Source organism: Numenius arquata, chromosome 2 (assembly GCF_964106895.1).
Source record: "Numenius arquata chromosome 2, bNumArq3.hap1.1, whole genome shotgun sequence".
Classification (NCBI taxonomy): domain Eukaryota; kingdom Metazoa; phylum Chordata; class Aves; order Charadriiformes; family Scolopacidae; genus Numenius; species Numenius arquata.
Window position 1 is genome coordinate 93956621 of NC_133577.1, and position 71674 is coordinate 94028294.

Sequence of the window (71674 nt, forward strand, 5' to 3'; positions counted from 1 at the left end):
TGATCAGCCAATGACCTTATGACTAGATCTGGCCTGCAAAGCAGTTAATCTGGTCTGTGAAAACAAAAGAGATACCTTCAGCAGACTGTACCTCTGAGGCTGCTCCACTGATTTCAGTGGGAGCTACTCATGAGAAGGAAATTGCAGGATTTTGTTCCAGGTAGTGTCACAGAAAGAAAAACCCTAATGAAATTATCTTTGGAAGTGTACCACTGCAAGTCAGGTATTTTGAAATGAATCCAATGTATCATATTTAATTGCATATATTTTCTAAAAGCTGTTGAGTACTGAAGGCTCTGGTTTATCTGAAACTGAAAAGGCATCCAAGACTAAATTGATTGAAACTTGACTTTTGGGCACTGAGACTGAGCAGCTGCGATAAGGACCAGATTGCTGGTTGGGTGGCATTTTCCCTTCCAACAATATTGGGAACTTTAGATTTTGCTACAGATTGAAAGAAAATACTAGAAAGCATCGCTCTTTGTGCAGACCGGCTGCAAATACCGCAAGGCCCACTGTGCCTATTTCGTAAAGGCCCTGAGAGCATCCCCCCACCGGGAGGTCTGGCTGCCAGGGCTTGGGGACAACGCAGAATCAGTGCAGCCAAGAATGGCCCCTTCCCACTGGTGTCTGTGGGGACAGATCCCCACGCAGTGCCATGGGGAGCTGCTTCCAGCTGTGCCATGCCCGTGCCCGGCCTCAGCCCATCCCTATGCAGTGGCTTTCCTTTAGCTGGGACAGTGCGGAGTCAGGATCAACCGCACAAGTCTTATGTTCAGCAAAACCTGCTAAGCAAGCCCACAAAGAGCAGCAGGGACCACCGGGCCTCTTCCCAGTACCACCAAGGCCAGGGCCAGGCTCAGCCTGTAGCTTCACGCCTGCCTTCCACACAGCCAACCCAAAGACCGATGCCATCTTCAGCCAGAGATGGATGAGGCCCTCCAGGAACACCCTCAGCTTGTTCAGTTTCTCTGTTGGGCATTATCTGGATGAAATAATTTTCTGAAAAAACTCGAGATATGTCTGTCACAGTGATGTCATATCTGCCTTAGAAGGGACTTCAGGATTTTTGCCAACTGCTGTTTACACAAAAGTCTATTAGAATGGTGTCCCATGGGGCTGCAGACAGGGAAGGACGTAGGAAACAGCTGCACTGGTAAATATTAGATTTCTTTGTGTTCCTATGTATGCCAGACAGAAGAAAGGCTGAGACAATTAAGAACCTTGTTTTTAGTAAGGACATGCTGACAAGACCATTAAGATTTCATTGTGTGGCACTGGATGACCTACCAGTCCAAATGGGTTGGGGCAGAAGCACATGATGGCACTTCTGGTGAATTATCCACAGTAGCCCATGTGGTATTTATACTGGCTTTATATTGTCTGGGGAGAACCATTAATATCTAGTCTGGCATAAAACTGGTGTGGTATGGACAGAATATACTCAAACCAATATAAACGGGAACCTCTTTTTAGCACATTCAAATCACATGCCTGTGGCACTTTGCACCATAAGGCTGCAGTGTTTTGGTGCAGTATTCAGTGCCCTAAAACATTCTTGTGTATTGCCTAACGTAATCCCAACTGAAAAGCTGAGCTGCAGTAACATAGAGGGTTTACACAGGCTTACATAGAGGGTTCAGAAGCTCTTGTCCTTGTGAACAGCCCACCAGAACCACATATACAGTAAAAGAGATTCCTTGCAACACCTAAATACAGTTAAGAGACATATTTATATCAGCTGTTATGTGTACCCAGTGCAGAACAAGGAGCTATTCAGGCTGGCAGTAATCCAGGACTAAGAGATCCTGCCTACTTGCAGATTTGTGTTGAGCCATCTACAGAGGACAGCTAGTGCAGGGCTCACTCAGTTGTCCTGCTTACTATACTTACTGCCACTCTTTGAGGGGAGACAAGTTCCTAAATCTGTCTTTCACAAACTTTTAAAGCCAGTGCCACCACTGGCAGGGACACCAGAGGCAGCAGTGATGGTGGCCACTGCTAGTGACAGCAGGTCCTATACCTGGCTGCAAAGTATAGATGCTTGAGGATTCTTCTCATGAACACAATTTGGGATCCTCTCTGAAACACTACTATAATCAATGCCTTCAAATCACCTTATTAGAAGGCACTGGAGCTAGTCAAGTAATTGTGTGCATCAAATCTAGTTTTCCTAGACACAACGTAGCTGGCACAGTAACATCTAACAACTTTTGCAGTTTGTGGGTAAATGTAGGTTTGTATACATTACTGTTCTGGAGCATTATTCTTAATCCTGTGAGCCCTCATGAGTCAGGAGAGAAGAGGCACCCATTGAAAAAGGCTGAAGAATCAAAGTCTGGTCTGTGTTTAGTATAGGTATGTTATCGAGCTGTACCAGTGAAAGCTTGACATCCGCTGAGATTTTGTTTAACAAAACGTGAAAAGAAAAAGAACAAGGACATTTGCATTGCAGTTACTGGAGGGTTAATGGATAAAACGGCAGGTAAAAAAGTTAAGACTCATAATCTTGAGTACTAATACCACTTTGTAAAAATAATTCTGTGCCTCTCCGTGACAGAAAGCCATCACCATAAACTGCTGTGGTGACCCAAGAAATTGGCAAAGGCCAGATGCATACTCCAGAGGAATATGCAGCTTCTTCTCCAGATCCCACCAGTAAGGGAGAAAGGGGGTAAAAAGCTATCTGTCTGGATCCAGCTACTCCTGGTTTCTGCAGTAAATGAGTTCCTGATAATGAGAGGGAATATATGATCTATGCAAATGCCACTAATGGCTTTTCCTGCAGCTGGGTGCCAAAGTAGTTTCCCTTTTGATCATATTGTCCCCTTCCCAGTCTGTCTTCCACACTGTTAGAGCTACTGGTACAGCGTATTTCAAGCTATTAATAAAGTCTCTTTCAATATTTGTACTATAAACCACAGCACTTTTACACGCTTTTTTTTCAAAACAAGACTCTGCTGTATCATCATAGTTTTATAGAAAACAGTTAACATAACAGACATCAGCATAGATGAAAGACGCTGCAGCAAACTGCACTGACAGCTCATTATTACCAGAGCAAGAACAGTTTTTACAGGTTCCTTTACCTCAACGTTGCCAAATGAAAAAAATCTGCCTCTGTGTTGACCTAGACATACAAAGCCTGAACTTGTTTGAACATTTTCACTCTGACCTACACGGCCGGTGAAACAGACTTCTGTCTGTCCACCTCCTGAAGGACACTGCCGAGAGTACCAGCGAAGAGGGAGACCTGCTCACGTTTGGCTTCTGAAAAGTAAAGGACAATCTCCTTCTGACAGCGTGGCTGATTCCCACTCCCTTAATGAGCCTTCCCTTCTAAACCACTATGTGTCTGTTAAAGTCAGCGTCACAGAGGTGTGATTTGCTATTGATGTATGTATACAGCCCCAAGTGTGACAGCAGATTATTGTTACAGACGGCATGCAAAATAAGAAATAAAAAGAAAAATGAAAAAAGTTCAATTTAACAGAAAGTTCTGCATGTCTCTTACAAAAGCTTTTCTTAATACATCATAGAGAGTTTTTGCCATCTAGCAGATGGCCCTCTACAATGACTATTAGCCTTTTCTCCTTCCTTTTTGAAGTTGAACTGCATTACCTTGCCAACACAGCTGAGCCCACACACCCAAGCCGTGAGATACCCCAGGCCAAGCTCATGTTTCCATTGTTACGGTGCAGTTACCAACGCATCAGACCATCCTGGGATTACACACATCCTGCCAACAGGAGTTACTCCCCCAGGGGTTGTCAGAACAGATTATTTATGCCAGTGTTGCACAATTTTGCTGCTGCAGTGTGTAAATCTTACACACCTTTAAAAACAGAAAGGGGATTATTTCTACGTTATGAACAGTCATGTAGACTGGCAATGAACGAGCGTGTAGAGTCACACACATATCACAAAGTAGTGCCCTGTGCTTCCTACAGAAACGGAGATCACTATTGTTTATAGCTACAAGTTGGGTGTACGCTTCTTTGCTAAAGGATGAGCAGCTGTGGCTTCACTGTGCTCTCCAGGCAAACATTAGATCAAAATTAGATCAAAATGACACATGCTCCCCCACTTTCCTTTTTCTTCTAATGCAAGAAATTAAGTTAGCCACTGTTGCCCTTGCATCAACTTCACACATTTGAGATACTTTGTTCTGTTTCTGAACTTGAATTCTTTGCTTTTTAAAAAATATCTTATGCTTTTATAACCAAAATACACTTGTGATCAGCAGATACAAAACTATGGTTAGGAATCTCTTATTATTTTCACTTTAGAGAGGGAGGAATGACAAGAAGGCCAAGGATGCTGATTTCAAAAGTGGTCTGATCTGAGACACTTTGGAGTTTCAAGATCACCATGAGTTGCCACGGAGGCTGACAGCCCTTGGTTATGGAAAGCTCTGCAGTATTTGGCCTTGGCTGGGTAAAAGATGAAGTCCTCAAAGGCAGCAGTCACTTTTGATGGTGTTTTGCCCTAAGAGATAGTGCACAATGCACAAAGAAGTGGATTGTGTGCTGAGAGTTGGACCTGTCTATCCACATTTTGTGTTAATTTTATGACCTCTTTTATGGTTAGAAAGATGAACTACATTGGCTTCTCTGCAATTAAGAATTAAATTGTATCAGAGGGACAGACTAGTTTAAGATGATGACAGTTAATGCTTTTGCCAAGCTCAAGAACCACTACTGAGGCATGAAGCCAGGATATCTTTGAATTCAGATCCCTGTAAGCAACAGAACGCTGCCCTTTAATGACTGCTGGATCAGCTCTGTAACTCGAAAAAGGGATTGAAATGAGTACTAAAATTAAAGTAGTTTTAACACTGCAGTTTCTAAATGAGTTGTAAAATAAGCTGGAACAAGTTTGCATGAGAAACATTTGCTATTAAGAGTAAAGCCCTGTGAGTTGAGCCAGGCCAGCTGTGCTACTGCTCCTCCTTTGCTCCTGTACCAGTAGGTGCCAGAGGCTACAGACTCTGGAGGTAGAAAACACGTTTCATTGCTCTCATTTGATTCCCTCAGGCTGACACATGGAGTGGAGCTGACAGGCTCCACAGCAAGCTGTGTCTAGCCTTTTTTGGCTGGAGGGAGCTTTGCTGATACATCGCGCTTTAAGTTTTGGCAGGACAGACCATCCAATGTTAAAGAAAAAAAAAGAAAAGAGACTTTAGGTTACTGACTCTTTAAGGCAGGGTTGCCTGTGGTACACAAGTTTACAAGCAGTGTGAGAAACGGGTCATGAGAAGGTCCCCAGTTAGTTTGATGTAACAGACCGTTAGCTATTCACAGGCTGATGTTCAAGTAAAAGGTGCTCGGGGAAAATCTAACTTCATCAAGTACTTGAAGTCAGGACTTAATAGGGCTGGGGTCAAGAGGCAGAGAAGGTCAAAGATAAGGGTGTCAGGATATGCAGCTAGACGTAGTGGAAGTAACAGGCACGAAACGATATGAAAAGAAACATATATGGGTCACAAATTATTCATTTGAAGTTATACACATAAAAAATAAAAAGAATTTTCATATGTGGTTTAGCAAGAGAAACAACATTTGTTGATTCATTTGAAGAACAGCAACAAGAAGATCTAAATCTGGAGTAAATATCAGTAAGGCAAAATAAAATACTTATATTTGCTTTATAGGAAATAAAGGAGTAAGACGGTCAGCCTCTCAAGTGTTACAGAAATGTGAAGTGACTTGAACTCAAAACTATTTAAATGTGTTATATAGCAACACAAGCTTTAAATGTTTATTTTTTTAAACAATAAATAAATAATACAGACCAGCTACCAAGGGATGCACATTTGTAATCAAAATGTCCCAGCTAGTTTATTTTCCAGAAAACTGGAAACAATCTTTTCCTTCTTTTCTACACATGGATCCATTTTTACGATTTCATTATTTATTCAGCACTCATATGAAAATATTATTACCAGCCTAAGCACGTTAGTATTTTTACATCATATTACCTCGAATAACTGTGTGTTCAGTGATGTAAATACACTGAACTTGAAGTAGCTAGTATACATCAGAAGTGATAAAGAGCATGAGGTAAAGGTCCTAGTAGCTCAGTGGTTGGTGTATTTACCAAAGTGCTTCATCCACGTCAGCTATTCCTGCCTCTTAGCTATAACGACATTTAAAATGCAATTTAAATCAATCAGTGCATATAGAGGAATGTGAATTCCATTGTTTCAGGATAATTTATTTTCCTTTATCTTAAAAAAATGGAAATACATTGTTAAGAAATAGAATATCCTGCATTTCAGGATGGTGTGGTGTCATGTTATGTTTCTGCATTAAAGAATCAAACCCATCTCCGGATCTAGACAGCCCCAAACCATCTATAAATGCATTATTTTAATTTGGTTAATTGGAAAACACCCTAAAAACATACTGAAACTATGTTTGGCCTTGTTTCCATACATATCAAAGAGGAGAGATTCCTGGAAAACCTGGAATCTGTATTTTGAACAAAGAGTTTGCCAGCTGGCTTGTCACATTCTGTAACAAGTTCACGCATTACTTTAGAACATGTACTGAACTAGACCTGATTGAATATTACAAAATAAACCATTGGAATAACAAACCAAACTATTTTATCTGGTGGACCTAGCAGTTTCAAGTGTAATCAGTAAGGAAATTATAACAAAATTATTGTCTTGATCTTGAAATTCATATAAAGACGTGTGAAACTTGGCAACACTATCAAAGCAGCACATTTCTCCCTTTTTATTCCCCGCTGTTTACATTGCAGAAGAACGTCTTAACTTTGCTCACAAGCCTTTAATTGCAGATTGGTGGTCTCTCCTCCCTCGCATCACTGGTAAAAAAGTTGCTGCTCACCTTTTTATACAGAGTCTGACTGGACCTAAATTCTGCCTAAGTCAGCGGGACTGGCACCGAATCATTCCTTCCATGTCTGGCAGGGTGCTTTGCGGGCACAGAGGTGACAAAGCCCTGGCTCAAGAAGCTTACGCTGCACAAGAGGCATCAGGGACCAGCAACAGGCCCTACTAAGAAGGGAGACGAGGAGGGTCAGCCCCCATGGGCAGAGGGAGCGCAGATAGCCCAAGCCATTTTGTTTAGGATATTTATCTTGCCCTGTTTTTTTACCATCCTCTCAGTTCTTTTCCATTTGGTAAGAGTCAAGGAGAGTCAGGATGGAGATCAGCAGCAGGAAGGCGGTCAAAACAGAGAGTCCTGAGGGAAGATCTGAACAAGAAGGTGGATTAGGATCTCCTGACCGCCCGGCGAGGTCGGGCGAGGTGGCCAAGGCGGATCGGCTGCTGGCACGCCACCGCACCGGCTGCAGAAAGGTAAGGTACTTTTTTTTTTCTTTTTTAAACACTGTTTTTCTACCAACGTAATGCTGCGAGTGTTGGGCGCGTGATTTGTTTTAACCAGGTGTCCAATATTCCCATCCTTCCTCTGCGTTAGCACCAAGTGCCCTGCACTACTGATGATAGCCTGGTGAACTCTCACGCCTCCCCGTCGTCCTTGCCCACATAATGGCGATATAGCGGCGTTAGGCCGGGGAAAAGGCTTTCAATAGGGGTAATACGGCGGCCGCACCCGGCCAACACAGCCCCCGAGCGCAGCGCCCTGAGGGGAGGCGGCGGCCGCTCCCGCCTAACATGGCCCCCGAACGCAGTGCCCTGAGGGGCGGCTGCCGCGGGCCGCCGCGCTCCCCGCCCCCGCTGGGGCGGCTGCCGCGCAGGCGCCTGGCGAGGCGGGCCGAGGCGGGCCGGCCCGGCGGCTTTGCCAGGGGAACGGCGTCGTTGATGGCCGCGGCCCGGCCGCCCTGCGCTCCGCCATGCCCGTGCGCTTCAGGGTGAGGCGGAGCGGGGCTGCCGGGCGGGGGCGGCGGCGGCGGCGGCGGGGGGGGTTGGGGTGGGTGGGTGGGTGTGCGGCCCGGCGGGGCCCTGGCCTGGGCCTGGGCCTGGGCCTGGGGGCGGCGGGGCGGGCCCCGGCAGCCGGAGGGGTGCAGCGGTTTCTGGGGGGCTACTGGTGAGACGGGAAAGGGGAGACCCTTGCGCTAACGAGCGCAGGCTGATAAAGGCATTAGGAGTTCAGTCGTGTGGGCGACGGAGAGTTCAGGCTGTATTTGTTCCTGGAATTTTATTCGCTTTTTTTTTTTTTTTTTTTTTTTTTCCCCACGAGTTTTTGCTTTCGGGTGGGAGTGGGTTTGGGAGCTGCAGAGCACCCTGCCCGCTGAGCCCAGCCCTGCAGCGGCCCCGTTGGTGTTTTCCCCCTTGGAGATCTTGTCGCCAAGAGGAGCAGGGAAGCGGGGTACACACCGGTCACTTGACAGACACCTCTCTGTTTGCTGCAGGGACTGAGTGAATATAAGAGAAGCTTCATATGGCAAACCCCAGAGTTTTGTAGCCCATCCCAGCAGCAGAAATCCTTGTGGGCAGGACTGCGGTCGGATCAGTTTGGTAAGCACCCCTGAACGCTACCCCTGTGATTGCACACCCCAGCTCTCTCCAAGCCAGCTCTGGTGAGGATGAGCCCGGCCTGCAGAGGTTTGCTGTGATTGAGTGCACGGCCACAGTGAACTGGTAGTGTTTGCAGTTTGTACACTTGATACAATTAAAGGATGTTCGTGGTCGTCTAGAATATGTTTTTGAATGCCATATTCTTTCTGGCTACAATGAAACTTTCTTTTAATGTTAGTGCTTTTTATATAAAACATGAAAAATAAGTGGTTTCTGACAAGAGTCCCAAACATGAAGCGCAGATGCAGTGTTAATCCATACAGGGTGTGTAAAAGGAGTCATTGGGCTACCTGTGGTGCATGGAAACTAAGTAAAGTTCTGTATTAAAGAGGAGAGTAATTTAGGGCAAAGTTTGATACACAGTGAAATTGTTATGATGACCTACAGGGGCAGCTAACTAGGAAAAAAAAAAAAAAAAAGAAAAGATGGGCATTAAATGGAAAAACTTGTGGTCAATCATAGAATGGTTTGGGTTGGAAAGGGACCTTAAAGACCATCTAGTTCCAATGCCCCTGCCATGGACAGGGACACCTTCCACTAGACCAGATTGCTCAAACCCCCGTACAACCTGGCCCTGATGCTGTAGTGTTGGAGTTGGGGGTTGTAGACATTATCATGGCAGGAAAATGTGGGATTGGAAAGTAGAAGGCAAAGGAAATAGTGTCTGGATTGAAAGGCCCATAGAGAGTTGAGGAAAAGAAGTAAGCTGCAGAGTGATAAGTGCAGTGCTTTGAAAAGGAGCAATAAAAAATGGGAATTACTGTAGTGGCACAAGACAGATTAACAAAAATGTGCAATTCAGCACAACCAGACTATGCAGTCTGTGTAATTAGAGTCCAGTATGTTAATTCTGCTGTGGTTTGGGATGGGCTGGCCACTAAAGCAAATGATGGATGCTCTCCCCAACCTCTCCCTTCAGGGAGAGAAGGATGAGAGAGAAAGAGACTTATGAGTTGAAAAGAAACTAAACTACTTTAATGAAATACTAATATTAATAAGAAAATAATGAAATACATACAATAGATACAAAACCAGTATTGAGCTCCCAGGATTATGATCATGTTACTGGCAGCCACTGGGAAAGTCCCCGACTGGACTCAGCGACAGACGGGAGCTGAACTCGGGAACTGAATTCAGGAACGCACGGATCAGGATCGAAGGCAGACAAACAGAGTCCTCCTCAGACACCAGCCGTTGAAGAAAGAGAGCTGACCCTTTGATCCCTCGGCTTTTGTACTAAGCGTGATGCAGATGGGATGGAATACCCAGTTTTGGGTCACCTGTCCTGTCTTCTCCTCCCCGCAGGTGCGACCCCTCTATGCATATAACAAAGTGAGCTAACCTTGGTTGTTATAACAAGAAGTATGAGCAGGAGCCTCTCTACGTACCGTTCCGTGGTATTAATTATAAACATTAGGTCTTATCACTCCTAGAAACCGACACTGTCTGAAAAATACGCCCTTAATTTCAGAGAATTCAGTTAGTTAGAAGAGGCTTAGCTGAAAAGTAAAATTACTGAACAGAAAATTGGTTCTGTATTACCTAAAACCAGGACACATTTATACAGTATAAGTGTTCTAAATTATGGCCTAGTAATTAAGAAGCAACTGCTGGGAGTATGGTTTGTTTTCAGTTGAGATACTAGACATTTTAATAAATAATTTAGTCTTGCCAAAGATTATGCTTTAGATATGTTACTGTTTTCTTCCATTACTGCAAAAAATACATATTTCTTTAACCTTGCTTTCCCTAGCCCATGGCTATGTTTATGGGCATCTGTATTGAAGAGAATAACTTCCACAAATTCTGAAACACCAGAACATCCAAACACATTAACATTTTTTAAAAATTGTAATCTATGCTCTTTTCCAGTCAGACTAAACTGCAAATATTCCAAGACTTGCAATAAAGTAATGAGTTGGTAATGCAGAAGTTTCTCTTCCTCCTTTTGTTGTAGTGGTGTTTTTGTATGTGCTTGGTGTATTTTTCCTACACCTTTCATTTTCACTCCCACCTCTTTTCTGGCCATTTAACCATGTGCATCTTCAAATGTCCCTCTTGACACCTCATAGGACTTGTAAATTGTTTTTGATAATTAACTTATGGTTCTTCCTGTTGAAACACATAGTTGGCAGTTTCAAGAATGACTTGGAACACCACCACAAAAAGTTAACAGCTGCAGGTGCTCTGAGTTCCTTCCTGCTCCTTTTCCAGTGGTTTTCCAAAGGAATTATTTCCTACCACCTGTAGGTGTATTTGGACATCCAGATATTCTGTATACCTTTACTGTAGATTGTTCCCTCTTTCTACATTGCTTTTTCATGAGATGGGAGTTTCTCTCTCTCCTAGAAAGCATTTCTTTCAGACAGTTAGGGGCCTTCACTTATTTGTCCACTGCAGGTGAGCGCTTTGCAATCGAATTATGATTTCCCGCTTTAAATGTGTTCAGTCATTGAATCTTCTTCTTAAAACGGTGGGGTAATTTTATTTTCATCTGCATGTATAGGCCAGCAATTGTTTAAAATAACTTGATACCTGGTTTTGTTACGTAGTCTTTTTACAATTTTGGAAATGTTTTTGTGTTCGTACTGTAAAAAGTCACCAGCTGTCTGAGATGGTTTTAAATCACAGTTGTATTAGATGAATAGGGATCTGTCCTGTCAATCAGTGAGAACCTGTTCAGCAAGGTATGTTGTGCATGTGTAATAAGAAGTGTTTGTGGCGTACTTTATCACTCCAGGTTGGTTATTCTGTATCTGTGTTAACCACATTCTTTTCACTGGATGTGTTAATTTTGTTGTTGTTGTTCATCTCAGAGAATCAATTTGCAAAAGATTGTCCTGTGGCCATATCTGCTTTACAGGTTTTTATCTAACATGGTCCTGGAGCACCATGTTCCCATCTCTCTTCAGTGGAAAGGAAAGGCATTCACAGACAGGAAAGAAGACAGAATTTCCCAGTCAAGCCCATAATTCATAGGCTGCCATTGCTCAAAGATACTAAAATATTTTTTTCTAATAATCAATTGTATGATAAACTTTCAGTTTACTCTTGTAAGGGGTGATATTATGTCTTCAATAGAATGTTTTTGTTAAAACTCATTTGTCTTTTTCAGGAATCACAAGAGAACCAAAATTCATTTCCAAGAGAAGGGTACCTTACCATAATCCACAGATTTCAAAGTCCTTTGAATGGACAGCAGATTGTGATTTGAATGATCCACTTGAAACTGAAGCTCTTAGGACTGCAGAGTTGCACACAGACCACAACAACAATGATGTGAATCAGGAAAAAATTGAAACGCCGGAAGGACCCAGGCTCCCCCCAAAAGTTTGGTCACATTCTGTAGATTCTAGAGGTGAAACAGCTCTTGCTCTTGCAGAAAACAACATGAAGAGATCACCCTCTGCAGCTCCACCAAATCAAAATGAAGCATTTTCATCTCCAAAAAAGGAATTAGAAAAAATGGATAATGGGGTAAGGGAAGATTTTTTTTTTTAAATTGACCAGTATAAAAATTACTAATCAGATACTTACAGTATTTTAATTAGACAGCCTCAGATGTCTGATTCTCTCCTTAGTTCTGTATTTTGATATTCTACGTTGTAGCTTCTCTGTTGGGAGAACAGTACTTTTGAGACCAGATTTTGGTTCCACTTAGGTGAACAGGAATTTACCCTTCATGTGCCATCATTTGTGATTTCAGTTAAACAAGCATTTAGCCAAAATTATATAGACTTTTTGGGGTTGTTGGCTATAATGAGAAAATGGACTTTGCATTAATTTCATTTATACAACCAAAACCCCAACACATTGGTTTGAAAGTGTGCATTGAAAGATACCTGACTTGCAAAACATTGTAGGAAAAGGAATAATTGGTGGTGGGTATTTTTTTGTTTTCTGTTTTATATTGTCAGCTTCACAGAGTCCTTCAGAGGAAAGCAGGCATGAACATTTCACGTTTAAATACTTTCCCCAGAAATTCTGAATATCAAAGCCAATTTGTTTGGAAGAGTCCTCATGAAAAGTCGCCGATACTTGCAGCTGAAGAGGTAACTTTAAAGAATCCAAAAAGTAAATTAATACTTTATTTTATGTATCAGCGAAGTTGCTTATCTTCCAAGACTTCCATTCTTCCTCTTTTGGCAACTTGAATGTTGTTACATAATTATTTTTTTTTCCTCTCAATATACAAAAGTGCAGTATAATTAGATTTGTTTCACTGAATTTCACTGAATTTTTTTAGAGTTGGAAGGGACCGTATAGATCATCTAGTCCAACTCCCCTGCTGAAGCAGGATTGCTTAGAGAATGCTACTCAGGACTGCATCCAGGCGGGTCTTGAAAATCTCCAAAGAAGGGGACTCCACAACCTCCCTGGGCAGCCTGTTCCAGGGCTCTGTCACCCTCACCGTGAAGAAATGCTTTCTCATATTCGAGTGGAACCTCCTATGTTCCAACTTGTGCCCGTTGCCCCTCGTTTCCTTGTGATTCTTTATTGTAGTCAGGTTTAATTACTTAGTCTCCTTATCCCTGTTTATATTCCATCCTTTCTAACAGGACTGTTTTCTTCTGTTTGCATTAAGTTACCCTAGGAGCTCTAAGATCCTACTCAATGTTACCCTTCATTTTCATCAATTTTATGTTATCTAGTATATAGCTAATCAACAGAGGAATGCTCAGGTGTTCTGTATTGTAACAACATGTCTTGCCACTGAATGCATTCAGGTTTCACTATTTATTTTCATGATCTTTTTTAGGTTTCCACAGTTTCTTAGTCTCCATCTCTGTGCATATATACTTTTAAGCCCTAAAGTGCATCTCTGTTGTGTTTTTTTTGCTTCCATGAGAACTGCTTATATTTAAAGGTGGAGTCTTCTGATTTTAAGACACTCTTGTGGCTTTTTAATACATCTCATGAGTGTTTGGACTTTGTAGGATTGGAAATGCTGCTATTGCTGCTACTGATCAGTGTTTCTGATCAAACCACAAAGAGTAACTCTGATTGTGAAATTGCTTTGTGTTTTCAATTCATTGTTACTGAGATCAGGACTTAGGAGACTCAGTCCATCTTTCGGTCATTTTCTAGTATAAAATAGGCACTTCTGCTTTTATTTTTGTCTTCTGTTTCTTGACTAGGAGCATATACATTAATGGGATTATTACAGATGGTGTGCTCTCTGTTTTTACCCACAGGTAGCAGATTTGTTCAGTAACAGCTTTCAGAGGCTTGATCACTAATTTAGGATCATTCACTATAAAAACTGTTCCTGTCTTTTTCTTGATGGAATGCCAAGCAGGTGGACTTACTTTGAGATGTCTGTTTCCCAGCAGTCTGTTATCCAAGAAAAATTCACTGAAATGCATGACAGTAGAATAGAAGCCAAAGGAACATTTGAGGAAGAGGCAGGTCCCAGAAAGTCAACTTACGGAAAATTTCTTGGAGAATTCCATTTAATTCTATTAGAAATCAGTTTGATAATTTCACTGTTGATGCTTGTGAACATTGTGCTATTTCAGAAGACACTGAAATCTAAAATAGCAAACTTTTTTTTCACAGCTTATACAGAATAAGAAGCCATTAGAGTAAGTCTGTAGGCATTATAAATCCTTAGATAAAAAGAACTTAGAGAAATTCTAAATATATATAAATGTTTGCAGGTTCTAAATTTAAGATTAACGTTTCATGGTAAAAATTACACGTATTAACAAACTGATATTCTTTTGATTGTATTGATATGATGGAGGATATACCTGAATGCAGAATAATGACAATACCTTCCCCTTCAAGAGAGTCTGTGAAAATATCAAAGTTATCCATGTTAGCTTATAAGTCAGACCTAAACTCTCAAGTAAAGCTGGGGAAAATCTATGCTTGTGACATACGGCACGGTCTTTTAATTCAGCACCTCATGAGGACATGATACCTGACCACATATTAGGCAAGGTCTGTACCGTGGTTTATAATACAGTATTGATTGGAAAATATTGGATGGCTCTAATTACCAAGCCCTAAGCACCCAGTTCTAAAACACAGAACAGTTATCTGTTACTTAGGGACTGGACATGTACTGAGGACTCATAGGGGAAGTTTATGGCATACATTTAAAAAAACATGATTGTACATACAACCCTGAAGGTGAACTGTTTAGCAAATAAACAAAGCCTCTGTTAGTGAACTTCAGTAAAAACAGCATTTGACCACAGGTTTAATTGTGTCTGAGTTGGTAACTTTTAAATGTATTTTTATCAGATTAAGTTTCTCTTCAATTTGTCCTAGAAGTTAATTAGGCTAGTTAATACATGCTGTGTTTGTACACATGACCATCTCTCTGCTCATATGTGAGTGTGTTTGCATGAATTGGTTCACTGATTTTGAAAATTTAGCCTTAAGGTAAGCAAATCACACTTTTTTTTGTTTGTTTGTTTGTTGTTGTTTTCTTTCCCCCAAAGGTTATTTGCAACACAAATAAATCTGTACCTCCATTTAAATCTCCTGCAATTACTTCTGAAACTGCACATGAGAGAAATTTCAAAGAGTCTCCTCCTGTTAAGGGTCCACAAGAGAGAGGTGGTTCAGAAGAGAAAGAATTTCCAGTCTGTGAACAAGTAAATACTTCCCTAAAAGAAAGGCATTAGTATACTTCTGTAATTTTGATTGTTCTTTTCTATAATGTGGGGGTGGTTTTATTTTGAAGTGTTTAGTTACATTTTATAGCTGTTGCTAATGACCCTGGACTCAGTTAGTAGTGGTTTTGCTATGAAAGACTAAAAATAACAGTACAGCTCTGCTCTCAGGGGTTTCTGTAGTGGGTTTTGTAGTTTCTGTAGTGGGGTTTTTTCAGTTTACAGTGTCACTTTGAGTGTGTTTTTCCTGTCACCTTAATTTATGAGTTTTCAAGTGGGTTTCTTTTTTTTTTTTTTTTTTTTTAAATTGAAACTTTGTTTTTAGTCATTTGGACAGTTTCTGAAATCTAAATCTCCAATTTATGCTCCCATTGGTACCAGTGTAGTCTCTTGGTATGCAGGAGGGCTGGATGGGAGGTCTGGAACCTTTTGGATCTCATAAATCAGACATAGTGTGAATTTAAAAAAAAATAATAATACTGTTATATGGAAGATGCCACAGTTGGATCTGATTTTCAGCCAATAATAATTTGAAGAAACATGGAGGAAAGGTTACAATTCGTTTTCCCTTGCCTTGGTAAGTTGAGAGGTAAGTGCAGGGCTGTAACAGGACATTGTGTGGCCTATGTAGGCTCTGTTACTCAGTTCAAAACATTAAAACGTCTGTTATGAAAGTGATTTGGCTGTCTGAGGCCTTGCATTTCCTTGTCTTGCTATTGGTTTGGACAAACATAAGTGGACTTACAGGAAACATGGCTATAGCCGTTTTACCAGATACATTTAATAGAATGGAATTGTTTCAGATGGAGACCTTCTAAAAATAGGTGATGGCAGTTTAGGCTGCGTGACAGCTAACCTATTTTGCAGGGTGGATAGATGAATGTCTATTTTTGTAGCAAGCTGCTGAGTGTAGTGTTGTCTAAATTCCTGCCGGTTAGCTAACTATCCAGCCACAGATGAGTCTCTTCCGTACCCATCTCCATTCCTTGGTAAAACAGAAACAGCTATTGTCAGCTGTGTTCCCTGGGACCATTACTGAGCAAAATGCGTATTTAACACAGGGTGCCTGTGGCTCATTTTAAGCTGTTGGTACTTTTGACGTTCTTAAAGGTGATTGTTGGCTTGGAGGCTTAATCATTAGAACCCAGACCTGCCCAGTGCTCTGAATCTCATCTGGGAATGAGGAATTTTATGTGGCCTTTTGCCTCTTCTAGCAGATGTGAAAAACCCTTGAAAGGCATGAGGCTCTTGGGAAGCATTTATTTGTTTTTAATGTTGTAAATTCCATGTTATATTTTCCCAAGAGAGCTAATAAAGTGAAGGAAGAGAAGGCATGAGAAGGGAATTGTGAAACTGTCTAAAACACTTTTGGTTTATACCAATATGTCTTCTCTGATGAATATCTTGAAAAAATTTTGGGGCATTTTGGTGGGCTTTTTTTTCTTGCTTTCCTTTTTTTTTTTTTTTTCTTGAATCTGAACAATATGTTTAATGATCTCCAGCAGAATCAGAAATCATGTGTGAGCTTTCCAAGAGGATAAAATAAGCAGGAAGAACAAAATCTTTTATTTAAAAACTGAACAAGTCAGTCTGACCTTTTATAAACCAGAATGGCAGTAAATTAAAAATTTCTCTTTTGGTTTATAATAAATTGGTTTATATTGCGTGGCTATAAAGCTAAGAGGTTTTATTTCTAAAAATTTTTTGCAAATTCCAGAAATACACTTGTTAAGTCTTACACACAGCTCAGGTCAGAGTTAGAATGTACAGGTATCGTATTCTTTCATTTCTGTGTTTCATGTTGAATACGTTTTGTAAAGTGTACAAAACGCTCATCTAACTAACTGAACGTTGCATTCAGAATCTTAGCTTTCACTTTTTGATAGTTTATTTTTGTATTAACAAAGGAAATGTAATATTCTTGTTTATATTAAATATGCAAAACAATTTACATTATTTAAAAATAACATTATGCAAAAGTTTTATGTCAAAAGGAATATGAGGGTTTTTAGTTTTTTAGCTAATATACTATCTTTAAAATTATCTTTGCCCCAGAGTAAGAGGGAAGAACCGTTTCAAAAGCCAGCAGAAGATGCAGCAAAACAAGGGAAATCAGAACAGAAACGTCCTAAACAAAAAAATAAGCAACATATCAGTCCAAAGCCCCTCGCTTTACATACAAGCCGTGGGTATGTATAAAATAGGAAAATCTAGCCTAGTGGATAGGTGCGCATCAGCGTAATATTTAGAATGATGGACGATGATCTTTAGCTGCACCATCATACGGTTGTAGAGCAAATACAATGTCTGCCCCCTGTGATTGCAGCCCTGTGATTGAGCTTCCTAAGGGTACATCTAAACCTGCTGGTAATTTCCATCCCCTTCTCTGTGGAAGCTTTGTAACCACAATCGTTCAGTTGCATCTTCTGGTGCAATAATAATAATATTATTATTGATAAATTTAACGTGAATGAAATTAAATTGGTGCAGTGCTGCTACTCAACTTTCGGTGAGTACTTTGGAAGTTGTAGTCACCTTTCAAACTGCTCTCCTATGCTTGCTCCACGCCTTAAAACTGTGATGATTGTACTTGAAGTCTGCTTTTTCTCGTCCATACCACTTCCGGTCCCAGAGTAGCAACAGCAAACTCATGAGGTAAAGGGAAGTAAAGATATCTGTCCCATTTAGGGCAATCTGACAAGCATGGAAATAAAATGAAATTGTATGTTACTGTGCACTACCAAAGTATATTTTTCTTCTGCCACATAACTACGTTGCAGGAACTGAACTCGTTTCCATTTTCTAGACATCTGATATATGCCAAGAGAAATAAAAGTCCTGAGTGATGTAGGTTTTAAAATGCATGTATTAATCCATCTCTGCTGTCTTTGTGCTTAATGTACGTCCCTGTGATTGCTCTCATTCACATGACTTTCTGGCAGTGTTAAGGCATTAGATTAAAGATGGGAGACGAGACTTACCTAGGTCTGAATGCTGTTGGATATTGGGAGATAATTACAAAATCATCACCCAAAATTCTATGAAATAAAATTGCTTTATGAAAAAGTGAGTTAATATACTATAGTTAAAACCTTAACTCTTGGGTTTTCATAGCTCTTTGGTGTAGTAGATTGTAGTCAGTTTTGCAGTGAGTAGTGTGTAGAATTCTTGATCGTTTGCTATAACTTTTTTCATTTAAGGACAAATTTCTACCTCTTAAGCCTTCTGTGTGTGGTAACACAAGACAAAAGTTTCCAAAACAGTCACTGGGCAAATTGCTGTCAAAATGTGCAAGTTCTCAGTTTGCAGACAGGACTGTCGCTTCGTATGCAAGCTGCATTGCATGGCCTTTGTTTGCAGCAGAATGACTGAGATCGAGGCACAGCAGTGATGTGTTTTTTGAGCTAATCCATTGGTTTTGCAACCAAAACTGAAGGAATTCTGTCAGTTTCAAAGAAAGGGGCATATGGAAAGAAATTTTCAATATAAAGGGTTTTTTTGCCTTGCTGTTTTTCTTTTTACAAGGTACATTTTATTCCCTGACTTGAAGTTTTATGATGTATTTCTGAAGAAGGACTGAAAAAGAGGGCTTTTTCACCCAATGCTGAATATATTAAAATAAAGATAGTACTATGTTCTGAAGCAAGACTAATACCAAAAAACTCTTTAGATTTAAGCTGATAAATCCACAGTTCAGTGCTTAAGGGCTTGAAGTGTTGCTTATTGCCTGCTGTAGGTTGGATGTTGTTAATTTTTCTGTGTATGTATGTGTATGGCAGAAAGGAAAATGAATCCATCTTTTCAAGTACCGAGGGCTTTTGAAGATCAAAGCCAGTAGGACACACAGTTACATGAATTATGCTGACCATTGTTCTGATAGTCAGATATTTCAAGCCCCAAGAGTTCACTCCACCCATAGGCAGAGTGCCTTCAGAGTGGAGTTCCTAGAAGGAAATGTCTCGGACACATTAGGGCCAAACCAGGCATTTTTCCTTAAATGCACCTTCATCAGTGACTGAAACCAAGATGCTCCACTTTGCATTGAAGTATTTGAGGCTTCTGTGTGTAGTACGTTCTGCTGATTTGGTTGTCAGGGCAAAAGCTTCTGGAAAAGTGTTGTGAGGAAAAACCAAGAGGAAAAACTACTTGAAGAGCCACCAACTGTGAATGGACTTTTTCACAGCTTTCCTAGTTGTGTTGTTATGGATGAGCTGTGTTTTTTTACATCTCAGTCCTGGCATTTAAAAAGTACACTTATGATTGTTTATATAACATTAAAAGTGCTCTTAAAGAGTCTTCTGGATGTCAAGCTTTACTCTTTCTGCTTTTTTAACCTGCTTCATTCTTTATTTCTTAGGAAGATGAACACTGAATATAGGTCAAAATTTTTGTCTCCAGCCCAGTATTTCTACAAAGATGGAGCTTGGTCTCGTATTAGGAGTAAAGTTCCCAACCAGGTGAGTAATCTTAAAAAATCTGAAGCCTAAGTATGCTTTGTATTTTGATTTTTATATGCAAAAAACTTCGAATAGTGGTGTTTATAAGACAATTTTGAGGTTGTACTGCTAATGACTCAAGCTCCCAAAAGTGAGTACACAAGATTAAGTTCTGACAGCCAGTGTAATCTGTAGTAAGAAAAGAGACAGTGTGACTTAAAGAATATATTAATATGACATACAAAGTGAGGGAGGAGCTTTGTTTCCCTTACAAGTCAGTCCTCCAGGACTCCTCTTGGAGCAGATAACTATGGCGTTGATGTTCAGCCCAGTTGTAACAAGCATAAGTTTTCAAAATGGAAAATTAGATGATGGGAGAGTCCAAGGGAATAAAAGGAAAAGGCCAACATATGTATCAGTCTTGGTCGGCTTGAGAGTCAAGATGAGTTTATTAGCTTGCCATGTTGAATCCATTCAAAGCAGTCGGCTGAATTCAGTCATACACAACACAAAATTAAGACTTCCTCTTGCAAGTTTCAGCCAATCCAAGTATTTTCTTGCAGTTGATTCAATAACTGTGATCAGTATTATACTGCATAAGAACTCATTTGACAGAACTCTGAAAATGCTGAATAGCTTCAGGACCATAGGACTTCTTCGGATTATTGAGTATGATTTCCTGAATTAGACAAGTAAGTCAGAACTGTTAGCAGTGTGCTAAGACACTGCTGGAGCTAGTTCTGCAACTGTCAGATTTCACTGAATTGACTTAGGCTTCTTCCATCTGATGGAGGGAGCCTTTGTGATACACTGTGGACTACTAAATGTGTGCCAGATACTTGGAAATGTCAGTTTCCTCATCAGTTGAGACCAAGCTGATGTGGAAGATAGAACTGGAGTGGATGGTTCTAGGGTGTTGGGCTTTGAGATTTTGAAAATAATATTCTTTAGGAACTGCAGAAATAGTGTGGTAGCATTCAGTTCTGTGTTTTCTCACTGGATTTAATCTAGCAAGTCATTTTCTTCTTAGGCAAAAAGAAATACATATATATACACAAAATACTCAATGAGAAATAGGTCTCAAAGTTTAAAGTGTATCTTAGTATGTAATGATGGATAATCTGATTTCGTATATGTATGTATGAGATAATCCATTCTGTGAAAACAGCCTCATGAGGATGTTAGAGGAGTAAAAACAAGCAATATTTTTATTTTTTATATGTATTGATATATACATTAGATTTACTGTAACTAAGGCTGTAGAATATTGTAATTACTGCACGCAGCCTGACTATACAGAATGTTTCTGTAGAATGTTATGTCATTTTTCTGGCATATAAGACTTTACTTTGGAGGCTGGATGTTGCGTCAGTAATGTTCAAAACAGGACCAGCGCTCAGCTTAAAGAGCAACTGACTGGTAGGTATGTAAAGGGAAAGGGGCGCATTGCCCTGGAGTGTATTGTGTTTGTGGCACAGCTGGGAAGAGCCATTGCACTACTGTCAAAGGAAAGATTGAGGAGACTGCAAGTGGAGGATGGGTGTTCTGCTTTACCAGGCAGCATCCTTTTTGGGTCGGGTTTGAGAGATGTAGGGAGTAAATATATGCGGCATTTAATTAAAGTGCATGAGAAACCCAAGAAATTCCCGCGCTGTAGATACGTGTTTTGGATGTGTCTGACTTTTCTATGAAGATTTGCTTGCTGAACGAAGGAATTGCAGAAGAAACTAGAAAGAAGTCACTTGAGAGTAGGTGTGAAGAATTCAAAAAATAATTATTAAGATTTTTAGGGCCTTCTAGATGAAGGAGTTGTACTGGGTAGCTGAAAGAGCCAAGTTAATTTCAAGACTATAATAACAAATGTTTTATTGATGACAAATGTGCTTAGATTACATATACATTTTTGAATGAATACACATTTTTATGTATGCATAACTACATTAGATCCTAGTATGAGTTCACATGGAAGAGACTTTTATGGTTGGAATTACCTGAATTTCTCCTCTCTCTGTTAGACTTTAAATCACATGCCTGTGAGCATGTATTGTGGTTTAACCCCAGTAGGCAGTAGCACCCCAAACAGCCACTCATTCATTCCCCCTCAGTGGGATGGAGGAGAGAATTGGAAAGCTAAAAGTGAGAAAATTCATGGGTTGAGATAAGGGCAGTTTAACAGGTAAAGCAAAAGCTGTCTGCACAAGCAAAGCAAAACAAGGAATCCATTCACCGCTTCCCACTGGCAGGCAGATGTTCAGCCATCTCCAGGAAAACAGGGCTCTGTCACGCGTAACAGTTACTGGGGAAGACAAATGCCATATCTCCAAACGTCCCTCCCTTCCTTCTTCTTCCTTCAGCTTTTATTGCTGAGCATGATGCCATACGGTATGGAATATTCCTTTGGTCAGTTGGGATCAGCTGTCCCAGCTGTGTCCCTTCCCAGCTTCATGTGCACCCCCAGCCTACTCACTGGTGGGGCAGTGTAAGAAACAGAAAAGTTCTTGACGCTGTGTAAGCACCATTCAGCAATAGCTAAAACATCCCATTATTATCAACTCTGTTTTCAGTAAAAACTCAAAACACAGCACCACAGGAGCTACTATAAAGAAATTTAACTCTATGCCAGCCAAAACCAGTACAGCATATCAAACTAGTTTTGCTAGTAGGCAAAGAATAATATGTAGCTTGTGTAAATGTGTTACTGTGTGGGACTTTTTCCTATATGGAGTTTTTTTAATTTGCTATTGTCCTGTTAATATTTCCATAGGTATCATTGAGGGTTATAATTCTTAAAAAGAAGCTTTTTGTGGTTGTGGTGAGAGCAAAGAGCACGGTTAAAGCTTGGAATTTTCCAGTCTTCAAGACAGGTTGGAAGAAAACCAAAGTTAATTCTTAAAATCTGTTTTAAGAATAAAAATCCTGATAGACCTGATTCTTGGCCAGGCTTTTTTTTTGTTAGTATCCATCAATATTTTTGTTATAAGAACTACAGAATGGGTTCCAGCATGGCTAAAATTGTAGGACTGAATAAAATATTTCGTTCACGATTGAGACATAAGAAAGAATCTAGCCATTTGAGAAACAAGTTAACAGCAGATTAATTTAAGTGTGCATAACTTGCAAAAAGTTTCAAGTGCATTGGTTTTATAATAAAGCAACAAAGGTACTTTGGCCATTCACAATGTAGGTGGCCCCACAGTCCTTTTGGTTTCTAAATGATTCCATATTCACATGAAGATAAATGTTTTGCAAAGCTGTATCTAACCTCTGCCCCTGGTTGATTGTTGAGACTAACCCCTGCCACAGGTGCCTACAGAACATCTCTTGCTTAGCGGAAGTGATTGGATGATAAGCTCTTTGCTGATCCAGTCTTGTTTCCCCCTTAGCTGGGACCGCACGTGGATAACTTTGGGTCCAAAGCAGGCTTTCTAAAGTTCTGAGTCCAAGCAGGCAAAGACTGTAGTAGAGTCCTGATATGACCTTAGCCATAGTGATTACTCCTAGACTGTTACTCTACAATATATTATTAAAGGTTGCTTTTCAGCAATGAAAAAATGGATTCAAATGAAAAAATCTCTTTGAATTATGCTTTTGAAAAATTAATACGGGCAGTTCATAATCACAGTAGGACTCCCTGGGGCCTGTGCCCTGCTGAGATAATGCTGCCCACTGAGTCACTGAAGGAGATGGTTGTCCTTTGTACTTCTTCACAATTCACTGGAGACATAGTATTCTTCCTCCCCCTGCCGTGTCCTTTTGCTCTGGATTTATTTTCCTTCTGTTGTGGCTATCATAATTAATTTTTCCTTCTTCCTCTTAAAGTGAATAATCCAGTAGATCACTTGCACCTCAGACTTCAAACTCTCCTCTTAAAATGACAAGTATATATTTTTAATGGGCTACTCTTTGAAGTTTAGTGGGTCAAATTGTGGGATGTTAGCTGGTGTGGGCTAAGTGGGTTTCCATCTGCTGTATCCAGTTACTTTTAGGGGGTTTAGCGGAATTTGGCCCACTTAACTCTGTTCCTTGCAGGAAGAATGATGAGGAGTCTATCATGAGAGAAGAATAAATAAGAAAAGCTATGAAAATGTGCTAGAGGAAGTGTCAGTATTACTTTCTTGCTCTTTGACAAAATACTTATTTCCTGTGAAACATTTTTTAGTGAGCCAGAATTCACACAACAATATCACAAAGTTATTTTTAATCATGTAAACACAAAAGTTTTTTTGTTGCTTTTTCTTCCTGCACTTTTATTGTTCTTGGGTGAAGGACACAAGACACTGTGAGTGTTGAAATAGTTTTAACCATAAAAATGATAGTGTAAAATCAGCAGTATGATGTCTAAAGAGAGGGCTTATCACTTCTATTTTTTTTAAGACTAAACCTGACATCTTATTCTTACAGTTACTGACAGCCTATAAGGAGTGGTTTTGATATTACCTCTTACATACAATAGCACCAAGAGTTCTCATGTAATCATCAGCTCCTCACTGACATAGGATTAATGAGGCTAGAGACAGTTGCAGCGTTCACAGCATACAAACGCAGTATTACACATGCACGTAGATGTGTTGAATTGAAATAATCATAAATTAGTGTGTGGTGAATATATTTTTGGGTGTTAAGGCTTAGAAATCTAAATTAATTTCCTTCAGCTTGGCAAAAACTGGTGAAATACCAGTGCTGATGTATTTGTTTTACAGCTTTTAACTGAATCTCAGGGAGGCAGCATAGAGCTATGTTGACAGGTATTTAGTATTTAATTTCTTACTCTAGACTGAAAAATAGTTATTATCACCCTTGTAACAATACAGTGTTGAGAGAAAAATAAGAAATTTTAAAGTAATTCTGTATTCCTCTCCTTAGGCATCTCAAAACACCCTAAATTCCATGTGGTATATGGAGGTTGGTTGCATCTAAGTTCCTGTTTCAATATGCGGAGCACTGTGTCTCAGCGTTGATGGAAAAACTAGAATCCAGCACTAAGCTTAATCGTAGCTGCTGCATAACTTTTTGTTCTCATTGAATGAGTAATTGGCAATTTCACTTTGGCTTCATGGCTCAAACATGCTTACTAAGTATACACTTTTGTTGTTTTTGCTTCCCTTTTCTTGCATTTACTGTGGCATGCAATGTTTGTGCTGTGGGCGGCCTTGTATTATGAGTAACTTGCTTTTCTCCTTTAGCTGCCATTAGCTAATGCAAATACGTTGTAATATTACAGCCTATTAGTGAACTTTAAACAGACAATTTTGGAAACCTTGATGTGCAGGTGAGAGAACTTCGAGAAAGAGCAAAGGCTTACAGGCAACGAGTAGAGGGAACACACTTCTCCCGATACCATCTCAATCAGATCCTGTCTGATAATAACAGTCTTTGGGATGTGTCCTCAAATTCCAGTTCAGAAGAAGGCATCAGCAACAACATCAGAGCACTAGATCTTGCAGGGTAAGGTCGTCATTCTTGCCTATTATTCAGCAGCTTTGAAACATAGCAAAATGCAAATAGAGGTTAGCACAGCTGGGAGATCTTGGATGTTTGATTGTATTCAAGATGCGATTGGACAGGGTGCTCAATAGTCTCATGTAGGCTCCCTTTCCCCATGAAAGGTTGGACCAGGTGGTCTTTCGAGGACCTTTCCAACCTGAACTGTTCTTAGATTCTGTGATATGTAAATTCTCTAGAACAGATGAGGGCATTTACCTTTTCACAGGTACATCAGTTGATCTGTGATAAAGTTGAAAAAGATGAACAGTCCAGTCTTCTGAAAAAAGAGAAAGTTATGCCTTTACAATCCTCCACAGATGCTTATTTGATGTGGTAACCGTAGTCTCAGCAAGTCTGGAGGAATTTCACACTGAGTCATACTGAAGTAGTACTCTCCTGGAATGATATGAAATATGTTTTGCCTACTCAGATGCTACCAGTGTTCTTGTCAGGATTAATTAGTCCTAGACACTGTTTAGTTCTGAAATGAAGACTTCGGAACTGGGATGGTATACATCCATTTTCTCCTTTCTTTGAAAGCCATCAGAATTGGTAAATATTAAATCCCTTGCTAGGAAAACTCAGAATGAGTATTCTAGTAAAACATACAGACAGCTATTGCTGAAGCAAGGAGTGAAAAAAAAAAAAGAAGCCATTTGTGACATCTCTGAGATCTGGTATTTAAAAACGGTGCCTTGGATACCTCTGCCTGCAGTCCACTTAGACTGCTGTATGTGCATTACTTGTGTGTGTGGGAGAGATCTACCCATTTGCATGATTGAAGCTCTAATAAGGGTTGGAGAATGACACGTAAAGGAGTATTTATTACACTATAGTATGTGGTATTAAGCATGGTGTATATTTTTTGGTTTACTGGTTTAGTTTTTTGCCTGTGAAATACAGAACCTTTTACTGATCACGTTTTTGTGCACAGGGCTGTTTTGCACTGTTTTGTGTGAGCAGTTGAGAGTTTAAGACTTTCAGCAGTTGCGCCTAAAGAGCAGTCTTCTAAACTGCTTGGCTTTCAAAATTGTGCCATCAGTTCCCTATGCATGGAACTAGTTATTTTTTTTAGCACTTTTGATAATCTAACTTGTTGTTTAAATTGGAAACAGAGCCCTGATTTTACATTACTTTTTTGGAAACAGTAATCCAGAAAGAGTTTTCGTAGAATCTAGTTAGAAAATGGATTGTGCTTAAACATCAGTTAAGACTTCAGTGGAAATTTAACATTCATCATGTCAGCTGTACCACTTTTTAATATGCGAGCTGTACTTTTGGCAAAGGGCTGAACTGGATGAATGTGTTCTACATAGACGTGCATATCATGCAAATCAATGGTGTGAAATGCTGCTTTCTTTGTTACCTAGAGTTTCTGAAAAAGAGGCTGCACCAAGCCCCAAAATGCTGCAGCAACCTGACTCCATAGAACAGTCACACCGGGGGAGCACTGAGAAGAAAGACATGTCAGATGCTTTAACTGTTCCAGTCAAACGGCGTTTAGTTTGGGGTGAACAAGAAGGTACTGAAGAAAAGGAGAATCAGCAAGCAACAGAAAAGGAAGAAAAACAAGATGAACAGGCCCCACCTGTGGCTCAGCAGTTAGATGGAAACAATAAGGATGCCAACAAAGATAAGAAAATTGAAGGGTAAAACTGAACATTTTTGTGGTGTATATATATAATTTTTTCCTCTAACATTTCCGAAATTTGTATGTCAACTTAAGAGCGTATTAAGTTGGTGCGACGCTACTTTTGTTTTTAACAGTATGATAAGGAATGAGAAAGTTCAAGACGTTGAATTAGTTGATGGAAATGGATCTGTCATTAAGAATACTGGATTTCTAACTTGCAAGACAGAAGTTTGTAGAAGCATGAGCAATCCTAATTTTTTTTTCCAAAACTTTATAATTTGCAGTATGGGCCTCTCGGAACAGACTGTTCATTGCACAGTAGCCAAGTGTAGTGAAAATTAAAGCTCACAATTTGCTTCAAATTGCCAGTGTAGGATTCATAAGACTGAAAGGATAGAATACATGTTAATCTTGTGCTTAAGCATCTGTTTTTCTTAAAAAAAAATCACAGGCAAAGATAAAGGACTTGGGAGAAAAAAATAACTAGCATCCAGTAATCACTGGTGATTACGTTACTGAGCACAGGTGGGAAAAAGGGGGAGAGGTGTTCAGAAATAATGAGAAATCAATTCAGTATATGCATAGTACAGTGCATAGTATTGTGTATACAGTGTATTTGACAGTTGAAAGATCCAAGTTATATCTAGTTACAGAAGTCTCTGGCTTTTTACTGTGCAAATTTTACATAATTTTTTTTGGTAGAACAGTATTTTAGTTTGATAGATACTTAAATCTGAATAACTTTGGCTCTTTTTACCATACCATCTAAGAATTTTGTATTCTTCATTGGGTTTTATCTTTGGTGCAATGCAAATCTAAGGAATTGTAATTGTCGCCTTCGGGGATAATATCCAGTATGCAAAACCCAGGCAAAGAAAGATTGAGGTGCTAGATTCAAACAGAAATTAAACGCAGGCTTTCAAAACCGTCATCCTGAAAACTTTCTTAAGTTTCTATCTAATTCTGGAGATTATCTAGTTCATAGATGTGTCTCTGACTCACATGGAAGATTTTCTGTCAATGTGGTGGTGTGCTGAGATCTGCTCTGGACTTGGCCACGCAGAGCAACTTAAGACTTGCACATTGTCTAAGCCTGCTTGAGAGCTAGAAATGGGGTTTTCTTTGCCTACACGTCCTCAGAGCGTGTCTAGCATGCACTGATAGCATCAGGCTCCTTGCAGAGTGTGGGTATGCCACCACCTCCGTTTGAAATGCATCTGGAGGAAGAAGACAGAAGTGGTAGTGCTGATTTATTTAACAACATGGGGGCTAGAGTGGTTACATAAATGTGGGATACTTGGTTTCAGTTCCACCACATTGACTGAAAAGAGTCAAACCCACATTCCCACCTCTAAGGTGGCAGCCAGGCTCAAAGCTTTTCTGGGCGAGTACTCCTTCCGTCCCTCCAGTTAGTCTCTGCTACTGTGCAGAAATACATTCAAGGTTTATTGGGACAGAGGGAGCCTGAATTTGCAGCTTGAGACTGTTTATGTATTTGTGTTTTATCCAGTTACATAAAAAATAAAATAAAATACAGAAACTGAGGCTCAGGGGCTGGAATCCAGGACTCCCCGTTGCAAGCAGATGTTTTAGCTACAGGCTATTGGTGTTTTATTGCCCTGACTGTCTTGCCTTAGGCTTCATTGTGGGAATGTATTAGAAATAAAAAGCTTGAGTGCAAGACTCCTGAGTCCTTAGCTAATCCTTTAATCATTTCTCATTTTTTGCAGTGAGAATGCCTTACTATTGAATTCTCCTGCAGCTGTGTCAGATTCTTCTTCCATATCCTCAAGGACAGGCGGCAGGCTTCCTACTCCAAAGCTGAGAGAACTTGGTGGAGCCCAGAGGACTCATCATGATCTCACTACCCCAGCTGTTGGTAAAAACTTTTAAATGCAAAGCAGTATTTCAGGAACTAAAGAAAAAAAAAGCATGTATGAATTAATTGAGTAGGTTATTTAAGGTAATAAAGCATTTTTCATCTTCTCCACTACAATAGGAGGTGCGGTTCTAGTGTCTCCTCCTAAATTCAAGTCTTCATCTTCACAGCAGAGAACACGAGGTTTAGGAACAGACCCTTCTTCAGCTAAGCAAGGTGCAAGAGAAACTTCAAAAAGAAGGTCCTTACAGGTGAGCCAGAAAAGAGACTTACCATTATGCAATTTAGGAATGTGCTTTTTAAGTAATTGTGAATAATTTATTTAATAATTCTGTTCCTTGAGTTGTCATTTACTATTCTAAAATTTTCAGCATCTGTGACTAAAAAAGGCTGGTGTCTGAATAAATCACTGTTTTGGGGTATCAAGCAATGGAGTTGAGACTACTGGAGTGAAACTGGATGATCTCCATTTTGCCATTTTGGCTTTTTCTGCTAAATGCACAGGATATGTTAAAAAAAAAAAAAAAGCTGCCACTGGGATCTGTTGATTTCCCCGTTAATGTTACTGTAGCTTTCCAGTGACACAGGGATTCCTCCAGATTCCTTGACTTGAAAGAAGTTTTAAGAAGGAGAGGTTGGTTGCCTATGTACAAGATAGGTGAATGTGCCATAGTAATTTCATTTTCCTTTCCCTTTATGTTTGTGCTTCTTTCATTTTCCAGCTTGCATAGTTACTAAAAGAAAAATAGAAGCATCTAGGAGTTGTTTAACTGTCTGTCTCTCGAGATTTTGGGTTTTTTGTCAAGTTGTGCTCAGTCTGTGCTTTACAAAGACCGCTAGCATTTCACTGCATGCGTCCTCTGGTGTAAATTCTGTATTAGAAACAGACACAATTGCATGAGAAGTTGATTGTGTTGGTTTAAAATGTAAAATCACAGGGGTTTTTTGCTGTGAAGAAAATAAGCTTTTGGTTTGACCTGACTAGATTACTTTTAGACCATGTTAAGCACTTGTTATTAGGAATAGATTTTCTTTAAGTTGTCTCACAAGTTTGAAATACTTACTGTTCCAGTACCCTCATGAGAAGTGTAACAGTGTAAAGCCAATATTTGCTGCATGTGTGAGGATCTGTACTGGAAAGCTGTATGTGAGATGTTGGGTTTTTGTGGTTTATTCTTTTTTTTTTTTCTTTTTTTTCTTTTGATTGTGTTTTAGCCTGATGTGGAAGTCAAAGCTGTTTCACACCTTACCTCTCCACCTGCTGGGCTGGGAACTTTGGATCCTCTGCCACTTAGGCAGGATCAGTGGCCTCCTAACAGTGTTTCTGATGAGCAAGTTCCTCTTGCTTCAGCCCATCAAGAGTGCTCCTCTACACCTCCTGTGCTGAAGTCGGCCAAAAGTTTCTCTATGCCTTGCTGGAGTCCCTCTCGTCGTATTCAAGGGACTCTCAAAGATCCAGAATTCCAGCATAATGGTGGGTTTTGTGTATTAACTGGCTGTCTTAGAGTACCACAGGATGGAAATGGCTTCCATGTAGTGTTCAGGCCAAGACAGTGCTAAGTTGCTGCCTTACAGACTCTACAAAGAATGTGTTATTTCTAAACAAAAGCTTTTCTGCTGTCTGTTTAGTCTTGCTGAGGAAATGTGCACAACTCTCCACTTTAGTTTCAGATTCCACTAATATCATTGTATTCTAGTGGTTTGTTATCTAATTTTGCCTTACTAAATTCATTAAGTACTTATTCATTATGAGAATAATTTGGTTTAGCATGAACAGTCGTAATTTTTAATCTTTAGACTACAACTGGATGCTTTGACACTTTTCCAGCTAGAGTTACCAACAGTGCTGTGTAACTGGGGACCTTTATAGTGTGGTATAGTGTGTTTTGCAGGAGTTGTGGATTTCTGAGAGATCAGCTCCTTAACTATTTCTGCAGGATATGGAAACAAAAAAGCCATCTATAAAAGATTTATTGACTATAGAGAAAAGCCATTTCTTGGCTGAGGAGGAATTTGTGCTGGAGCATTTCAAAGATTTTTTAACAATGTTTAGGGGTACTGGGGACATAAATTTGATAAAGAAGAGAGTCCTTCACCCTTTAGTCAAAATAAAGTTTATGTGCTTAAGTTTCCATTCCAGAAAGACTTTCTGTAGCTGCTTAAGGTCCCACAATTCTTGGTCCTTTTGTTATAAAGGTTAGCTAAACTAAAGTAGTGTATCCATTCTGGAATGGAACAAGTAGTTTTCACATAAAGTGGGATGGTGAAATCCAGAGAGTATCCTTGGAAAGAGGTTAGAATCAATGCTGTGTTCTAACTTTGCACCTCGAGTGCAGTTCACTAAGTAACATCTGTCATCTACCAAAGATAGGTGCCTTGAGAGGATACAGTTGAGTAAGTTTATTTTACCTCAGCTTTGAGTAAAGGAGTCTCCTGGAGTTTTTGGTGTGTTTGCTATTTATAAGATTCATGTTTTGGAAATAACGTTGTAACATTTTAAAATGTTCTAAAATCAAAGCAGACAAAGGATAATATTTTAAATGATTCAAAAATGTGCCTTTGATTTTTTGTCCTAGGGAACATCGGCAATCCAAAAATGAGATCTTTCCAGTTACCCCCTCGGGAAAGAAACTATAATGATGAAGGTATTTCTTGTCCCAAAGTATTGTTGTATATCGTGTATATTACCTAGATTAATTTTAACCTTTGCACTAATGTGGGAAGTCTCTGAATGCAATAAATAATACTAGCTTATGTGTTTGTGTGAATAATTACTTCATTGTTTCATCAAAATAATTTGAAAATATTCATCCTAGTTATCTGAAGTATGAATACGAAGGTATATTCTAGTATGAATAAGCCATTAAATGCGGCTGAAAATTAAACAACCATATTAAACCACAGTGTTCTAATGCAGCTTGCTCAGTTTCCTACCTAAAATTGTTTGCTCCCCACACATTTTTTTAAGCCTTTGTATTGATAGCAACAGAAGCAAACTGCAAAATGATCACAGTCCAGGTTGTAGCTGCAGTAATTTGGGATGCAGCTTAAAAAGTACCAAAAATCTTAAGATAAAGATTTTGCTTGTGAGACTTCAGCACCGGTTACGCAGCATGCAATGATTCTTCTGACTTTAATTTTCACACCTGTTCTTCTGCTCAGTGTATTAGGGGTCCGTATGGTATCCTGTTACGCAGATTGCTGTTTTGACCTTTTTTCCTGTTTACTGTGAAGTTAATCTGGGGGAGCAGCCAGTGCACAGTCCACCAGTGCCTGTTCTTGGCATTGTTGTGGGCAGACACAAATAAACTCTCTCAGTAATATGAGTTGACCAAAGGCACTGTACCCTCATTAGCTTGAGTTGCTGTACATTGTTTCTTACCATGGTGTTTGAGGTTGAGCTTCGTGTCCCGCTGTGCTAGTTGCAGTCACCTGTGTTTGGTTCAGATTAGAGTATGGGCAGAACAAGCTTATATCTGATTGCAATTTATTTATAGATATACCCCAGAGCAACCAAAAAGCTTTTTTCTGTACCCCTTGTGCTTGTTTGCTCCTTGGTTTTAACCAAAGTTCAGGCCGATTCTCTGTTTTACTCATTGCAGTTGGCTGGAAAATACGTGGGTTGTGCAGCTGGCTCAGCCAAGCATCTGTATATCTACATAAACCATGCAAAATCCTGTAGTACTCTGCAGCTTCCCACAAGCTTGCTGCACACAGATTAAGTGCTGTAGCTGCTGTTTCTTTTTCTCTTTCTTTTTTTTCCTATGAGCTGAGTGATGATGTGTGAGCTTTCAGAAGCAGGTGCAATGTGCCAGCTCACAGATAGTTCATATGCCCCTATTTGTTCATGTACAAACAAGCCTGGGAATTACTCCAATGTCATGTCTGTTTGCAGAAGTGCGGTTTTCTCATACATGGGAATACAGTTGTTACGCACAGTGTGTGAGCCTGTTACGGGCTGTTCGGATCACTGTATTTCAAGAATTTAGAAATGCTGCCGAAAAGTTAATTGAAGCACTGACAAAGTACAGGACCTGTTAGGATTGAGTTGTGGAAACTTTTGTTGGTGGTTTTTTTTTTTTTTTTGGTAGATGGGGCTGGAAAGTAGTGATCAAGTTCTTTTTAATCCATTGCAAGAGAATGGGTGTAATTAAAGTCATTTTTCATAGAGAGCATCTTGACAGAACTGTAGCAACATTTTAATAATGATGTTAAAGAAGTATAATGTTGTGCTTTATCAGAGAAGCAGCATCCAGCGTGCTTAATTTTAAGAGTTCTGCTGGGTGTGAAGTGGACCCTGTCTTCAAAAGGAAGACCTTTCACAAGTACATTTTTAAAGCAAGCTTCTTGTTGTCCTTGTGTTAAACTTCCTGTTTTCTTCAGAAGAGACATTTCTTTTAAGAGCTTGTGGCACACTAGCTGGTTTTGGCCCAGAATGGCTCTTTCAACAACGTAAGCTCTGGTGTTTTAGTCATGTGTTACTCTAGGGTTGTCTGCTTTGCTTGAAGCAGTGGGTTGCTTTCATGTATATGTTGTTACCAGAATCTAGTCTGTACAGACTTTAGTAGCAAGAGGAATGATTTCTGAGGTCTTCTGACACAGGAGAGTAAACGTAAAGATGACTTGGAGAATTGGGCAGTTCCCAGGTGACAATAGGGATCTCATCCTGAAGTCTGTCAGGAGCTGGGCATGTAGCTTTTCTAAACTTACCTAGCATCCTGGTAGCTTTCTAGTAAGATTCTTCTCCAGCATGTCAGCTCCCAAGTAATAGAATCAAAGTTTATTGCAGTACTATTTTAGCATCTATTGTGCAACAGGACATAAAAATATTTGCACTTTCAAAGTCTGACATGAATGTCAACTGTGTCTTAATAAGTGTATTTAATCTTCCTATTTACCTTTTTCTGTGTTTCTTTCACCACAGATGACAGGTTGTCTCAGATTTCTGCTCGCTCAGCAGCGTCTAGCTCCCTTGCATCTCAGATACTGGAACGAGCTCAGAAGAGGAAGGATTTCTGGAGCAAGAAATAAGCTCTTCCACCTTCTGTACAGAAACTGTTCTGTAAAATTATTATTATTATTTTTATAGTTTGAAGTGTATATTTTCAAAAATTGTGATTGTAGATATCATGCAGCATCCTTTCGCTTACCACTAATATGGCCCAACTTTTAGGACTTGCCATCCCAATGTAAAATTTCAATATTTAAACCATCATTGAAAATGTAAGTCCTTTATATCGGAGAGTTACGTCTTAATTCACTGTGTCACAACAGCCATGTGGGATTTTTTCTTCTTTACAATGGCACCTCTTGAAACTGAGGTGATTTTTGGTTTTTTTTTTTTATGCAACCTGTATGTTACTTTTCAAGGTATTCTGCTGCCGTCGTGCAATGTGACCTGGGACAGTATTCAGGGGCATCACCATCATTCACCAAACACCTCAGTTGCTTGATTTTAACCAGCGATCTTAAAGGCAACTGTGGCATATTTGTTTATGTTCCTGTATGAATTGCCAGTACAGCACAGAGCTCTAACAAAAAGTTACTTTTACTACTTACTAATTTTAATCTGCTACCAAAAAATTCTTGCTGTTTCTTAATGAAGCTAACGTGGAACATGTAGGAGTCTGAGAAAACGATGCTAAGCGTTAGGGTTTATTAATTGTCCACAGTTTTTTGGCCAGGATGACTATTAGAGTTCAATGTGTACAGTGTTGCAGTTGGTCAGATGTACTGATGCGAACAACTGTCTTTTTGTGGGCAAGACCCATGTTTAGCGTTAATTTCAAATTCTCTAGAAAAAGCAACCTCAGCCACCTTAACCAGTGGCCTTCCCCAGTCCCGCTTCAAACTCAGGTATTTAGGACTAGTTGATGTCTTAAAGTAAACTCAGAAGAATGTTTTTTCTTGACTTTGACATTTTAATTACCTCTCCTCCTGGTTGCCTGTTTCTGGGAGACTGGTGTACTGTTATGATTGTCACAGTGAAAAATGTTTGTGATTTATGCTGACAGCTTGTTTTGTCTTTCCAAGCGATGCAGACAAATTGACGTGAAGTAGAGGAAATTGGTGGCTAGCAGGCAGTTTATTTCTTCTTGGGTGGCTTCAAGTTTTAATATTACTTCACTTGGAAGTTTTATACAAGAACAATTTGAATTTTGTACACATTTGCTTACATTTCGATTTTGTACACAATTATGTACACATATTACTGAAAATAAAAAAGTTGGTTGTTTTGTTTCTATTCAAGTTATGCCAGATAAATTGGTAGAGCCTGTTATGTTGGCACTTGTCTGTTTAGTTCTCTGTTTCACCTGTTCAGCTGGAATGTCTGTGGACTGTTTAAGGCCGTTACCTCAGCACTGATCTTCAGTTACTAAAGCTAGATATGTTCATACTTGGAATCGTGACTGGCTACAGATACTTGGAGTCATGACCCAGAGCAGATGGGTGTTACACAGGTGGGAAGGCTGCAGTTGCCAAAGGGCTGGTCCCCAAGGAATGACGTGTTAATTTAAAGAGTGAGTGCTACCCAGCACTGATCATGTTAGAAAACAGAGTCCACTTTTTCCAGAAATAGTGCATCGCGGTAGCTTCCTACCACTGATGGTGTTTGAAATAAATCAAGGTATTTTATCTTATCTCAAGGCCTTCAGGTATTATTTTGTGGCATGCACTTAGTACATGAGGTATAATTGGTCAGAAAGTTTCTACTGAAAGGGAAGTTGCATTTGTGTGCAACAACCTGTATGAAAATTGCTGGTTTTCCTCTAAAATGATAGTTTTATAGTGGAAAACAATGCCTAAAAGTGGAAATATTTTAGTTTAGGAGGGAATGTTGCTGCAATGTATTGTGGGAGATTAATTTGGGTGTCTTCTCTCCACGTTCTTCATATGGTTCAACATGTTCTTACGGTTCTCAAGGCCAAGAGCTCTCTCATCATCCATTACTTCTCTGCAGTACCTGTAATATGAGTTTTATGAACTGTGTCCTCTTCTTAAGTCTTCTGTCTTTGTGTTTCTAGATTTTTTTCCCCAGATTTTTTTTTCTAGATTTTTTGGGGTGGTTTTTTCCTAGTTTTTTGTCTGTCTAGATTTTTGTCTGTCTGGATTTTTTGTTTTGTTTTTCTGGGATTCCTGGCTATCCAACAGCTCTGTCAGAGTTTTGTGCAGGCCTGATTTTGAGGTCTGCAAGTCATAGACGTTATAACAGCCATATATGTGCCTTTTCTGATAGTATTGTACCACGAGTCTGGTACATATGGGTAGCTCCGAGTTTGTTAGATGTGTGCTGTATTGTACAGGTATATTGATCTCTTCCAGGGAGAAAATAGACGTGGTAAAGGAGGGAGATGTTTTAGTTTCATGGGGGTACAAACCCAATTTGGAGGTGAGAGTAGAAGCCCCTGGTGTCCCACACATTATCATGAAGTTATTCCCCATCTGAACAAATTTTAGCTTTTGCCTGAAATGTCCTAATTGAATTTACTTTTGGACAGAAGTATTTAAGGGAAATGTTGACAACACCGTTTTTGAGTAATGCTACTGTAAAATTTCTGCAGGGTGCTCTTCTGTAGTCTTCAAGGCAGGTGTGAAATTCTTTATGCCTGCTTTCTGCTATTGTTGTTTATCTAGTTCAAGAGACTTTTTGGTTTTTTTTTTTTTTTTTCCTGTACGTTTCAGACCAACCTTCAAGCATGTATCCTGTTGTGTTCTCCAGCAAGCTGAACATGGAAAAAAGGTTCAAAAGTGCACCCTTTACTAATAATTACAAGTGCGTGCTGTACAGTAAATGTCTATTGTTTTCTGTCAAGGAAATCTTAGAAGCCTTAAAGTGGGGAGAGACCAAGTAGATAAACAAGGAGAAAGGCAGTTGCTATAATAGGAGATACATCTAAGGAATAAACAGCTTTGGGAGCTTGTTGACTTAAGGTCAAGATCCGCAAAGCCAGCACATGAATAATGGACCCAGTCAATAAGTGTTGAATTGAATGTCTTCAGCTGCTGTTCCCAAGTTGGGTGAATCTCACTGCTGAGGCTTCACAGCTCTCAACCACCTGCAACAAGTAAATAAGACGGCTCTTCCTCACTGACTGCTGCCAGCTGGGAAAAGGCCTTCTTTTGCCTGTTATTCCAGCCAATAAAGTGTTCCTCCAGCAAGCCCACAAAAAGCAGACTTGATTCTAGTCTGTCACTTCTCAAAAACTTCCCATCTTGCCAGATAATAAGTCTGTTGCCTGTCTGTGGAAATAAGAAGCGAGCTCTCAGTTTCTTCTACTAAATCTTTTTTTGGGGATGAAAATGGTTGGTGGCCTAGGAGTTGGAACAAACATCTCCCTATTCCCAGAACTGCCCTCACTCGAGCATCCTCCTGCTCTCTCTGGCCAAATCACCGGGGGTGGAATCACTTCAGCAGAAGCGATGAAGCAGCTCTCAGCACTGAGGCGGTTCCTCCAAGGAGGTTTGGATGCCCCTGGGCATGAGGAAAGTTTTGAGGATTTAGCTAAATGCTTTTGCAGTAGCAGCAAGGTAGTATTTAGGCTCTTGCGTCCTTTTATGGCTCTGGGCTTTCATTTCTTCTCAGTCTCAATTTCCAGTGCCTTTCATGATGCATCAGCTGTCTCCACTTAAAATGCTGAAAATACTGAAACCCTGGATTAAACAGTTTGAGAAGAATTGGTTGGGGCTTTCCTGCTCTGCAGGGCAGTTTGGGAGAACATCTGGTATTGTGAATAATCCCATCCAATTAAAAAAATCCTGCTAAAATGCCTTAGTTTTGCAATAATATTTTGTTGTTACTTTTGAATTTTAATGCCTTCTGAGGAGTTCGAAGACATCACATGAAGTATATAAATGTGGTTAACTTTACAAAAGTAAACAGTCAAGTTTCCTTAGCCATCAGAGCTAGATTGCTTTTAATGAAGATGTGTGCAACAAGGCGTGTTTTTTGGGACATAAAGTCTGGATTAAGTCCCAAGGCCATCCAGTGATCTTCCAGTGATGCTGAAACCACTATGGGTATGTTGTCGTATAGGGTTTTTTCAGCCTTTTTCGATGAACAGATCCGTATGTCTTCTGTATTGCTCATATGGATCTATATGTAGTGAGTAACAGCCTCTGGAAAACAGGTTTGCCTTCACTGATGCCTTGCAGGTAGCCCAAGATCCCCCTGGACCTAAGGACCACAGCCTGAAACCCACTGTATGTTGCAGAAAGGTGAAAGGATGCGAAATTAGTTACCAGCCACCAGCTTTCTCCTTCGCTTACAAATTCTTTGAGCCCAGGTATGAAGAGGTTTTTCTGATCTGACTCTTGGTGTCATGGCTTTTTTTTTGGCAGATAGCAGTGGAGGAAAAAGGGATTTCCCAATATTCTCCGTAATACTCGACAAGCAATTTTGTAGTACTCAAAGATGGGGCAGGAAGCACAGCTTCTTTGAGCAATTTAGCGTGTGCTTGTTTGCGTAATGCCATGTTGCTTCATTACATCTGCCTATTCCTGCAAGGCTGAGCTGTCACCTAATGTTCTGGTTTCAGAGCTGTTCTTACCGTCTGGTAAAATTTGTCAGCAAAGAGCCCCATCACCCTCTGATGCAAATGGAAGTTTTGCTGTGCCCTCGCTGACCAATTTTTAGCATAGCCTGAAGCAAAATTGTTCCATTACCCTGATGCACACATGTGTGATTAAGAAAACAAACCCAACAGTAATTTTCATTTGAAGTGACCTAAATTAATGTCCTGATTCCAGCAGTTATTCAAACCTTTGCAGACAGGAGCCGTGGAGCTGCGGTTAACACTTTGGGGTGCAGTCAGCTCTTTGGCTTTGCTCTGCACTGAAACCCGGTGGGAAAGTGTTAATGACATAGCAGTCACCACACCAAAAGCAAAAGCTGGAGAGAGGACAGTGGATGGTAGCTAAGCAGAAAACTCCAGTTTCTTAGAAATCCAAGTTTTGTTTTGCTTTTTGATCTGAGCTTAATATTGTGCTGTAGAAGGACATCTGAGTTCCATGTTAAAAATGTGAATGAGCTTCCTAAATACTCTGATATTTACTATGGTTCACCTGTGTCAGATGTGAGCTGACCTTGTGAGGTTTCTGTTTCTCAGGCTGTGTTCTGGAGAAGCTCATACAATGACTGAGCCTTGCCTAGCCGATCTGAACTCGCCGTGCAGAATGTGCCACATGTGAGAAGAGTCCTGAGAAACTCTGAAGGATGTCACTTGGTGGTCCTGCAGCATCTTGTTAGGGTGGAGGACTGAGAACTGCAGAAGATTCACCTGGAGACTGGCAGTCCTTTGGAAAGGCAAGCACGGCCTGATAGTGTTTACACACCTTTTGTTGGATTATTTCTTTCTTTCATGGAGCTGGATTAAAAGTGTAAGAGCAAAAGTGCTCACTTGCTGGTATGAGCTTGCTCTTTGCAGGGAGAATTTGGTGGTTCAGTCATGACAGCAAATCCTCCTTGGTGCAGACAGTCCTTCAGTGGAGGGGAAAAAGACAACTAAAGCTTCCCACTCCCTGCTTTCTTCAGAGGTCTTGATAAAATCTTATGGTAAAGCACATGTCAGCTTTGTAAATGCGACTGTTTTACACTTATGCCAGTTTACCTCTCCTGAGGTAACTAAAGCAGTGACCTGTGTAGGTTTCAAGTGGGCCTCAAAGCTTTTCCTTTTGACTGTGTTTATCTGATATACACGCATACTGTATGTGTCTCTGTGTATGTGTATATATATACATGTGTGTTTATATATATTAAAAAATATTTTTTTGCTCAAGGTGACTTTGTTTAGTGCTGTTATATGCTGGGGTGTCTCCAAAGTACCTACTTAAAGACTTGAAGTAGAATAGGAATGGCTGACAGGACCCAGCAAGCCTGTACTTCTGGATTTCTCCCTTCATAGGTCCCTTTCTGGTCGCTTGGTTGGTGTGACAAACACCTACAGGAATATGTGAATGCACCCTGTTCTGGAAAGCTGGGTGCCCAGCTCTTGCCTCAAGGTCTCCCGTGTGGACGCGGGAAACCTGCTGACCCTTGGTGCCCCCAAGCTAGAGTGGGTCCTTGAGTTCCCAGAACAGTGGTCTCCTGAGGAGCTTGCTCTTTGTGTTTCCAGTGGGGAACTGGCTCCGGGCTGTTTACCTATTTGAGCTTACACGACATGTGGCTAAAAACAGCCCAGGAAAACATCATCCTAATTGCTAGGCTGTAGCTATTTTGTTTGGTCTCCTTTTGGCCCCATAAATCTTATGCTCTTGACAATAGCCCCGCTGCTACAGGAAACTCGCTGACTCAGAAGCTCTCCCGGGAGATGGGCAATAGTGTAACCTCAGGTTGGGGAAGGGCTGGGCCATGGGCTGTTGACCTTCTACGGATGGACACTAACTAGAAGACTACTGTTAACAACATGGGAACTGTCACCTCCTTCTCTAGCAGCCCTGTCATACAGGATAACTGAGTGGCCAGGGGCTGAGCCAGGAGATGATGCTGAGCTCAGAGCCTCAGTGGAAGTGCTGGTGTATGGCAGTGTCTGTGCAGAAGTACTTCACCTTAAGTAATGTTGCGTCCCTTCAAAACGGCTTTATTTCACTACTCAAGATGGTGTGGATTCAGTGCATGGCAGAACCGATGGTACTTGGTAAACCAAGGTACATTATGTTGGAGCTATTTCTTACTCTGAATAAATGTTTGTCACTGAATTTTGGATTGTAAACCAGCTTGCAAAATTCTGTTCCCAGTTAGAGTGGTTTTCTGTGAGGTGCACTATGTCAGTAATTCCACTTTGCCATGCCACTGAGTCACCGCTGTGCAACCACACCACATTAACAGGAAGCACAGAAGTTTCAGTTCACCTGATCTGACTATTCGCAAGACATAGTTGGATCTATGTAGGTCACTATATAAAGCGACAGAGTCTCATAATACATGTGTGATTTTTACACTCTGAACTAAAAGAACTAGCTGCCTGGTGGAAGGGTTCATAGCGGTGCCCGCGGTGGCGGGAGGCTGCATGCAGTGACATGGTCTGAATTCTCATTTTTCCCATCTGCAGGAGTTAACCGATGGCTCCTGTCGGCAAATCTTACTAAAACTTCTATATATGCTTTACTGATGTCAGCAGCAGCTGTCTGCAGAGGCAGGACCACTGGACTAACATCTATCGCACTTCCATTGACAGAGTTTTGTTTGGTTGGTTTGTTTTCATATTAATCATTGAATCCTCCTGGCACTGCAATAAAAGTCACCACATCAGGTGTCCTGGACTAACAGCAGTAATGTTGGTAGCAGTTGTATAGCGTTGTCTGGGTGGCTTTCTCTTGGAGCTCCACTACGTGAATATTTCTGACATGAGAACAGAGTTATTTAAACCAAGGGGTTTTTGTCCCAGAATGTAATTTGAGACCAAACTATTAGTTCCCTTCCACTTAGATTTTTTTTGTTACAGTTTTATGAAGTTATATTATATTGCATCTGACACTTTAAAGACCCAGAAATTATGTAACAGAACCAAGTGAAGGTCAGAAACAAAGATATTTGATGAAATAGCAGACATACAAGCAAAAGTGTTACTGTCAGGGAAAATGTGTTACTCGCTGTGTAACAAAAGTGTTACTGTCGGGGGAGGTAGGTGAATCGCACATCCTCTGCAAAAAGCCTGAGTCAGGGGTGTCTGTACTCAGGTCTGACACGAGTCTTTTTTCCAAAGTCACCCAACACTCCCAGGCTAAGCAATTTTAATAATAATAATACTTCTCCATCCAAAAGATTCACAGTGTCTTACACAACATTGTTTAATCATGAAAAACCCCCACAATTATAATGGTCAAATGCTATATATCCTCTCCCAGTCTCTCTGTTCATATAATTTCCTCCATAGAAAATTAATCCCCTCTGCCATTCTTAATGACCGTGCCCAGAAGACCCTGTGTACTAGGATGTTTCCGTAAGAAATGGCTGAAAAATTACAGAAAAGCTTACTTTCAGGTTTTATAAAGAAGAATTAACTTCCATTACCGATGTTTTCATTGCTGGGCACAGAGCCAACTAAAATAAGGCTCTGCTGGAGCTTGAGCTGAAACATTTTTTAAGTCTGCTTTAATCTTTACAAGCTTGAAAGTTTAGGCAAGAGCAGAGAAGAACTGAGATAAAATGCAACGAACTAGCTCACAAATGAGCTGGAACAAAGTGAAGGGGATGAGCGTGACATGAAAGTTGAGGGTGTTTCCAGACCGATTGCCTGGTCAGTTTTAGGCACTATGTGACCTGTGGTCTGTTCATCCAGATATTCAAGGGGGGGAGAATTTCATTGCCAGGTAAAAGACCCAAGAGGATGATACACAGGCTCAGTCTTCCACATGCCCACTCTTGCCCAGTGTCCAATCCTGAGGATGTTTCTAATACTAATTCTAATTCTAATTCTAATATAATTCTAGCTGATTGAAAATGTACTAAAGCTCAAGAAAATTCCTGCGTGCCAGCGTGCGTTGATGATACACAACAGATGATCATCAAAGTACAGTATTGGTTATTCACCTGTGGCCTCATTCAAAGCAAGAAGGAAGTGTCTGTGGCTTTTGAGGCAGATGTGATGTAGAGTTCCAGTCCTCCTCACAAAATCCTCTGCCTTCAATATGGGTCAAGAAGTCATTGTCGAGAATATTCAACCGCTATGGTTTCTTTAACGAATTAGGGAAACTCCATCTAATTACAATTTAAAAGTTTATGGGTAAGGTCATCCATGAGAGGATAGACGTTTAGCTCTTGGGATGGCACTGGGGGGAAAATACGATTTTTGCACAATTTCAAAATTTTTTAAAAAATTAATTATGCATTAAAAACAATACAGAGGGTACTTTATAGAAGTTCAGAGGTCTTTGGCAGTTTTTAATTAAAATAAAAAGTGTAGCAGGTATGTGTTCTTGTAAGAATTTTGTATTTTAAACAGTTACTAGCCCCAAACATTAAGAATAACATTAAACCTAGAAAAAGTCATAAAATTAAAAAGGAAAATTACTTTTTCTCCTCCCCTCTTTCTCTCCCTCTCCCATGTTTTGTTTTGTTTGCTTGTTGTTTTTCTTTTTTTTTTTCTTTTTTTTTTAAAAACTTGGGACTATCATGCATCATAAGACATCAGCAGTTGCAGGTCAAAAAGAAATTACCAGTTCCCATACTACGTGCTAGAATACCTGACAATTTCAGCATAGGAAAGAATTAGTGAGAAGGGCTGATCTTTTAAGACACGTTCTTCAGATGCGTTTTTTCCACTTTATTCTTTCTCCCCAAAGTAAGACCCACCGGAAATGGTTTTAGCCAGAGCACCACATTTTAAATTAAATACAGTTTTCCTTCCACTGATCTCTTCTGCCAGCTCTACAGTTCAGCCCAGTCTTTTTGGTGAGGCTTGTCTAGGTAAGCAATTTCCCTGAGATTCACCCTCTGTGCAGGCTCAAGCCCTTAATTTTCAGAGGTTTATTGGATTTCTTCCTCAAACAAGAAGAAATAGAAATTCTTCCTCAACTGCAGCAGAAAAGCCTCTGATTCCTTCCTCCTTCTCTGGACTTCAGCTGAGGACTGGAGGTCCTATCCAATGGTAGGAATGTGCAGGTTTTCAGCCCCATCTTTCTGTAGGACGTAATGCTGGATGTGTATCTCCCAACCAGGGTGTGGTGAGCTAGTCAGAAGAGGTGATAGCAGTGACTAGTCACATTCCTGTTCAATGCAATCTCATAACAGAAGTAGCAGACCCTGGGAATGGGAGGCATATCTCCACTTCCAAAGAAATTCTCTTGACATGTTATAGAGAATAACTGCAGCCATGGCTGTGGCAAGACCATAACTCAGTGATACATCCAGATCCGGCTGTCACCAGCTGGGAAGTGGTTGGGAAGAAGCCAAGAGTGCTGATGAGCAAGAGAACCGTACAGTCTGCTAAAATTAGTGTCCAGCAAGATTTTGAATGTTCGCTTTTGGGTTGGACCATACTCACAACAAGCTAGAGGGATGGAAGATAGGCTGTTATAACTCACAACTACAACCAAAAGGTTAAACAACGCAAAGGCTTTAGGAATGTCATAAAAAGGGGCACAAACTTGAACATAAGAAGTTCCATCTAAATATGAGGAGGAACTTCTTTACTTTGAGGGTGGCAGAGCACTGGAACAGGCTGCCCAGAGAGGTGGTCTCTGCCTCTGGAGACATTCAAAACTCGCCTGGACATTTTCCTGTGCAACCTGCTCTAGGTGGACCTGCTCTGGCAGGGGGGTTAGAATAGATGATCTCCAGAGGTACCTTCCAACCCCATACGATTCTGTGATTCTGTGACTGAGATATGAATTAACAAACTTGCAATGGGCATTTCAGCATTGCAGTGTCTGGAAGGTGAACACCAGAGGCAGAGAGGTAAACAAGTGAAATTAAGCTTTTTTAAAGCCTCAGGAGGAAGACATCATGGCACAGCCAAAAAGGAGTATGACTGAGAGAAGTGGCTAACAATATAGATGGGAGAAAGAGAGCTTTATCAATCCTAACAGTGTTTTCTATGAAAATACATATGTCCCTGTGTATGGTTTCCAATATTAGAGATGACAGACAGAAGAGATCCTGTAATGACAGCATAAAAGAGGGCCACAGAAAGATTCAGCATCTAATTCCTCATCCCTCTGCCTCATGTTGTTTAAATATGTATCAGGTGCTTGTGGGAAGCTTGGGACCAGGTGGGCTCCTTGCAGCAGTTTGAACAGATGTGAGTGGCACTGCACTGCTTACCCAGGGCATGAACCCTTTCCATAGGGTCGGAGCCATGAGAAGAGGTCAGGCAAACTGAATCCGTGTCTGACAAGAGTAAGGGACTAAAAAGATGGAGAGTTGGAATCTGCCAGAAGGGCAGGAGGAGGGGGGGTTTGGACCAGGGAGAGTCTGCATGCCTGTTCATGGCTTTTGTTCTGGGTTTGGGACTTCTGCTGGATGACCTGGTGGAGAAGGGTGAGAAATCTCAGTTAGAAGCAGACTTTGGTTATCAGACTGTGTTTAGCACCTGGAGAGGCATTCAGGGGAGTGCACTTCAGGGAAGGCCAATCCTTCAAAACAGTCTCTTTGTCTGGATTTCTCCCAGTTTGGTCTTTAATGTCTGTCTTCTGGCTAAATATAGCTCAGCCTCCCACCTTCTCATTAACCAGCTCCTCCACTGGGCCTATTAGCCTGGCAAACAAAAAAAGTTTATGGAAAAGAGTTTATAAACATGTTATTGAATCCTGGTGGTACATTTGGGGTATGAACTAGGTTGTTGACATCCTGGGTCCAGACTTGCTTTCTGCTGCCTGCTGCAGTCAGGATGCTGTTGGAGGCTGGGCATAGGAATGGGTGGGATACCCTGAGAGTGGCATGGAAAGGGATGTGGTGATGATGGCTCCAGAGTGATGGGATGCAGCTTCAAGGGCTGTGCAGAGCTGATGTGGCAGGTATCTGAGGGCAACTGAGGCAGGGCTGAGGCATGGAGAGATGAATTTGTGCTGCAGATGCATCAGGGGAAGGTAAAGCATAAAGGTGGTGCCAGCCAGCCTTTAACTGCTGCCTTTTGAGTATAAGCCAAAAAGCTGGGTATTTCAGCCCACAAGGTAAAGATGATTATGGCTCTTGCCCCAAGAGCCTCAGCCACGACGGGTGAAGCCCAGCCCCAGGGATGTCCTTGTTCACTCTCAGAGGCAGAGTTGGAGCCTTGCTTTTCCTGGATCAGATTTCTTGCTTTTGTCACCTGTGTGCCCTGTGGGCATTAGGCATGCAGGAGTTTGCATTTGTACCAGTTCTGTGTCCTCACACATTACCATGTCAGCTGGGTTGCAAATTACTCTCAAAAGAGAGCACAGTTTTCCTTTAGCACCGTGCATAATATTTCAATCTGAAGGTGCAGCGCTGCCTTTACCTTAGCAGAACAGGGTCAGGAACATGGAATCACCTGGATAAGTAAGTGCCTGACCACAGCTGTTCTGATTATCCCCAGTTACAGCCTGGAATATGGATAATTTTTTGGAAAGTGGGAATTTGGAGATCAGGGATGTGATAAATGCAGTATTGGTCCTATTCGGTTTCTGATCTCTCAGGGAAGATTGTACAGTGATGGGCAGGTGGTGACTCCATTGGGCCACTGTGTGGAAAAGGATATTTGCAGGGAAGGAAGATTTGCAGGGTGGTCAGTGCTTTGGGTCTGGTGCAGTCTCTGACCATTTGTGTATACCAGTCAGCACCAGAGGAGCACCAGTCTTTTACCACAGAAGACAAACAAAAATTTCTGTAAATTACATTATCTGTCATCAAATTGCCAATCCAATTAGTGTGTTACAATCAGGACAGAAGGCACAAATACATAAACTTCTAAAATATTTTTATGCAAAAAGTATTCAGGATTCCTGCCCCAGTAAAAGCCCCTGCTTTGCTCTGCATTAAAATTTGGTTTGTTTTATAAGAAACTAAAGATTATGGTGGCCCTGAAGTTGTATTTGTGGGTTTTGTAGTGGTTAGGTAGTTCTCAGAAGAGGATACTGGAAAGTAAGAGACTTGCTGATGTCATTTTTAATTCACCACCAGGACCCAAAAAAAAAAGCTGAGAGAGGTGTTGGTGGCCCTATATAAGGTGCACCTCACCTCCTGCAGAGCACATCAAGAATCACAGCAAGGTAAGGCTCGCAGCCTTTGTGCCTCTCTCGCTTTACCTTGCCCCCTCTCCCTGATGCTAACACTGCTCTCTCTCTCATCAGTGCTGAGTGCTGTAGCTCCAACCTGCTGGAACAGACAACTTTGGATCGTGAGCCATGGCCTCCCTACAGACCTTGACCAAGAGCTTCTCAGGATGGGTCTTCTTCTGCTGCTGTTGCTGTCTCCCTCTTCTTCTCACCAGCCCTCTGCCTCCGAAAGGGGCAGGATTGGCTTCTACCGCCCATCACACCTGCAGGCTCAGCAAGACAAATTTCCAGCAATCCTACATCAGGAATCGCACCTACACCTTGGCTAAAATGGTACAGTAACCCATGTGTCCTTCCTGGTGGGATCTGGGGACCTCCTCTCCTGCCAGTGACCTGGCTTCTCGCCTTCGGCATTCCACTCTCTTTCTCATGTGTTTCTCCAGAAAAAAAAGTGCATTTGCAGTAAGGCAGAGCTTGGGTGTGTGAAGTGGGTATGTTGTCCACTGGTTGTGTAGCCGGGGGAAGCTGCTGCCTCTCCTCCTCCTGCTCCCCAAGAAAAGGCAGCCCCTGGCACAGCACAGCTCCTTCTCTTGAGCAGCTTCTGTTAGACTTGGACAATTGTGAAACAAGAGGTTAAATTTCTCCATTTTGCCCAAGTCCCTTTGAAGCTGGGCCTGCCCGTGACTCCAGGCATGGTCAGGCAGCTCCCCAGGCATCTTACAGTGCTCTGCTTGGGCAGGTTTCGTGGCTGCTCTTACCATGGGTGGGTCCCCCCTGATGTATGCCATTGAGTGCTGCAGCACCTCCCAGCAGCACTGTGGGCCACCATGAGGTCAGCCAACTGCGGCATTTGGTTTAGTCATCATAACCACTATGACATCCGATGCTTAAGAGGGGGACAGGAGTTCAGACTTCTGCTTACTTATTTTCCAGTGATAATGATCTTGAATCTCACCCAATTAAGGGAAAAAACAGACAAAATGCCCAAGTTATCCACCTGTAACAGAATGTCTGTCGTGTCCATTCCTTAATCTCACCCGCACTATTATTGATGAAAAACGTAGGGTTTATCATTCATTTTTAGCTAAGGTTTCCATCCCCACCTGACATTTTCTTTTTGTCCTCTCAGGCCAGGGTCTCAGATGAGGACACGGACAACAGGCTCATTGGGCAGCAGATCTATGTTAATGTCAAGGTAAGTCTTACACCAGGAGTCTGCTCTTTGCATCCTGCTGCAGCACTTATTGATCCCTTGCCATGATTTAACATGACCTCTTACTTGGATACATAGGAAAACAACCGCTGCTACATGATGAAGAGGATTGTGGAGATTGTAGTGAAAGATGTCCTCCTCACCGAGGTCAAGGACCAGTACCCCTACGTTGAGGAGGTGGCACAGTTCTTGGCATCTCTGACCTCCGAGCTGAGCAGATGTGTGAGTAGCATTTGGTTTCTTTTCCCTTCTCATGACTCTTGTTGCTGCTCCTGAATCTCAGAATGTTGCAAACAGCAGAAAAAGGCAGTGATATGAAAGGAAACCTCAATCAAAGATATCAAACTCGAGGTTGATAGAAAGGTGTGAAAAAGAAGAAGAAAAAAAAAAGAACACTGTTGCGTACAGCTGCCAATGTTACGTCTGAATGTTTTCTGTTTTTAGAAATTCTCAGGACACAGGGAGCACATTGAAAAGAACCTGGAAGAAATGAAGAGTAAAATGAAACAGGTACATTTCTCCCCAACATTTAAAAACAGCAGTTCCAAACCTCAGTCATTTAGTTGGATTAAGGCTGACCTAATTATGAAGCAAACTCTGGAGATTATTTAGGAGGTGAAGCCTGCAGGGGCATTAAAGAGGGGATTAGTGATGTTTCCACTTCCAGCCCTCCTTCACTTGTCCTGTTAACTCTCTGCACATATTATGGTAATTTAAACCTTCAGAAGTCAGGTTGCAGGTGACTAGATTTGAATGAGCTAGTTTATACGTTATGGTATAATGACTCTAACAGAACTACTTAAGAGAATAAGGAGACTAAGTTCATTCAGTTTCTGTGACAAGCCTAATTTAAATTTTCTGAGAAATAACAAGACGCTAAAACTTACATTCTGCTCTTTTCTAGTTGGGAGAGAACGGAAAGACTAAAGCCATTGGAGAACTGGATTTACTGTTTGACTACCTAGAAAATGCCTGTACTGATCCCCGAAGAAGGGAGGGAACAAGAAGAAAAACTGAAAGAACTTCAGACCAGGCTTGAAGAGATGTCTCCAAAAAACTCTTGCTGTAACTCAAATTGATTAACTATTGCAGACCACCCTCCCCCCATAGATGCAGTGTATTTTTCACTTGTGCCAAAAATAGCAAACTAAGTGGGCACAGACAGGATGCATACTGCTGTCTTCTTTGAAAATGAAAACTCCAGGGCAGTGTTTGCAGCTCCATTTCAACACAGGGCATTAGTTATTTTCAAAGGCATGCTCCTGTCCTCCTCATCTCCATAGGAACAAGGCACCTGCTTCTGTATTTTATATACTGAGATTTGACACCTATGAATCAACTTTGGTCAAGGTAGGCAAGTGATAGGTAGCCTGGATGTTTTGAGCCTTTTACCTGGAAATGTCTCTTGCGTATGTTGCCCCCTTCTGACCTTTACCTGAAAAGCTGGTATTTCAGACTCAAAAATAATTTTTGTCATTCATATTTAATGGTAACTTATTTTAAGATAATAATTATACAGTACTTTTATTTATATAGATTAATTCAAAAATATCCAAGGAAATGTATTTATGAAGCTGTACCAGCGGGTTTTAAATGAACTATGAAATTAAAACTGCTGTGTGATATTTATATGCAAGTGGATTGTTTTATAAATGCTTACTCTTTAATTTATTATAATAAATATTTTTGTCCTCAAATATTGCCATTTACAGTGCTTTTGTCTTTTACTCAAATGCAAGGGAGTTGAGACATATTGTGCCTGTGGGGCTGCTGGGCCAGTGGCTGTATTCTTGTACCCCGAAAGGATGCAAACTCAGTCTGGGGATGTGTTTCTTCACCATAAGGCTGAAATTTCAACTTATCATGGACCAGGGCTTAGCGGGGAGTGCGTGGGTCAGCCTTTCTTGTGAGGGGTGGTGGGAAAAATAGCATCACTCCTGAGAGTCATTGGTTTGTTTCATTGACTCTCCCTCAGTACACCCATAGACAAGATCCTGTCTTGAACAGCTCCTGGTGAAATGTCCCCAAATTGTCCCCCCTGGGTCGGATGAGATGGAGGCAGTCAGGCAGCAGTTGCTACTGAAAACTCAGTAGAAAGTCAAATCAGGGGTTTGAGAGCACTTCAGAAGAGCAGTGCTTGGTGCCTAGTCTCGATACAAGCTCCCAGACAGAAAAAACATCAAGTCACTGAAGAGCAGTTTAATCCATCAGTATCATGTCCTTCAGCAGTTTCCACTGTGCAAAGAGAAGAGTTGCTCTGGTACAGCCAGGGACACTGGTGGCTGGACCAAGGTTAAAGAGATGAAAAGCATCCAAATAGCGAGAAATTCAGAGGAAATATGTAATAGCGGATTGTCAGCAATGGTGAAAACTAGTTGAGCAAGGCTTTATTATTTATTCATCAGGGCAACAGGCGTCCTGTCCATATATGAAAAAAAATTCTGCACCGTGGATGTCCTCAAACAAAGGACTCCGGGTGCAGTGCAGATAAGGGGGGTGAAGTTTTGCAAACACAGTATATCAGGGACATAAAAATGCAAAAATGCTTGCTAAAAAGATATCTAGAAGACATCTCATGAATAGATACTGTAATATGGGAAAAATGTTGGCAGGAAATCTAGCTTGACTTAGCTTGGTAGCTTCATCAATTAAATTCTAAGAGAAATCAAAGCTAATCCAAAAGTAGTTAGTCTCAACATGCCTTACATCAGCTGTTGAAGTGAGGTGGCATTGAAGTGGGATTGAACTATCCCATGTTGCTTCTGAAGCAGAGCGATTTAAAGATAAAAACGTCCATCCGTACCTAATTTGAACAAGGTTTATATGAACTGAAATGATAACACTTTTTCTGTGGGAACTCTATGCCAGTCTATTCTAGACAGGCATAGATGTAGATCCATCTGGGTGATAGATGCCTGTTACCTGTCAAACTAGATGCAGTCAACATGGTTTACTTTGCCCCACGCCCTCGTTTGCATCTCACAGCATATGAATTGCCTGCTTGCTCACAGTCAAAGCAGAAGTGACCCAACAGTGATAGCCAGCCAGGCTTTGGTACCACATTATAGTGTTGGGGTTTAACCTTTTACTATATTCAGTAGGATATTTATTTTCTTTCTTGTGAGATAAGCAACAATGTTTTCAAGAGCTATTGGCTGACATCCTTTCTCTTATCCCTCAAACCTGCGACAGCTGACTTTGCTGGGAAGCGAAGTTAAGCACCAAATGGGCAATTCATCTCACTGACTTTTGACAGACATGGTTTATCCCCAAGCTAGAGCCGGCTCCCTTAAAATCAATGGAGGACAGTAGGAATTATCTAGGAGTCATTCATCTGATCTACATTAGAGGTTTATAAAGATTGTGCCTTTGGACACAATGACATGACTTTGCCCTAAAAGTACCTGTTTTCTTCCTTGATTATAGAGACTAGACACTAGAACAAATGCTGTTCCTTGTTGATACCATATCTTCACAAATGGATAATTAACTTTTTTCCTTCTTCTACTTGCTTTAGACTCCTCCACATTGACTTGTTGAGCTGTCCTACCCAGAAATGTCAACTCAATCTCTCAAGCTTTCCACGCTGGGGCTAAACCCAGATGAAAACCCATTTTTCCACGAAAATGTAAAAATGAGGTCAACTATTTATTAACTTCTCCAACCTTGAAAACCACCAGCTGAAAGACTCTGCTGTAGAAACGTCATGATCTGGAGCCCTGGAAATGCCACACAGCAAATTTTACAGAATGTCCTTCATAGGTTTTCTAGCAGGGCACGTGTGACTTGTGAGTGTGTGAAGAAGGGTGGGTGATGGTCAGTTTTGAATGGACGAAAGAAGTAGAAGTCGGGGGAGGTTTCCTGTACAACCAGGGGAAATGTCTGGGACAAACAATTACTGACCAAAAGAAAATAAAGGTGTACTTTCAGTCAGGCAAGCTGAATTTCAATTCAGTCAGTAGTTAGAGCTCCAAAAAGGGAAATCGTGCCAAAATGTTTCATTCTGACATATTCTAAATAAAAATATTTCAGTTTTACGCTTCAAAATAGTGTTTTGGTTTAGAATTTCATGTACATTTTCTTTCAAAGGTTGAAAAGAGATTTGAAAGCAAAATGAGCTGTTTCATTTTGAGTTTGACAAGAGCTTTGGGCTGACCCAAAATGATTTTTTTTAGTTTAACTTTTCGGTTGGGTCACCAAAGAGAAACTCTATTGTTCACGCAATTCTAATTTCCGTTGCCCTATTTTCCTTTCCTCGCTATGCCTCCAAGTCATGGACTATTTGTAATTCCCAGAGGTCCTTGGCCTAGCATTGTTGCAGAAGACACCTGCTCCACAACCTTCATCAAAGACACCTCCATTGTAGGGGATGGAGGACCTCTTCCAGAGCAAAAATTCACAGAGCCACCTACTGCCAAATTTTTGTTTTGTTGATTCTTACTCCCCTTTGCTTACAGTAGGTGACCAGAACAGGCACTTTTTTTTGCTACATAGATAACTATAAAACATTTAAACTACCTCTGAAACTTCATATTGTGAAGACAGGGGAGCCCAAAGTATGAATAGAAGTTTCCACATCCTGCTGAGTAAGTATTGGTGACAGTTTAAGAAACGTCTCTTAAATAAATCGCATGGAGTGTTGCTCAGTTATGAGATTTACATATTCAATGTCTGACTAAATACTCCTTAAGTGACCTAGAATAATAGAGGCTTGATATTTCCAATTTGCTGCTGGAAGTATATTCTAGACAATTGTGAAGAGCTGAAGCTATCCTGAGGGTAAACCAGCCGCATATGTTTTATGTCAGCCAGTGCTTTAAAGCACAATTAGCTAAACAATTAGCTGCTTGAAGAAGGTATGGACTACATTGAACAACAGTGAATGCCTGATAGCCTTTTAAGTCATAGCCATCATCAGTACCCAATGGATGGTTGTAAAATTGGTGTAGTCTGGAGCAGAACTGGCCTGCTGATGTGCAGTAGGATTGGCAGAGATACTACAGTCAATCTCAGGCTTATGAATGACACTGCCAGGATAATAACCATGGAAAGAAGGAAAACCTACAATGCAGCTCTGTGGGACCTGAGGAGTCCACTACCCAAGGAGATGTTACATTTTTAGGATGCAACCTCTCACCAGATCCAGACCAGTTTTCTATGCTGTTCAAGAATTCTTAGGAAGTTTGGGTGGGGTAAATTACAAAACGCAAACTACACTAGGGCTGATGGCATATCTAGGGCTTCTTAACACATATCTATTTGTAACACCTTTTTCTTGGTTAACACACAGCTGCAGACCTTATCAGATGAACTGTATGAATTTCACCACTAGCAGAAGTGTTAAATGACTATGTAAATGAAAAGGTTTCTTCCGAAGTCTAGGAAATCACTCTCTCTGTTTTACCTTTAAATTCCAAATCCCTGGCCAAATTCACAGATAACAATTGCTATAATTTAATCTGGATTTCACTGATGAATTGTTTAGAAAAGAAGATATTCCTACATCTTTCCTCTTCTAAGAAGAAATAAAAAAATATTATTTTGAGAAGAAGTGTCCATTTATATTCAGAAAATTAAGTCATGAGACCCAAATGTAAACATTTTTGGGCACGAAGGATTAAGGCACAGCATTAAATTTTCCAAGATCAGGCTATTTTTCTTCGCTAGGATTGAATAAAGAGAAAGGACAAATCTTCTAAACTAAAAACATTTTCTGTTTTGCTCAGAGCAACATGAATAGAAATATTTTGAAAAAATAGACTGAAAAATGTGTCTTTGACTAGCTGACTTGAAACTGTGTTATGATTGTTTCTGCAAGAACCAGTAAGATTCTTCAATGGAAATTGTAACCCTGGTTTCAAACAACTGAATGCCAAATGACATTGCATTCCAAAAGCTGCAAAATTGCACCGATTTAAAGTTTATTTTGTCCTATAGTTTTCCAAAAGAGGGTCACTTCCAACTCCTATACCACATTTAAGGAGTGGTGATGATGTTCATTAAACTGTGGGAAGAATGGGGCAATCCTCTAACTGTGGTAAAGTCTAAAAGCTATGTAATTGTAAAGCTATGTAAGATTGACTTTCTGATTTGTCTTTTGCATTAGACCTTGACATGTAAGGGCTCCCCAATGGATTAGCTCATCATGTATCGGTCCTCCACAGAAGACAGAAAGAAAACTCCTATCAACTTCGAAGTGTATAAGATCAGGCTTGTAGTTTGTGCATGTATCAAGTTAATTGTATTACAAAGAAAAAATGAAAGATTTCAACACAGATGTTAAGATGGAAGTGATGAATTGGACTGCTGTGGTGAAAGATTTGTTCCAGAAAGTACAATGTATTGACACTTATTTGGGAAGCAGAGGCTCCAAAATAAAGATTAGACTCCACTTATCCTTGCAGTGACCTTTTTTTTTTGTTGGTCTAAAACTATCCAGACTTTTTTTTTGGTTAACACTTATCAAACATGTCTCTCAAATTTCTAGTTTGACCAACCTTTCTCCTTTAGCAGTTATCCTTTATAATGTGATTCTTTTCAGTCTTGAATGGTAGAAGAAAATCTCTTTTTCACAAAAAAGGATAACCGAGATTTTAGGTAGATAATCCCAGATTTAGGGATTATCAATTCTGATGCTCATTTTTACTCTGGTAACTCAAAAAGGGAGAATACTTGTTTGTCAAGCACAGCATTTGGCAAACAATATGATTATTCTGTAGGCATTAATTTGTCAACTTCAACACAGTGATCATTGCTCCTGCACGTAACAGATGATTAGTAAATTTAGAAAAGCATCTTACTTTGATGGGACCCTTGTGCGTCTCAGAAAATGCAAGGCAGTTACTTGCACCTGAAATGTCTGGTTTAACTCGACATGTGAAGTTGAAGCCTCCAATCAGGGAGCTGCTCAATCTTGGCATCGTGCTCTCATTTTTAATCTGTCAATGGTTCAGTTGTTACATGACGAGGACTTCTGGGCAGTGACCGGAACACAAAAAAAAAATCAGTGACCAAGACTCTGACCCTGTGAGTTGGTGAAACACCACAAATTTTCCTCATTTTGATAATAGCCTTGTATGAGTCACCTGCCCTAGGTTTGGTGCCAGAAGACTAGCTAGCAAATTCTGAGGTGCTGCCCACAGGTCCCCGCAGTGCCTGTCTCTAGCTCCATCATCAGCAAGGATGTTAGGCAGATGGGGAGAGGTATCCTCTGAGGGTTTGGTCCCATCCATCAGCCCGAGGTGATGAGCACAGATTCAGACATCCAACCTCCAGTGGTCTATGGTTGGGCATGACAAATCCCAGTCATAGACTTCAGGGTGTTATGTTGCTCATGGGTCAAGCTACTAGCAAGAGAAAGAACCAGAAACAAGCAGCTTTGTCTATGCCATTTTACTTTGGAAACCTTTTGGCACTAAGAATGTAAATTTAGATTTCATTTTTAATTTCTTAACTGTTTTCCACTGGTACTTTTTACACTGCTTACAGTTATGAACTTCAGTTTGTGTTGGTAACCCAATGACATTGGAAATGTAGAAATAATACAAATACGTTTTGGTGAGATGAATGTGAGGTTTCTCTGAAAATCGGAAGAAGGGAGCAACTCATCTTTTCTACACTTCTGAAAAGTAAAACAGAGAATTTCTTAGAGTTGTACCATGAAGTTTTGGCTGGGAGGGTTATGTTTAAGCCATAACCTCATTATCAGAACCGAGATAAGAGAGAGGTTGCAGGTTGCAGATTGATAAATTACCTCGTTCTTTGCTGTGTGGTTACAGGAGTATATGATAAATAAAATGTCTGTTTTTCAGAAGTGACAGATTAGTAAAAATAAACCTCAGTATGTTCAGAGGTTTGGGCAGAATTTTCAGACTTGGGATACTATTCAGGTCTTGCTTGCAAGTTTTGAAAGAGGTTGGCTGAATATCAAGGCAACAAATCTGATTTTTATGGAACTGCAAGCTGAATGAGGGGAAATGCACAAGAAAAATCCTCCTTCCCAAGGAAAGGAATTCTCACGTGGAAAAATTTGTTTTCAAATAATCTAATCTAAACCTGGAAATGTGAGGAAACATTTTACAATCCCTGAAGAGCTTATTTGATGTCTGGAATTGGGTCAAAATTCACAAAAGTTTGCAATGAGACTGACAAAAACTTCTCAAATACGTACAAGTACTAAAAATTTTTATTAGCTATGGGGAAAAAGTCATTAAAATCAAGACTGCCATGTGATTTTCCCAGCCTATACAGAGGGGTATAGATTTAACCTTTTTCTGCTTGATGTAACAAATACAAATAACCAGACGAATGATGGCAAAGGAAAATCCTTTTTTTTTTTTAAGCAAATTGTAGCCCTGAAGCTTTGAATTAGACTGGAAGCCTTTTTCCATTGGCTTTTTTTTTTTTTTTTTCTGCTGATAGAAAATGTGTTTTGTGAAGAAATAAATGTTTTTGTTGCTTTTCTATGTAAGTGGTGATTTTCTCCTGGAAATTAACAAACTGGAAAGCTCAGCACTGATATTATATTGTAATAAATATATAGGTTGTTTATTCATGGGTTGTTCACTGGAAACTGTGGGTCTATATTTTAAAAAAATGAAAAGTAGCTCTTTTCATACAGAGAACTTCAACAACTTCCTAATTAGTTTCACTTCACTCCTACAAACATATTAGATGATTTAAACTTTTGTCAGTTACAAAATTAATAGGAAGTATGGTAGTTTGTAAAGTCAATGTTCAGGTCTCTAACTGTAATTTTGCACATAAAGATTTCCTAAAAAACTTTACCAAATCTACGACTATTAAGAGAGCCAATACTTCTACTTTATTTAAGAAACTCTTAAAGAAGGTGTCTGTTAAAAGACTTCTTCCATGATTTAAAACATTGTGGATGTTTTTATGTATTGTGCTACAGACTAAAGAAAGAGTAAAGCCTAAAAATAAGCTTAAGAGTGAAACTTCAGAGAAGCAAGCTATCCAAAATTAGATATAACCAGTACTTTACTTTTCCCTAAGTTTCTAAAATAAATTATGAATAATGTAGGAAATATAAACTTATTATCTCCTTGGTTTCCAGATCTAACCCATATCATCATTAATATCTGCTGAATTAGATTTAATTATTTTAATTGCAATAAGCAATGCTGTCTTTCAGATGGTAACAAAGTTTCCACATCATTTTAATTGGAAAAAGCCCTCAAAACTTCCCTGATCTAAAGTGAAAATCTCAATGCATATTTTGACATGTATCATCTGTTCTTTCTGTACAAGTGCTACTTATATTTTGTGATATTTTATTTTTCTAGAACTTCTAAGAGTCTTTGCAGTACAATCTCTTTTTTATAAATACTGCCAACAAGAAACACAGATTTTACTGCACCCTCAGGTACTTCTCTAGTGGCCTGTGCCACAGGATTTTACTTGCTTTTGGAAAATGAAGCTCTCATAAGTAATTCATTTGGCTTCTATGTCTTCTCTAGCAAAAATGCTCCAGACATGATCATATCCAATAATTAAATAAGTAAATTTTCCACAAAAAAAAGCCCCTACTAATGAGATTCATTGAAAGCAGCACTTCACAAAGTAAACAGATATACAGCGGGAAGTGAAGTCTGGAGACATGAAGGGGTTTTGCCACAAATCTCGCTTGAGAGAAAGAGGTGTCCTGAGAAATGGCTTATCAAGTATTTCCCATTTTACTGTGCATGAGTTCTTGCTGGTGTTCAAAAGTGGCAGGCTAAAACTGATTCAGTTTTCAGCAAACAGAAAACCTTCAGCTCCAAACCAGATGGAAGACCTCAGTTCTTTACTGAAGCTATGGAAATATACTGCAAGCAAATATTTTTAAAATAGGTTTGTTTTTTTTTTTAATGAAAGACTATTATTGCCAATAAAGATCAGCTACAATGATTTTTCTTAATGTGATTTGTTTTGCTGCTTGCTGTTAACAGAGCCATGCCAGCTGAAAGATTCAATGCCAGTATTGTTCACCAATATGTGGTTAGGTTACTTACACCTCTGTATGTCCTGAGTTATTACTGTTGCTTCTGAATACTGTCCAGAAATTCTATTTCACTACTATTTAAAATTACATTTCAAAATTTGTTTCTCACAGGACAGCTGCCTCTGAGCAGTCTGTTCAATTCATGTCTTAAATAATGTTCTTTTCCAACACTAAGAAATCTTTCCAGAATGGAGGCTGTAGTTTTTGCAGCTTCACGATCTTCTAGCCCAGCTCCCAGTTGATGTTACTCATAAGTTGTACAGGTGTACTGTGTTGGCATTGCCAAGATGCTCAGGGATGTCCTGAGTTAGGAGAACAGAGGGGAAAAACCTTTAAAAATTAAATTTGAAAAGAGAGGCAAGAAGGGTGAAAAAAAATCAGGGGGATAGAGAAAACTGAAAAATGTTGCAGCAAGGTAGAAGGAGAGAGAAGCTTTGCAGTATGAGAGTGGTGCCATGCAAACTGACCCACTTCTACCAGCCTAGATGCTGTGGGCATCCTCCTCCCCCAGAACCAGGCCCAGGTTTCCATTCGGTTTGCTTTTTCCTTTTGTAATTTTAGTACAACCTCTTTATAAAGCCATGATGAAATGACAAGAAAAAGCAGGTCACAGACTCTTGATTACTCCTCTATTTTACAACAGAAAAGGAAGGGTTTGGAATAGCCGCCTGCCTACGTGGGCAAGCTGAGCTGTCTGATATTGCTGAGCACATCTCTACACTCCGTAGCAATACTGCCGTACAGGGATTTCCTACTGTGAGTTTGGTGGTAGCAGACAAATGTTTTCTAGAGCGTTTGGGGACTGAATCACTGTCATTACATGAAATCACTTGACTGGTTCATGGGAGTGATGTCAACATGCTTGAACATTTTTTCATATCTCTTTCTTTCATAGTCTCTTTTCTCAAATGCAAGACTAGAAGAATATGACTAGTAAAGGCTGTATACATAAAGGTTTTATGCCAAATTAAGCTCCTTGTCTAGCCATGAAGTGATTACTGATTTTTAATTACACAGCTGGAGACATTTGAAAGGCATCTTGAGATATTCAGGAGGTGCTGAGCATTCTTTCAAAGCAGCTAATCCTCGTTCATAAAAATTACTACTGCTTTGAAAACTTAAACTGTTGTCTATTGTCTGCACACAGAGGAAAATTTTAGTTTTAGTACCTTGGTGATTTCAAACTGGACCCTGAATATATGCTGTACTCTGTCTCTGAAAAGACTCAATGTGCTGAGACCTTCCTATCAGATGGATGAAGTAAAAATAGCTTGACAGACAATTGTTGGACATCTGTCACCAAACTGAAACACAGAACCAGGCCAGTAGCACAGGGAGATCTACCACTTGAACCAGCCTGTGCCGTTTCTTGAAGATGAGAGCAGATTAACAGCATGTTTTATAACAATTTACATTTGAGGCTTACTCAAAAGGTGTTACTCATAAAGTGCAAAGAGATGTAAATGCCCAGAGGAAATGTAATTGGGTTTGGGTTTTTGGGTTGGTTTTTTTTTTTTTTTTTTTTGGTTTGGTTTGTCTTCTTCTAGGTTTGAGTCTGATTTTTGCTTTACTTAATGCACTTACTAAACTTTTATGAAGGTTGACTAAGGCATAGAATGAAAAAATTCTGAGTGTGGTGGAGTTATAACTCTGGTGGTGGAAGGCCACAGAGATAATTAAGGGACTGGAGCATCTTTCATTTGAGGAGAGGCAGCAAGAGTCGGAACTGCTCAGCCTGGAGAAGGGAAGGGTCAGGGAGATCTTGTCAATGTATATAAATACCTGAGCAAGGAGGGTAAAGAAGAGAGCCAGGGTCCTCTCAGTGGTGCCCAGTGACAGGACTAGAGGCAATAGACACAAATTAAAATGCATGAAATCCCATCTGAAACCAATAAGACAGTTTTGTACTGTGAGGGTCACAAAATATTGGCACATGTTGCCCAGAGAGGTTGTGAAGTCCCGTCTTTGGGGATATTCAAAACCTAACTGGACACAGTGTCAGGCAACCAGCTCTAGGTGGGCCTGCTTGAGTAGGAGCGTTGGACAAGATGACGTCCAGAGGTCCCTTTCAACCTCAACCTTTGTTGCTCTTCAACAAAAGCGGTTAGGGAGCACCCAGACAGACTCCCTATCCTACAGGGATACCCCTATCCTATACTGTGGGCGTCATGGGAACAAGCACAGTGGTTTTGTAGTTAGGGATGACAAAGGCACCAGACTGACATTCAGTCCTAGGCATCCAATGTTTTTAGCTTTCTTTACACTGTCACAATTTCAGTTATGTAGGGCATTTTCCTAACCAGAGCAGTGTATGTACAATATTTAAGCAGGAGCTGCTGGTACCATCTGTTCATGTTATTCTGTTGTTCCCTGACTTTTACCGCTGTTGAAGCTGATGACAGTGAATTGTCGGGTGTCTGTGTGCCGAGTTTGCATGGGTAATTTAGGTACCCATATCTGAAAAATAGGCTCATAATAGTTCAGTAACTGTACAAAATTCATAGCAGCTCCAAAGGTTCCTACTATAATAACAGAAAGTTACAAGAAACAGTGTTTAAACACCAGTTGGTATTTTGTGCTTACCTATATACCTATGTTCATTGCAACCATGTTCAAATAATTGCAGAATCCATTTTGGATGCTAGGAGCTGCTCTGCTCCAAACTTCTCTCTCCAATGGAGGCACTAGGGTATCTCGATTTTTTTATGTCCTACAGTAGTATTGTCACCCTCAGTTTTTGGAAAATCTCACTAGACTTCATTGTTACTCGTCAGATTAGCACAAATACTGCAGCTCTCCATGTAGACCCATTATTTTTCAGAAGACGAAAGTGAATTAAACAGAATAAGGGAACAAAAGAAATAGTAAAGAATAGTTTTAAGAGCTAGCGTAACATTAGCAGAAACTAAGCAAATATGAGTAACGTTTATAGGAAGTACACGACTAACTAGTTTCCTAGTTGTACTAACAGGAAATAAACAGAAAATGTGAAAGGTGAGAAGATTCAGAAGTAAGAAACTAGATGAGGCTTTTTATGGATGGAGATCTGAAAGTTTGTCAAAGACAAAACAACCAGTAGATATGATTGTTATCTTAAATGGATTAACGGAACTTTGCAGCAGTGGTAGATGTATCCGTTTATTCTACGTAGATCAGAAGAATTTAATATTAATAATATCTACTGAACTCATATAGATCGAGACAATTCCATGGTTCACAATAAGGCGGTGAAGAAAGGATCTTCTCCAGGCTGGTGGTCTCATGCACTCATGTGGAACATAGGTCACACGCAACCTTCTTGGAAACTTGGTCCCTAGCCAGGGTAAAACAGGCAAGATTTTCTTCAATAACAAATTGGCTACTCTGTTAGCTTTTCTTATTCTGTTTTCTTAGTTATTTTCTCTCTTTCATTCTCATGATCACAAACTTTATACATTTAGTATTGATATAACACATGAACTTTGCCTGTGTTACCAGTATTCTATTGTTCCTTAAATATTCATTGATACTGTACATCTAAAATATTCTGTATGGAGAGAACACATTTCCTTTGGGACAGGCTTCTTGAACTCCTGTGGTTCCTAGCCTAGGTCTGGAAGTCAATATGCTTGGTGATGTGTTGTTGTCCTCAGACTGGCTTTGGATATATCAGTTCCACTGTCCATAAAAAGCTTCGGAGGTCGTTTCTACATTGCTAAAAAGGCTGGAGTCCCTGAATTCATCTCTTCCTCCGCTTCATATAACTTTGAAATACTGAATAATACTGGTTCTTTGGTATTCTGTATTATCTATACCATAATGAAGTCTGAGCTCCAAAGTGGCACTAAAACCCAGTGTACAAAGTGCTACACAAGACACCAAAAGAAAAGACTATCTTTGTTCTGAAGAAGTGACAGATGAGAAAGTTAAAGAATATTGGCTATTCTCTGACTAGTAATTAAGTCAGCATATCAAAAAGCGTGGAAGTGTAACCAATTTTACAGGAAAATGGTATTAAATGGTACCTGCCATTCTTCTATGACAGGAAAGATAGGAAACCTCTTTTTTCTTTTATTTTTTATTTTTCAATTTTTTAAATATGGCCACTGTACATCTGCATCTGTCTGTATCCTTTTACACCACTCAGTTAAAAAGTTAACCAATTCAGTAAGATGTCTCCTGATTCATGTGCAGAGGTCTCTGGAGCCCAATGCAACAGTGTCAATGTTATAGCCCCCTAATCATGGTGATGGGAGCACACAGAACAGACAAAATGAAACCTATGAGCTCAAGGGTTTTCCAGCAAGATCAGAACTCTCAGAGATGTGGAAAATTATTGATTTTCTTGTGAAAAGCCATTACAGACTGGCTACATGACCCATTTATTCCGTTTAGAGGAAAACTGTTGACAAGGGAGTACCAGACGTTGGGGAACGCAAGGCAGTTTTACATTCTGACTCTATTCTTGCTATCATCTGAGATCCTCTTCTAGGAACAAACTAGGAATAAATGGCTGATCTGCTGTCCACATACCTTGTATGCTGAGGTTTAGTGCAACTCATCTGGTAATCCTGACAACATTTAGAAAATTTAAGTACAGACCACAGTTCAAATGAGCACTAAAATGCACATAGGGCCTCAGGTCTCCACCCTCTCCACTTTTCAGAAGTCTAAGCTCTCCTCCCCTTGTTGGTTCTCTTTGTCTCTGGACCCCATCAGCACTTCAGTGCTGGTGCTGCTACTGGGATGTATGGATGGTCCTGTGGAAAAATGCATTTCCCAGAACTGTTACAGGTGGATACTTTAAGCTGGTTGTGAGTCTGTCTTGGCCTGGTGGCTGCGTTTGTTTGTGCAAATGGTCAGTGGCCACTTACAGTGGGATCAAGGCTGGATGAATTTATTATCTAGCTCATCTCACCCTTCTTCCTCCCAAAGCCAGCTCATGTCCCTGGCATGGGTGTACTGGGGGTGCCATAGAGGGGCATACAGCTCTTCCACTGGCTCTGGCAACTCCAGGTCCCTTTAAGTGGTATCAGTTGTAGTTTAAATAATTTTCTCTGATCTGTTTAAGCCCTTCTGTGTCACTCTTGAAATATTAAAGGAGTAAAACCCTCCATTCTGGCTGAACATTTCAGGAGCTTGCTTTTACTTCCAACAAAAATGATATCACTGTAGGCTGAAGTATTGCTATGCTGGACCGAAAACTGCTTTCTCCCTCTTCTTGCATACACCCTCAGTAGGGTTGAGGACAGGCTGAGAACATTGGGGTTGGTCAGCCTGGATAAGAGAAGTCTCTGAGGAGACCTTATTGCAGCCTTTCAGTACATAAAGGGGGCCTACAGGAAAGATGGGGACAAACTTTTTAGTAGGGCCTGTTGTGATAGGACAAGGGGTAATGGCTTTAAACTAAAAGAAGGAAGATTTAGACTAGATATAAGGAAGAAATTTGTTACAATGAAGGCGGTGAAACACCAGAAGAGGTTTCCCAGAGAGGTGGTAGATGCCCCATCCCTGGAAACATTCCAGGTCAGGCTGAACAGGGCTCTGAGCAGCCTGATCTAGTTGAAGATGTCCCTGCTCATTGCAGGGGGCTTGGACTAGATGACTTTTAAAGATCCCTTGCAACCCAAACTATTCCATGATTCTATGATTCTTTGACTCTATGACTTGGTTGTCTCAGAAACAGGACAGACACAGACTGCCCAATCTCGGAGTAACTCTGTGGAAGAATGATCATCTGGTTCTACGGTTTTACTTTTACCGCCTCCATGGTGGGCATACTGCGACCTTGCACATTATTTCTGCTCATGAGGCAACTTGATAGCTAGGCATGCCCCAGTCCTTGAACAGACCCCTCCCTGGAGTCTTCCCTTGTACACTAAACAGCCTTCTGCTTCTACTGGAGCAGATCCTGCACTGGCAAAAGACTAGTTCCAATGATTAAAACAGGCAGCAAACTCATTTGCTACTAACTGCTGTACCCCTGAAAAAAAACACTTCTCAAAGACTGGACAGTGAAGTTTTCAAGGCAGTGCAGTCCAACTTCTTTATAGATAACTGATTTTCTAATGCTTCTTAGGGAAAATTAGCAAAGATTTCTTTCTCTCCGGGCTACTACCTTTCAGAAAAGTGCTTCTATAAGGCTTTGTGGAAAAATCAGAAAAAATTTCACACATTCGGTATACTTTGTTACGAAACCAAACTAACCACCTCAACTACTTTTTCCTCATTTGACCAGCACTTAAATGAAAGAAGACTTCTCACATGAGAGGGAAGGTCTTCTTTCTTGGAAACCTTGACCCTGCTGCCAGTAAATATGGAGATATCGTTTAGAAAAACGTCACAGATGATTGTGGTCAAATTTTTTGAAAGTGGAGCAAGATGTATAAAAAAGCACAGCAACAATACTGATCAGCCAGCATACGAGCAATAGGTTATCTATGTGAGCATCTCAGAGCAGAAGCTGCTTTGAGGGTTAACAAAATTAGGTTAACCTCTGTCATCTAACCAGTCTTGCTGTATCACATACTCTGCTGTGACTGTAGAGGCACGAAGATTTGGGAGCGAAGATGAAAGTATATTCTATTTTCAGATCTGGGCGTTTTTTGGTTCTGCTCTGTCTTTTCGCTGTGGAAGGCAAAAAGTCACCTACAGGAAAGCATACCTGCCGAAAAGGACTCCTCTCCCAAGTGACAGAGAACCTGTATATCAAGGCAACTAGTTTAAAATCATCTGTTCCTGTAAGTTGATCCCACTAGTTGAAAAGTTTATTTTATTTATAGATGTTTCTTTACCAGCTTCATTACTGAGCACCTGGAAACTTTTTTTCTACAGTCCTGAGAGACAGGGTAATGTTGCTACTCGTTTTGCAAAGATGGGAAAAGAGAAGATGCATAGAGAGTTGGGATGAGTTTGCTAAGGAGTTTGCCATGGAAGAAGTTTGTACCTAGGTTGGGATTTGAACACAGGTTTGCTGAGTCCTTATCCTACATCTGAATGAGATGATGATGATTACTACTAAGTTTTGTACAAACCAGACTTAAAACTGTCTCCCTTCCTCTGCTTAGGTTAATTAATACTAGCACATTGCATTTTACAGAAGGATCTCATCAAGAACACAAGACTGCTTAAAAAGACAACAAAAATACTGTTTATGGTAAGATTTATACTACTGGTTTTCCATTTTCTTGCTTTGATTTTATTTTGGTCAGTAGAGATAAGAATGTGTGATCAAAAGGAATGACAGCCAACACAAAAATCACTTGTGTTTAACTGGGAAGGACATTATATTTATCAGAGTTGCGCATTTAATGAAGTCCTTTGCTTAGAGGAAGAGTGGTATCTCTGCCGCATAGGAAGGGATTTTCCCCTGGACATGAGGGGATAGTTGAGCGTGAAATGGGGAGAAAGAGGTGGATTTAGAAAGCCTGGCTGGAGGCACTTCTCTCTAGGTGGTGCTCTGCCGGGAGACTTAATGTAAGGGTGTTTGCTGTTTGCAGAGGAGGGTGCTTGTGGCAGCACTTGCTCCTCCTGTGTGCAGCTGGCTGTGTATGATCCTCCCCAGCAATGCTTTTCAGGCTCCATTCACATGAGGGCCAGGGCCACAGCCACCACCCCAGCAGCTGAGGCACCTTCTGCTGAGGGTGTGCGGTACTGCGGTTGTCCCAGGGATGCTGCAGAGCAGCTGGGACACCCAAGGAGCTGCTTTGGGCTTTGACCTCTGCAGGTGCACTGGAAGAGGGAGATCAGAGATTCAACATGGGAGTGAGACACTAAACTTGCGGTGCCTATTTGTAAGTGACTACAAGGGTGCGAGACATTTTAGCTTCCTTAACACAGAGATCTAGTCAGCAGGACCAACTGAGTCAGTTTATCCTTAAGTAGGATACTCCCCTGGATCTCATTGATTACCTGGGGAGTGAAGGATCCTCACTTGCCTGTGGGACCTACACATGAACACCTGCATTTGGGCAGCTTAATCTGTAGCTGCATTGCCCTCCTTTTGGGAATTTCACACCTGATACTTGGTTTCATTGCCTAAAAATAGGCATATAGCCATTTGAAATACCTTTGGGTATCCAAGAGATCCCACAGGCCAGGCAGATATGACACAGCATGTAGAGGATGACTGATCTCTTCTGGAGCAGCAGTTAGGGATGGATGGAATACCCTACAGCATCTCGAATGGTATGGGACACTGACATGGAGGAATGAGACAACGACATCCACAATGAATCCTACAATTTGGTCAAGATGGTCTGACTTAACTCCCCAATTTATCTTCCATTTATTCTTTGTGTGTTAAATAGATTTGTTGCTGTCACTTCTGTTCATGGAGGTCTTACCAATACTCCTTTGGCTGCCAGCAGAGCATCCTCCAGCCTTTCCTTCAGAAATCACAGGGGTTCATTGAGCTGTTTAAAAAAAAGGGAAGCAATCCAATGGGATACTGAAATTCATTAAATATTTTTTATTGATTGTATGCTTTCTAAACACTCATACTTTTACAAGGCTGAAGTTTTAGGTTAAAGTTCGCTTGTGAGGTTTTCTTTTGTTTTCAGACAAACTGCAGTGTTCGAGATCAGCTCCTCTCCTTCTACATGAAAAATGTTTTCGGTCATCTTGGAGTAGGAAGTGACAAGTTGTACATTATTAGTGCCTTCCAGGTCCTGCAAGAGAACATGAACACCTGCGTGAGTATATTCCTGGGACCCAAACTGTGTCCATCTGAAAGGATAGGGAAGGGCTCTATCACAGTTTTTCAGCAGATAGAGAGGGTGATTCAGAGTCACGGTGTGTCCCACATCCCAGAGGACCTGACTTCCCAAGGGCTTCCCTGCTGGGGCCGAGGAAGTTTAACACCACTCATTTCCTCCCAGTGTGAGCTTGCAGGGAGCGGACAAGGTGGTGGAGATACCATGGAGACAAGCCACTTCCCTGCTGATGATGTTGCCTTCTGCTGCCCTCTCAGCACCAAAGCTGCAAAGAGACAGGGTAATCACAGGGAGAAATGTGGCTTTTTATGTTTCTGTGGTGTAACACTGGTTATGTTTTCCTTCTTCAGCAGCCTACCCACTGGATGTGTGTAATCTTTACTCACTTGTCATCTCTGCTCCACCATACTGAATTTTGAAAGAGCCAGTGGTGTCTCATGAGTAAGCAGAGACTGCAATTATAAAGCACATTGGAGCAGTTTCCATGTGTTGGCTATGCCTGCAGTGAGAGGAGCTGGTCAGGGAATGATGCTACCAACAAAAGGTCCCTAGAGAGGATCCAGCTGTCCCAGGGAGGAGGAACTTTTACGAACATTTTTGTCATCATCCCCCTCTGTAGATAACTACAGGACAGCAGTTAAAACACACTTTTGTCCATGAAAATATGCATACTAACATACTGTGATGCTAAGATGACAGTGTCACTTGTAAGTCATTTCTCTTCTTGTCTTATTTTTAAGGGTAGATGAATAACCACAGGGCGTGCCTTAAAATTTTATGTCCTATGGCTATTTTTTTTCTCCCCTAAACCTGCAGCTCCCACAAGCCACACTGTCCCCAAAAGTGGAGTGTGACTTATGGTGAAATATAACCATGGACATTCAGTCTATAGTAATTTTAAAAAGTGAGGGCAGCATGAGAAATCAATGAAATGTTGAGGAATTAAAACTTTGTCTAATCTGAATTGTATGGTAGCATGACAGTAAAGGACATTGGTTCTACATGCAGACAAATATTTGCAATGCAAAAGCAAGCAGCTTCAGAGGTGTCTTTGCAGAGTTATAGCTCAGAACACAAATGGAATATCTGTAAAATTATTTGTAAAAAATATCAATAGGAGAAAACTCCACCAGCTTTCAGGTTCTGCATTTAAAACCATGCTAAACAGTTGCCATTTACAGTCATTATTCACAGCATTCAACACTTCAGATAACTTCTGTGGTTATGTGTCTGTCTAAAATTCCAGATATTGTATGCTATAATATACTTTACAGAGATTTCATTCTTGTCTGGAAAAGCAATTACACTCCATACAAATGCCAGTACATGCTGAAGAGTTCAGACTGTCAACCGTGACTGAATTTAGAATATCAGTTTTCTGAAACACCATCAGTGACTGGAGCTTGCTGTATAACTAATACATTTGCTCTTGTGCTGTATAGAGACAAAATCCTCCAGATTTCTCAAAGCTCTTACATTTTGTTTTCATAATTAGCGCCAGTGTTTTACCCAACACTAGTCTAAACATAACAATTTACATTTCTGGATCTCAGAAAATACTGGTAGGAGACAAAAGGCCTCCTCTGGTAATAGAAAAGCAATAGCTCTTTAGAAATTACGGCTTATCATGACTTTCTAGGAAATGAACATTTTTTAAAGTATGTGTATTAAATCAAAGCCAACAATAAAAAAACATGTGAAAGAATAATAGAAACTGTGAACAGAATGAAAGTAATGGATCGTTTGCTAATAACAAATTTGGGGTTTCTCCATTATATTATTCCTCAATAAATGAGCAAACTCATTCATCCATCTACGCAAGCTCTTTAATTTTTATTATCTTGTCGAGTTATAAGATGTTTATCAGAAGGAACTTCCACCATGGCAACATATTTATGTAATGAATTAGTTACCTTTCAAGGATAAAGTTCTTTACACAATTGAGGGTAACAGTTATAGCTCTATATACATATCTACCCTATGGTCTTTTGTAAACTTGGGCTCTAATTTGGCCAGCTAGAGGCATGCATGATATTTAAAACCCCTAACATTTGCCTCCAAACCACTTCCAAAGACTTTGTACTATATGATTATTACAGTTCTCACCCTGATAGTTCTTATTTTGTCCAAACAAGGAAACATTAATATTTTCCAATGATTTAGGAGCCTGAGTCCTGGTTTTCAAAAACAAATAGGTACTGAAATCTCTAAATCCTTTTTCTGCAGTGAAATCAGGCTCTTTTATTTAGGGTATGACTGCACAGTAAACAGAACAGATATTTTTCGTTGGATACTGGGAGCACTGACCTGAAGCATCACTGACCTCATCACAAGCCTGTTTACTTGCTCATGTACCCTACTGAGTTGGCGACATTGCCAAGAACAGTACGAAGTTGCTTCTGAAGTCGGATTTATGTTCCTACATCAGTAGCAGATTAGTGAAGTATTTGAGTGGAATGTGGAAAGGCAATAAATTCACTGCAGGATTTTTAATCATTGCTCTGTCATCATAGGCAGAGTTTGTAGACCTCTAGCAGACATTGCAGCATTGCTCGCAATGAGCAATGAGCTTGCTTGCTCATTTGTTAACTTGCTCTTTATGCAGGAAGAACAGAGTTTGCAATGTATATTACTACTCAAGCCACCATAGTCATTTAAGGTCAGTTCTGCTACCAAATTATTTCTGTGGAAATCAGCATCATGCAAGCTGACCTTAAAAAAAAAAAAAAAAAAAGAAGCAAAAAAAAGTCCCAAGTCAAAAAGAACTGCCCAGTTAGAAGATTTTTAAAAGCTTACAAATAAGAGTTGCTTTCATTTACACTTTCATCCTGCAAGTTGACTTGAAAGAGAAAATGTTTGTTGCTCCTTTTTAAAACCTCTGTGTGAGGTAGAAAGAAGGACTGACCATCCATTTCAGCAGTCACCTCTTTTCATATAAATTGAAGACCTTTGCCTTTTGCCTTTTCAAACATGTTGTCCTTGTTTGTAGTTTGCAAAACAACAAATTTTTACATTTTTTCCCTGAAAGAATGATTCTTCCCTTGGGAAAGCCCCGAGAGCTGGTGAGTCAGCAACCTGTGTTGCTCAGAAAAATCATCCAGGGAGCTCCAAAAAACCCGAGGCATACCAGTTTTGGCCATCTAGCACTGGTTGGTCTGAGCTGGGCAGTGAGGAGAGGGCTGAGCCCAGTGGCTTCCCCGGTGCTCCCGCTGCTGGTGGTCCTCTGGGACAGAGCACCAGCCCACCGACACTGTCAGTCGTGCCCTGGCTGGCTGGGTTAAACCTGGGGCGCAGCCTTCAGGTCCTGTAGGATGAATTGGTCTACTCTTTCCTTCCTAAAATCAGCTTCCAACTCAAATCTTATAGTGATAACACAGTCCTGTGTCTCTGATATCACAGCGGGGGTAGAGGGACGCCAGAACTTGCAAGTAAGACATTGCTGAATGGTTTGGGTGGGATATCTGGGAGCTGGGTAGGATCTTGCTGGCAAAACTCCCAGTGATCTTAAGGGAAACAGCTTGACAGAAGAGAGCAGGATTAGCCTGTAATTAGCCAGACAATAGAGAAATGAGCAGGAAAATAGGGGGAAGTATAAACCAACTTTATAAACATATTTGAAGGATTTGCAGAAATGTGCGAAATTGCCCTCCGTACTTTGCAAAGGTCTTTGACCCTTGCCTTCTCTGAAGGTTCAAATTTAAAGGACCTTGAATCTTAGAGCTACAAAAGCTGTAACTGTGACTGATATAAAGATCCCTGAGATAAGTAGAAAATGTTTACTAAGGCTTAGTGGTACTCATATTACATTTTTTTATGCTGTGAACTCAACCTGCCAGGAAGCACACAAGTAAAATAACATATTTGTGGTAGCAGGAGATGCTGAAATGATGCTGAGCTCACACATTTTACTAGTAGTCCTATGGTGCCACACTGTGGGTTGGACTCTTCCTCATTACTATGTCTTCTCACCAGCGTCTTTGCTGCAACAAGTGTGGTTTCTTTTGGTTTCTTTTCATCCCTTCAGCTTCCATGTGCTCCGTCCACAAGGTTAACTTCTGCAGTCAAAAAATTAAAGAAAACATTTCTTAAGGTAAGAGCAGGAGGCCTGGCTCCCAGCTGCGGTGTTCAAGGGCTGCGGGTGTTTTTTTTCCTAATGTCTGTATTTTCTTCACAGCTTGGAGAGAAGGGAATCTACAAGGCCATCAATGAGCTGGATATTCTCCTTCCCTGGATTCAGGCCTACATACAAACCATCATATGAAGAATGAGGAAGCGACAGAAAACACGCTGCTTCTGTGCTATGGACAGATCCTTACCCAAAAGGCCTGAAAATCGACCGAGAGCTGGACATACAATGGGCCTGGCAGTCACTCTGTCCTACTGAAGGAGAGCCTCTGTAATGCAGTGGCGTAAAGAGGGATTTTCAAGAGCTTTCACGGTTGGCCTAGCATAGCAGCTATGCCTGTCCTGCAGTACAAGAGCAGCCTCCAGAGCAGTTACTGCATGGTGTACTTCTCGTCCTGCCTGCCTGCCCGCCAGCTGCCTCGCAGGCAGACCCCCAGAACCATTACATGAGCATAACTTGAAATCTGTTACCATCCGGATCAGGCACAACGTCCCACATGCCGTGGGCACGACCTAGCCATGCCTTGTGTCTTGGGCCACCCCGTGTGATTACAATTCAAAACAACGAAGACCACTTCTGAAAAATCCCTCCCCTAAGCTACACCTTTTTTTTTTGGTTATAGCTATATAACAGCATACACAAGCTGTTCTATATATAAATAAGAAAATTAATTATATACTGCTTATCATTATTATTAATTTAAGGTAATAATTTATCCTTAATAAACATACTCAAATTCATGTCAAAAAATTTGGTCTAGGACTCATGCATGACTTTCAGATGTCACATGCCCTACATGAGACCACACAATGCAGAAAACAATAAATGGATTGCCTTTGACTAGGATTGCAAAATGGTTTGAGAAAGATTTATGGGAAGTTGTTACTCAAATGATGCTAGTGGTTTTCAAAATATCTTTCATATAGTACAGAATGAAGAGGGAGTTCTGGTTTTCTCACATTTTTAAAGTTTTGCCAGAAGAAACTATCCAGGTGATGAAAATATTCTCAATCTGTATGTTTGCACTTCCACAGGGGTGAGATTCTTCAAAGTTTCAGATTTCATAGTGCTAGTGTATCAGAGGCATTGAATACATTGGTGTGCTGACACCAAAGATGCTGAGCCAGTTCCTCGTCTGCATTGTGGCCCAGGGGTGGTGGCTGTTCTCTGACAGGTGATCTTTTGATTCCAGGGTCCAACTACATGTGCTCTCTGAAGAAGCTATGGTCAGTGCACCTTCATTTTTATTCCTTCAGGGACCACACAGAAACTTTCTGGGGTCCCCACACAGGTGGTAGCTAGAGGAGTAGGAGGCAGCCTAGCTATTCTCACTCTTGAACTCGCAAAAGAGCGACCACTGCTGTTGGTGGGCTGTTGATCTTCATGCAGGTGAGTTGTT

The 71674-nt window shown here is 40.6% G+C and overlaps 3 protein-coding genes across 3 annotated transcripts; all 3 read left to right on the plus strand.

The window, feature by feature from the left end:
* The first annotated feature begins 7739 nt into the window (after positions 1 to 7739).
* Positions 7740 to 34857, plus strand: MDM1 (Mdm1 nuclear protein). The gene is made up of 15 exons (XM_074166820.1): positions 7740 to 7845; positions 8347 to 8452; positions 11628 to 11989; positions 12430 to 12564; positions 14965 to 15120; positions 17194 to 17327; positions 19496 to 19595; positions 24438 to 24476; positions 24844 to 25019; positions 26429 to 26707; positions 28422 to 28570; positions 28691 to 28821; positions 29786 to 30044; positions 31147 to 31215; positions 33495 to 34857. The coding sequence occupies exons 1-15, from the start codon at positions 7828 to 7830 to the stop codon at positions 33599 to 33601; spliced, it is 2220 nt and encodes a 739-aa protein (XP_074022921.1). The 5' UTR covers positions 7740 to 7827; the 3' UTR covers positions 33602 to 34857.
* Positions 34858 to 46369: 11512 nt separating this feature from the next.
* Positions 46370 to 48470, plus strand: IL22 (interleukin 22). Its single transcript, XM_074144226.1, is given in 6 exon segments — positions 46370 to 46573; positions 47370 to 47435; positions 47532 to 47675; positions 47898 to 47963; positions 48358 to 48433; positions 48436 to 48470. Coding segments are annotated over 6 exon segments (591 nt in total).
* A 15534-nt stretch (positions 48471 to 64004) lies between these two features.
* On the plus strand, positions 64005 to 70410 carry IL26 (interleukin 26). The gene is made up of 5 exons (XM_074163132.1): positions 64005 to 64175; positions 64535 to 64591; positions 65997 to 66128; positions 70174 to 70239; positions 70324 to 70410. Exons 1-5 carry the CDS (start codon positions 64005 to 64007, stop codon positions 70408 to 70410), a joined length of 513 nt encoding a protein of 170 aa, XP_074019233.1.
* The last annotated feature ends 1264 nt before the right edge of the window (positions 70411 to 71674 follow it).

Excerpts from the sequence above, each read along its gene's own strand:
- MDM1 (XM_074166820.1), top strand. Across the intron at positions 28,571-28,690 it reads TCTCACTACCCCAGCTGTTG|GAGGTGCGGTTCTAGTGTCT; the intron begins GTAAAAACTTTT and ends CCACTACAATAG. Across the intron at positions 28,822-29,785 it reads CAAAAAGAAGGTCCTTACAG|CCTGATGTGGAAGTCAAAGC; the intron begins GTGAGCCAGAAA and ends ATTGTGTTTTAG.
- IL26 (XM_074163132.1), top strand. The coding sequence starts at position 64,005 with ATGAAAGTATATTCTATTTTCAGATCTGGGCGTTTTTTGGTTCTGCTC. Across the intron at positions 64,592-65,996 it reads CAACAAAAATACTGTTTATG|ACAAACTGCAGTGTTCGAGA; the intron begins GTAAGATTTATA and ends TTTTGTTTTCAG. Across the intron at positions 70,240-70,323 it reads TAAAGAAAACATTTCTTAAG|CTTGGAGAGAAGGGAATCTA; the intron begins GTAAGAGCAGGA and ends TTTTCTTCACAG.